Genomic DNA, 72089 nt, shown 5'->3' on the forward strand with positions numbered 1-72089 from the left:
TATAGGCCACCTTCTACTCTAGATTTAGTTCACATTATTTTATTTTGCACATGTTCAGTTGTATCTCCAAAATTACAATATTGCCAGAATTCAACCCTATGTGGTTGAGGGAATGATGGAGATATTTATAGAAACCTGAAAGTTGAAGGGAATAAGGATTGAGACAAATGTTAGAGATGACTGAAATTGTCTCACAATTTTGAGTTTGTGGAACTAGCAAAGTATTTGGAAAGCAATTTATGGTAGGTAATAGAATTTGAAAGCCTGAAGCTTAGGAGAGAAGCCAGAGCTGAAGATCTGAAATTAATCTGCATAGAGTTAATATATAAACCTGGGGTTTTGATGATATGGTTAAGTAAGATGACTGAGAGAAATGAGAACTGTGAACCATAACCTGAGTTTTTTTCCACCATATTTAAGTTATGGAAACAAGAATAGAAGCAATGGAAGAAGACAGAAAGAAGTCAAAAAATTCAAGGGAGAACTGGAAATGCAGAAAACAAGAAAGGAACATTTAAAAAAAAAACAGTGAGTTTTTTTCCCAGTATTATGATGAAGAACTATCAGAATGGTAGGGTCTGAAAAATAACTTTTGGTTGTCAGGAGGGACAACATTGACTTTCTGGCCAGAAAATATGGTTTGCAAAACAATAATTTATCTTAAGTAAATAAATATGTATTTATTTATTGAGCAATGACCATTTGAAAAAAGCCTATTGAAGCACAATAAAGAAGATTAAAAGGAAGACTTATTTTAAGTCTTATTTCCTAATTTTAAGACTTATTTCCTAATTTCTAAGGGTTTAAAATCTACTGAGAAAGGTAAGCATATTAGTGCTAAGGTTTACTGAACTATATACCATGTACTAGGTATTGTATTGAGCACTTCCTGCATTATGTATTCTTATAACAAACTTATGAGATAGGTACTATTTTATCCATACTTTACAGAAATATAAACTTCATAAATACTAAATACGTTTCCCAAAATCACAAATGTAATTAATGATAGAGGCTCTCTTTGAAAATTTATTTGATTTCAACTGGATTCTTTCCATCACACTTAATTACAGAAACTATAATACATGACAGATTGCAATAAGTGTTATAATAAGGGTGTCTTCTATATTAAAAAATTGGTCTAAGATAACTTCTATGTGTATTTGAAAAATAAAAAAGTATGTGAATACTCTGAGTATTTAAGAAGTTAAATATAACCAGCTATTCATTGTTGATCTGTTATGATACAATGTCCTACCAAAACAACTATGCATGTGTTACCAGAGATGTTGTTTTGTAGCCAATCTAATCAATATCAGTCTTTTTCTAGACCTTGGTCTATAGAGATAATATTATCTTATCTAAGTTAATGATACCATTCCTTACAAATTTAAACTTGGGTCTAACAAATCTCTTTCTAATCTTGTCTTTTTAATAGTGGCTATGTACACTTTGGTACTCTGGATAACAATTTTATTCCACATGAACAGTGAAGCAAAGAAAGCTCATTTGTAGTAAGAAAAATGAAGCAGATGTTCAGAGAAGAGAAAATACATGGAGAAAATGAGGGTCCTGAATACATGCTCCTTAAATATTCCACTCCATTTCTTAATTATGGATGCACTCCAGCTATTTTATTATATGAAACAACCTGTAACTTAGAGGAAATTTATTCTACCTATTTACATTAATGCCAGTGTGTTTTCCACGTGTAATTAAAGAGTCTTAGTTACTAAAATTTTAGATGTTAAATACATTGCAAAGAAAGAATCAACAATATTTGAAAATTTGTTCGCATTTGAGACTGTGAGAGATAATATTTTGATTTTAGAGATTTTAATCAGATCAAGGAAAGAGAAAATATGGTGAAATGAATAAAATAGGACTATGGAATAGGAGAAAGAGATAATGATTTTGGAATCAAAGTGTTATGTTTGATTTTCTGGTAGACTACAGAAGTGGAAATTTTCAGCAAAAACCTGTATATTGGGTCCAATAACTAAAGAGTGAAATCAAGGTTAAAGACAGATTTATACACTTGATTTAATGAATGAGTGATATCTATATAGGAGATAATATAAGGAGGGAAGCCAAGAAGACTGAAGAGAAAATTTTAACCAAAATTTAACAGATAATATCTGGTTCCAGCAGGGACAAAGTAGTGAATATCAGCATTATCCTCACACCTGAAATAATTATAAAGCTTGATAGACTATATTAAATAAATTTTTCATATATTAGATGCCAAAAAGTGAAGACACTACCATTCAAATAAGGGAAACATATGATGTCAGTTCCATAATTACCCTGGCTTTCCACCTATGGTCATTTTTCAAACCATAGTACAGGGAAGTCCATTTAAAACAGAACAAAATGAAAAAGGAGAGAGATGCATTATAAACTGCTAATGTATCTAGAATTTTCAGGGCAGAATACCAGCAATGAGAGAACTATAAAAAGAAAGAGGTTGAGAAGTTTAAATAGGTTCCCTTGATGCTCTTTCAGATTATTAAGGTGCACATGCTCAAGGTGAGACTCCCTGAGATTTGGCAGAGAATAAACACCAGCTTGGTGGAAAACAGCCTACCGAGAGGTTGTGAGGTACATGGAAATTCTAGAACTCTAACAGTGATCAGAGAAATTACATTTAAACTCAGTTTGAGAAGAACAAACTCACTCATTGCCCAGACAATCAGTTGAGACCCCAGAAAGATCACACCTTAATAGGAAATGCTCTACACATTAAGGTAGTGCTCTAAAAACAACATTATTAGAACTAAACAAAAGCTTTTATAGGACAAAGAGAATCCACCAGTAAAATAATTGTGTGTCTACTAGAACAAAACTCAAAATCTTTGGAAGAATAAAAGGAAATCCAGACTTTCAACAATTTAATATTCCCAATGCCAACATACAAGGACAATTTTAGATATGGAAGACAACAGGAAAATGTAACACATAGTTAAGAGAAAAAAATAGTCAATAGAAACAAATATAACAATGAAACAGAGCACTGAAAATGTTAAGTATGTTGTTGGAAATATATATTACATACAATAAATATATACATACATATGTATATATGTATACACACAAGCACACATGTTTATGTATTTTTCATTTTTTAATTTAAATGTAAAGACAGTAAGAAGATGAAAGTAAAAGGATAGAAGGACATATTTTTATGTATTAAGCATATTAAGCATAAGGAAGCTGGACTGGCTTAATAATATCAGAAAAAGTAGATGTCAAGACAAAGACATTTGTGAGCAAGAAAGATACTTTATAATGACTTAATAATCAAAATATTTAAAATAAATAAAAATGTTAACTTCTCTGTTCTTCAAAAAACAAAATGCAAAACTGGAAAGAACTAGAGAGAGAAATAAATATAATTTTAGGTAGAGATTTAATACTTCTCAGAAACTTGTATAATCAATTATAAAAATCAGTGACTGTTCAGGAAAATTCAAATGCTCTATAAACAAAATGAACATTGCATTCAAAATGAACACACTGCATTACACTCATCAAATATAGAATAAATTTTTTTCCCCAGAGGTACACAGAACATTCCAAGTAAGACTATGAGCCATAAGAAACCCCTAATAGGTTTCAAAGTATTGAAATAATACAGAGAATAGTCTCTGACAACAATGGGATTAGATTGAAAATCAATAACAAAAAATTATATGGAACATCTCCACATATTGTAGATTGAGCAAAATATTTTAAATAACGGAGTCAAAGAAAAATTACAAAGAAAATTACAAAAACTATTGCACATGCAGTAATAATGAAAACACAATATGTCAATCCAGTAAATTATTCTCCCTCTTTGCCCTCTCTTCTCTTCTGAATCTGAACAATTTACTATTAAAATTATTGGGTGCTTTACATCAAGTTAGGCATCCATGACAAAGACTATAGGAGGAGTTAGATTGGCCAAGAATGTGGTGTTGGAGCATGAGTAAAGTGAGATGGGTGACTGTAGAATGGCTGTCTCTCTTGGGTTGTCAGAAAATGATAAGGATTAGTAGGGTATATGAATGATTAAGTAGGTTTAGAAGAGTGTCAAACATAAACTCATCTTGGTGAAGGATGTCAGAGCCCATAAGGAAATATTTAATCCTCATATCAGCCCTTGAAATATTTTCTCCATTTTGTGGTGAAGAAAATAAGAAACTGGAAGTTTAAATAGCTTTTCCAAGTTCATACAAACAGTAAATGGAGGGGGCTGGAATACATGGTGCATATACTATGTGTACATAACAATACATTAATATTTATAGAAGATGTCTGAAAAATCATTGTTTGCAAAATGAGGGAGATGTTTCCTTTTGTGTTGACATCAGAAAAGAAAATGTCAATGTAAGTTCAGAGATAAGCATATTTCCATGGCTAAAATTCCTTTTAAAAATCGTTTTAAGAGAAGGAGAGAAAGGTAATTATTAAAGTACGAACTGGTGAGTCATCCAAATAAATCCATGATACTAAAACAATATGTTGAAATAAATGAGAGAAAAACATTTAATTTAAATCTTCTGCCAGTTCTTTGCATTTCTAATAGTGGAAACTAAAGGTAGATGACCTTTTTCTTTAATACAATACATTAATCACACCTTGGTTATTAAAGGAAAGGTATTTTCTGCAATGAAAAGTTTGAGATAAAAAGGAGCTGGGCTACTTTGCATTAAAAAAATAAAATGATGGATACAATATTACTAGAACCTTACGTGATTGTTGGACTTCCTGTACGTGGTTTTAGAAATATTTTTTCAAGATCCTGAGACTCAAAAGGGAAGAGAATGTAGAGGACATATATGGTAAAGGGTCTATTTTGCAACAGAAGAAAGAGATAGGAAGTAAGAAATGTTAAAAAAAATCTACTAATTTTAATAGGCTGATGTTAATAGACAAATATTGAATTTTAAATTTTATCCTAAGATCCTTTTTATTCCCTTTTATTAAACATGAGTACATCCTCCCCACTACCACTACCACCATTCTACTCCATCTTCTTTTTCCCCTCCCATATTAAATAAAGTTTTAAGTAAGCACTGTCCTTACCTGTATTTGTCTCAGTGTTACCTTGGAAAATAAAAAGAAGATCATGTCTTTCCTGGAGAAAAAGAATAGAAGTAAGCAGGAAGATGAGAATACTGGCACAGATTACTACAATTTGAACCATGGATATAACTTAGTTTTTCAAATAAGGAATATATTAATAAGGCTTATAATTTTAAAAACATAAAAAGATATAATGAAAAATGTCCTTCCCAATTCTGATTGTTCCTGCCATTCTTCCACACAAGAGAACCACTCATATTTTCTGGTGTATAATCCCAGAGTTTTTCACTCACATTTATACAAATTTATGAATTTCTAATTTCCTACAGTTAAAAACATTCCTATGCACACTGTTCTACCCTATAATTTCTAAATATAAAGATACATTTTAAAGAACACTCTCTGTAACAGTATAAAGAGCTTTCTTAGATCTTCATAATATTTGCATATACATATATTATCATTTAAATCTTAATTAATATTTAGACTATCTCCAATCATTTGCTCTAAAATAAATGATGCAATGACTGATACTATAAACATATTTCTATATGAATCTGCAAATACATCATTTGGAAAAACACTCAGAAGTAGAATTGCTTGATCAAAAGTTATGTGAATATTGCTACAATGCTTTTCATAGGGTTTGTACTACTTTATCCTATCAGCAAAGTATGAGTTGCTCCTTCCCAAAAGACTTGCCAAGTGTGATCAAAGGTACCCAGATATACCAACCAGATAGAAGAAAAGAGTATATTTCATGAAGGAGGTTAAAAATCTTTTCAAATGTTTAAGTGGTCTTTTAAAAAAATTTATCACTGTTTATGTCCTTTCCAATTTTTTGCTGGGTTTCGTTTTCTAGGATTCTTCATGATTAAAAAGTAGATCCCATTAATCTGAGATATGAGATGAAATTTCTTTCCTGGTTGGCTTTTGTATTGTGATTTTGCTTATGATATGCATGTCTGTGTGTGTCTGTGTTAATACAGAAGTTTCTTATTAAAAAAATAATTTTATTAATCGTTTATTTTATCATATTATATTTAGTTTTGTATTTGGAACCAGAGTTAGAAAGGCCTTCTTTTGCCCGTGTTTTCAAAGAAATATTCCAATCTTTTACATTTTTTTATTGTTTTCTTTTTTTAACTTAAAGCTTAAACCAATTTGCAATTTATCATGGCATATGGTATGATGATCAAAGTTTATCCTTTGTTTATGGCTAAAAAGAATATGTTATGCCCATTCCATGTCCCAACTCTTATTTCGTGTCTATGGTAGTATTTTAAGTTATTTTTGGTTTATTATTATACAAGTCTTCAACATTTCTCTTTAAATGTATTCATAAGAATATTATATTTTATTTATGATTGTGATATTTCCTACATGTTGGTCTTCATATGTATGAACATAGTTGTGACATATACAATTGACTTGTTATAGTTTCCTTGTAGTTTTTAATAGTTCTTTGCTTTTTCCTTTCAGATATACTGGTATATTATTTATGTGAATGATATTTTTATCTCCTCCCTTCATTTTTTATAACTATCACACCCTTCTCTTCTATTACTGCATTGGCGAATGCATTTGTCTTGTTTCAAACTTCAGTAAAAATTCCAGTACTGTTTTCCCATTAAACGTGATACTCATTTTAGAATTGAGGTAGAGCTATGTTATCATATAAAGAATATTTATATCCAAATAATAATTCTGATGAATGGTTTCTCAATGACTTTGTTAATGCTTTTTCATCATCTATGTAGATTACCAGGTTTTTTTTTATCTTTTGATCTCAAAATAAGGTGTTCAGTTAACAAATATTTATTAAGCACGCATTATTTATATCAATAGTTTTGTAAATGTTTACCTAAATTTGCATTCCTAGTATAAATCCTACTTTGTCAAAATATATTTTACTTTTGATGTGTCCGTATCATTAATTTACTAACTGTAGTAGTCAATGATGATGTTCAACAAAATGTCTGACTTTCTTTCTTCTGGGCATATTGTACAAATGTATTTTCCTAGCCCTTTTGAAGTTAGTTGTCTTAACAGAGCTTGAGTGATGGGTTTACATGTAGATATTTTACTTGGGGAAGTAATTTCAGGGAATAGGAATGAGGAAACTGGGAAGAATAAAACAAACAGCAATGGGAAACTCAATCCAAGATGAATTATTGTGCTATTATTCCAGTGGAAACTCAAACTCAATCTCTCCATATCCTCTGAGAAGTCATGTAGGATCAAACATGGAATTGACTTCCTGGAAAGAAGAGGGTTATTTTAATTGCCTATTGGTCAAAGATTGATCTAGGGGATATTACCCTTTTGCAGATATGTGTTTTAGTGTACCCTTGGATGACTGCATGAGCTCTCTTACAAATACATTTCAATGCCTGGGTAAGAAACCTTTATGTAGAAAGAAAGATATACATCATGCCACTAAACCATGGTACTATAAAGCCATAAGTATGTAGTTGGTTCAATACAGCAAAAGTCAAAGCCAAAAGGAGGGCTGAGCCGTTTTGAGATGAGACATAAAAGATGTCCAACACTTGAAGTGTGGTCGAGTGACTTTCTCTAGAAAATAAAATGAGTGGAGATGAAGTATGCCACTTCTAGGTGGAAACATTAAGAGCCACTGTGCAATTTTTTATATCCTTTTCCTTCTCTCAATGACTAATGGTATTCTCAATGATAACTTCTTCTATAGCTTGTGTCCATAGGTTAGACAGACTTGAAAAAACCAACTGTTCCTTGATGATTATGCAGAGTAAGTGAAAAATAAACTTTTGTTGTGTTAAACTATTGAATTTGAAGGATTTATTTATTTTTATTTTCATTTTTACTTCAAGATAGTTTATTTTAGAAACATGGTCCTACTCTATATTTCAATGTAATCACCTTCTAACTCAACACATATGTTACAGTGATGGACAAGCTTTCTTTTGATATAAAGGAAAAATACATATAAAACATTCAGTGGGTAAAAGAGAGAGAGAAGAAATAATAGAGCCTCTATGTGCTTAAAGAAAGAAGACTTCTGACTGTGTCCAAAACTGTCACGGTTTACATCTTGAAGTGTGGCCCTGGGGCATTATTATTGTCATCACCTGGAAACTCATTGGAACTGTAAATTCTTAGAACTCATTCAGACATAAGAATCACAAACTCTGGTGGTGGGGCTCAGCAATCAGGTTTAACAAGCCTCCCAGGTTGTTCTAGTATACAATCAAGTTTGAAAACAGCTGTGAATTATCCCATTACAAAAGCTCGAATCTCAGACGCCAAAACTAACGCTGCAGATCTCCCGAAATGGCTAGATCTTACTGTTCCGAGAGGTTACTTCCAGATGGTAAGTCTGTGATTCCAAGATTTTACCTGTTTTTGTACAATACTTCTTGCATTTATGTATCAACTTATCACTTACTGCCTGTAGATATCAAATGTCAGTTTACTTTTCAGAATGCAGCAATGCCACAAAAAACAAACGAACAAACAAACTTCCAGCAGTAATACCAACCTAGAGATCTAGTTTTAAATCCAGAAAAGCAGTGTTTGTAGTATGAGTGTTCAGTAAGTTAGTATCATCACTGAAAAATGAATGTTCATGTGACTATTGTTGAAAAATAAAGACAATTTAGGTGATACAAACAAACTTTACTTAACACTTCATGAAATGGACAGTCTCCATTTGGAGAACTGCAAAGTGAGGCAGAAGGCAGGAAGTTTTTATAAGATAAGAAAAAAGACAGAGAAAAATATAAAATATCTGATTGCCTGGGGCCACATAGTCAACCTTGTTTGGGGCGAGAGGAATGGAGGAAAGAAATGTAGAGTCCAGAGCTGGTTTGGCACTTGGGGATTGTCGGGCTGTATGTGCTGCCTTTCTGGTCAGGCAGAGTGTTAACAAGGACACAAATGTTGATTCTAAGTTTTGGCTTGCTGACTTAGAACTGTGGACAGGAGCAGCTCCATCTTGAGCCTAGAAATTTATTTCAACATTATCAACTCCTTTGTGTGGTCTTGGGCTTCTCTGGTCTCACCACCATGGAGGCAGCAGTATTGCTGAATGGTGAATTTTTAAAAACTACCACATAACTCATCCTTTCCTATACACCGACATTTTACTTAAGATTTTTCTGAACATACTCATCAGTGAATTTGTTCTGTGTGTGTGTGTGCGTGTGCACACACACAAGAGATATGAAGAAAGAATCAGGATTGGGATTGAGGGAGAGGGGTGGAGGGAACAAGATGGAATTTATTAAGAATGTTCTTCTTTTTATGATACCTTAAATAAATTAGATTTATCTTTAAACATTTGGTATTGTTCATCTGCAAAACCATCTAAATCTACTATCTTAATTGAACTTAATCTTTAAAAAATTGTATTTATTTATTAGTTGAAGAATTCTGCATTCGATCTACAGAAAGTCACTTTTTAGTCAGTTTCTCTTTTTCTAAATATGCTTAGATAAACTGTATTTTCCTAGAAAATAATTTAATGTTTTAGGATTTCAAATATTTTTCAGAGTATTAAAAATTTTAAATGATAATACTCATAATTCCCTGTTTTGTGCCAATTTTAAACTTATCATTTTTATATGCATTTTCATCTTAAATTTTTCTTGAAATAGTTTATAATTTAAAAAGATTTTTTAAAAGCCAAAATGTTCAGATTTTTTTCCCCTTTGAATTTTTTGTTTAGATTTCTAGTATTTTCTAGATAACATGATTTCTAATTTTAACCTTATTACGTGTTTGACCTTTCTATTATTTGTTTTGATATTTTTCTCATCTTTTAGTAGGGTGTTTAATTTAGTTGTCATTCATTCTTTTATAAATCTAAGTATTAATTCTATCACTTTGTTTCTATTTACCTCTGAGCAGTACTTTATCACACAGGTTTTGGTATGTTTTGTTTGTATTTTTAACTTGTAACTTCAAATCCCATTGTCTTTGATACAAGGAATTTTTAGCAATACTTTTTAATTAGCAGGAATTAAAGTCTTTTTTTCATTTTATAAATTCAGGTTTCACTGCAGTGAAAGCATATAGTAATGTCTATATTTCATCTATGTTAGTGGAATTACTGAATATGGTGAGATTAGCTTTATGGTTAATTATCGTGAATATTCTATTAACACTTTAAAAGATGATGCATTCACTACTTTAAAGAGAGACTACAACTCAACTAAATCTGAATTAATAATTTTTAACTTTTCTGTATATTTAAATATTTTTTCATTAATTTGTTCAGTTAGGTATAGAGAAAGGTAAATTAATATCTCGTATTTGTCCCCAAATGGAAAGAACCTGAATATTTACCAAAAGATGAATGGGCAAATAAAATATATATTTCATATAATGGAATATTATTCAGCAATTTAAAAATGTGATTTACTGATCATGCTACCACGTGGATAAATCTTGAAAATATTTAAGTAAAAGAAGTAAATTGCAAAAAAAAACACATTTTATGATTCTATTTATGAAAAATGTCAAGAATAAGCAACTCCATAGAGACAGAAATTAGATTAGGGAAATGACTAGGAAAACTACTAGAGTAGGAAGGGGGGAATGACTACTAATGGGTGCAGAATTTCATTTGGGAGTCATCAAAATGTTAAAAAAAATTGATTATGATGATGACGACAAAACATTGTGAATCTAGAAAAAGCCATTGAACTTTATAATTTACACAGGTCAATTGTATGGTATGTCAATTATATCTCAGTAAAGGTGTTAAGAAAAATATCTTGTACCATCCTATTTTGTTTCCTTTTAAATTGATGTATAACAACATATATCATTGTACAAATTTAAGGTATACAATATTTTGATTTGATATATTTATATATTGTAATGCGATTGCAATTATAGCAATAATTAATACCTCTATCATATCACATAATTATCATTTGTTTCTAGTGGTTGGAATAATTAAGATCTAATTTTCTAGCAAGTTTGATGCTTATAATAATGTTGTCTATATTCACTACACTGTGCATTATATCTCTAGGGTTGATTTATTACTTGTTGTAAGTGCCATCTTTTTTATCCCCTCACCCTCTATCCCCTGGTAACAATCATTGTACTCTCTGATTTCATAAGTTTGCCTTTTTTATATTCCACATATAAGTGATATCATACAGTATTTGTTTTTGTCTGACTTAAATATTTCACTAAGCATAATGTCCTCAACATACATATATGTTGTTGTAAATGGCAGGATATCTTTCTTTCTCATGGCTAAATAATATTCCACTTTATATATATACACACATGTATATATATCACATTTTCTTTATCTATTCATATGTTGATGGGCACTTAAGTTGTTTCCATATCTTGGCTCTTGTGAATAATAATGCAATAAACATAGGAGTGCATATATCTCTTTGATATCCTGTTTTCATTTCCTTTGGTATATACCCAGAAGAGGAATTGCTGGATCATATAGAAGATCAATTTTCAACTTTTTGAAGAAACTCCATATTGTTTTCCATACTGGCTGGACCAATCTGCATTACTTTCAACAGTGTACAAGGGTTTCTTTTTCTCCACATCCTTGCCAATACTTGTTATCTCCTGTCTTCTTGATGATAGTCATTCTAACAGGTTTGAGGTAACATCTCATTGTGGTTTTGATTTGTATTTCCCTAATGATTAATGATGTTCCACAGTGTTTTATGTACCTGTTGGACATCTATATATCTTCTTTGGAAAAATGTCCATTTAGTTCCTCTGCCAATTTTTTCATTGTTTTTATGTTATTGAATTTTATAAGTTCTTTTTGATCTTATATATGGTTTGCAAATATTTTCTCCCATCCTGTTGGTCACCTTTATATTTTATTGTTTCTTTTGCTGTGCAGAAGATTTTAAGTTTTTTTTTAAATTTTAAGTAGTCCTATTTGTTTATTTGTGCCTTTTGTTACTTGTGTTTTAGGTGTAACATCCAAAAAGTCATTACCAAGACCAATATTGAGGCCTTTCTTTCCTACATTTTCTTCTAGGAGTTTAACGGTATCAGGACTTATGTTTAAGTTTTTAATAAGTTGAGGTAAATTTTGTTAATGGTGTAAGATGGAGGACCAATTTGTTTTGCATGTGCTTATTCAGTTTTCACAGCACCATTTGTTGAAAAGATTATTCTTTCTCCATTGGATGTTCTTGGCTCCCTTGTCCAATATTAGTTTACTGTATATGCATGGGCTTATTTCTGGGCTGTCTATTCTGTTTCATTGATCTCTGTGTCTGTATTCATGCCCATACCATACTATCTTAGTTACTATAACTTTGTAATAGAGTTTGAAATCAGAACATGTAATACCTCTAGCTTTGTTCTCTCTCAAGAATATTTTGGCTATTCAGGGTCCTTGGGATTCCATGTGAATTTTAGAATTGTTTTTTCTCTTTCTGTATAGAATGCCATTGAAGTTTTGATAAGGAATGCATTGAATCTATAGATGGCTTTAGGTAGTATGGACATTTTAACAATATTATTTCTTCCAATCCATGTGCACAAGATGTCTTTCCATTTATCTGTATCTTCTTCAATTTCTTTGATCGAAGTCTTGGAGTTCTCACTGCCATATCTTTCTGTACAAATCTTTCACTGTACAGATATTTCACTGCATTGGTTAAATTTATTCCTAGATATTTTAGTGCTTTTTATGCTATTATGAATAGGATAGTTTTCTTTTTATTTCTTGTTCAGATGTTTCATTATTAGTATGTAGAAATGCAACTGATTTCTGTATGTTGATTTTATATCTTGCAAATTTACTGAATTCATTAATTAGTTCCAACAATTTTTTGGTTGAGTCTTTGGGATTTTCTATATACAAAATCATATCATCTGCAAATAATGAAATTAACTTCTTTCTTTCCAATTCAGATGCTTTTTATTTGTCTTGCCTAATTTTTCTAACTAGAACTTCCAGTACTATATTGAATAACAGTGGTGAGAGTGGGCATCCTTGTTTTTTCCCCCAATTTTAGAGGAAATACTTTCAATTATTCACCATAAAGTATAATGTTAGCTGTGGACGTCTCCTATAAAACCTTTACTATATTGAGGTATGTTTCTTCTATACCTGGTCTGTTGAGGTTTTTTATCATGAAAGGATGTTCTTTGTCAAATGCTTTTTCTGCATCTATTGAGATAATATTGTGTTTTTATTCTATTAATGTGAAGTATTATATTTATTGATTTGTGTATGTTGAACCATCCTTGCATCCCAAGAATAAATCCCACTTAGTCATGATGTACAATCCTCTTAATGTGTCCTTGAAATCAGGTTGCTAATATATTATGATTTTTGTATCTATATGCATCAGGGATATTGGTCTAGAGTTTTCTTGCAGTGTCCTTATCTTGCTTTAGTATCAGGGTAATGTTGGCTTTGTAGAACTGAATTTGGAACTCTTCCTTCCTCTCCAGTTTTTATTGGAAAAGTTTAACAATGGCATTAATGCTTCTTTAAATGTTTGATAGAATTATTCTATGAAGCCATTTGGTCCTGGGGTTTTCTTCTTTGGGAGGTTTTTGATTACTGACTCAGTCTCTTGTCATTGGTCTGCTTAGATTTTCTGATTTTTCCTAATTTGGTCTTGGTGTGTTGTTTGTTTCTAGGAATTTACCCATTTCTTCTGGGTTATCCAGTTTCTTGGCACATATAGTTGTTCAGAGTAGTCTTTTATGATCTTATATATTTCTGTAGAATCCATTGTAAAGTTTCCTCTTTAATTTGTAATGCTAATTTGATTCTTTATTTTTTTTAATTAGTTTAAATGTTTGTCAATTTTTATCTTTTAAAAATCAGTTTTTAGTTTGTTGATTATTTGCACTGCTTTTCTATCCTCTATTTTATTTATTTCCATTCTAATCATTATTATTTGCTTCCTTCTACAGTTGGGCTTAATTTGTTCTTTTTCTAGCTCCTTGAGGTATAAAGTTAGGTTTTTTATTTGAAATATTTTTCATTCTTAGTTTACAGCAAAAAATGCATATATTTTCATGACAGCTTTTTCAGCATCCTATAGGATTTGTTATGCTCTGTTTCCATTTTCATTTGTCTTGAGATACTTAAAATTTCCCTTTTGATTTCTTCTTTGATGCATTGATTGTTAAGAAGTGTGTTGTTCAGTTTCCACATATTTGTAGAATTTCCAACTTTCTTCTTGTTGATTTCTAGTGCCATACCCTTGTGATCAGAAAAGATAGTTGATATGATTTCAGCCTTCTTAAATTTGCTAAGACTTGTTTTGTGTCCTAACATAATCTATTCTGGAGAATGTGCTATGTGCGCTAGAGAAGAAAATGTGTTCTGTAATTGTTGGTTGGGATGTTACATATATATCTGTTAAGTCAATTTGGTCTGCAGTGTGGTTCAAATCCAATGTTTCTTTGCTGTTTTTTTGTCTGGATGATCTATTCATTGCTGAAAGTGGAGTATTGAAATCCCCTACTATTTTTGTATTGTTGCTGTTTTTTTTCCTTCAGATCTGTTAGTATTTTCTTATTATATATAGGTGCTCCAGTGTCACATGTATATATATTGACAATTGTTATATCTTCTTAAGTATTGACCCCTTTGTTATTATTTAATAATCTTCTCTGTCTCTTGTTATTATTTTTGGCTTAAGTCTATTTATCTGATATAAGTAGGGCTTCCCTACTTTATTTTGGTTCCCACTTGCATTGAATATCTTCTTCCATTCCTTTCACTTTAGACCTATAATTGTCTTTAGAGCTAAAATGAGTCTCCTGTAAACAGCATATAATTGGGTTGTGTGTGTGTGTGTATGTGCTTTGTTTAATACATTCAGCCACTCTGTGCATTTTGATTAGTGAATTAGATCTATTTACATTTAGAGTTATAATTGATTTGTATGTACTTACTGCCATCTTATCATTTGCCTTCTAGTTATTTTGTAACTTAATTATTTCCATTTAGCTCTGTTTCTGCCTACCTTGGCAAATGGGTGGCCTTCCACAATAGTATGCTCTATTTCCCCTTTATGTTTTGTGAATCTGGATTTTTGCTTTGTGGTTATGATGAAGCTTACATATAATATCTTATAAAAATACAATCCATTTTATGCTGATAACAGCTTATTCACCTACAAAAGCTCTATCCTTTTATTCCTCCCCTTTTATATTTTTGATGTTATGATTTACCTCTTTTTATGCCAGTTTTTCCTTAAAAAATTATAATGGCTATAGTTATTTTTAATATTCTTTTCCTTAAGCCATTATGCGTGGTTATGTGGTTAACACACCATCCTAATATAGAATTACAGTTTTCTAATTCTGACTGTCTATTATTCATCTTTATCAGTGTGTTATGTACATTCATTTATTTTCATGTAACTTATTAGCATATTTTCATCTCGGCTTGGAGAATTCCTTCCAACATTTCTTGCAAGGCTAGTCTAGTGGTGGTGAACTCCCTCAGCTTTTGTTTGTCTGAGAATGCTTTTATTCCCCCTTGATATCTGAAGGTTCACTTTGTCAGATGAAGTATTCTTGGCTGGAAATTTTTATCTTTCAACACTTTGATAGTGCCATCCACTCACTACTGGCCTGCATTATTTCTGCTGAGAAATCTGCTGATGGCCTAATGGATGTTCCTTTTGTAAGTTACTTTCTTTTTTTCTCTGGCTGCCTTTAAGATTCTTTCTTTGTAATTGATTTTTTAATAGTTTCACTGTAACATGTCTTGGAGAAAGTATTTGATGTTAAGATAATAGAATGCTCAATTAGCTTCATGAAATTTTGTGTACAAGTCCTTCCTCAGGTTTGGGAAGTTCTGGGCTATTATTTCTTTAAATAAACTCTCTGCCCTCTTTCCCTTCTCTTTTCATTTTCCTTTCCTTTCCCAATTATTCTAATATTTGCCTTTCTGATTACATCCAATAGCTCTCATAGGATTTCCTAAATTTCTTAAAAAGTTAGTTTTCAATCCTCTTCTAACTGCATTATTTCCATATTCCTATTATCCAAGTTACTTATTTTTTCTTCTGTCTGCCTTGCCCTGTTACTGATGTTCTCTACTGCATTCTTAATCATGCATTGAATTCTTCAGTTCCAGAATTTTTTTTAATTAAATTTTCAATCTCTTTGGTAAAGAACTTCTGTTTGTTAATTTTATTCATGATTTCATTGAATTGGCTGAGTTTTCTTGAAGCTTGTTGGATTTCTTTATAACAGCTATTCTGAATTCTTTGTAAGTTAGACCACACTATTCCATGTCTCTGAGTTAATTGCTAGAGAATGATCATTTTTCTTTTTGTAATAAATATTATATATCTTGTGGGTTTTTTTAATTGTTTATAATTATGTGCTGCTTCTTTCACATTTGATGTAGTAGATTCCTCTTTAACTAAGCTTTTATGGTGTACTTGATTCTTACAATTCAACAGGTTGGCTATTAGAAACCTTTCATATTGCAGAAGCTGTTATTATAGCTCAAGTTTATGGGTTTTCCCTTGACCACTGACCTTGGCTATTTTCTGATCATGCTCCCTGTCTACCTGAACTTGTTCTTGTGGATGCACTTGGGAGGACACACAAGGAACCAGCAGTAAAGCAGGTGATCTGTAGATTTACCACTTGGGTATTTGAAGGTGCCTGGGGGCCCAGTGGAGTGATCCTCTAGTGGGGTACTACCAGGATCTTGTGGGTGGACATCCTGCTGATGTCCTGAAGCAGAGAGCAGAAATAAATTTCTTTAATCATCTTGGGTAATCTTATCTGACTCTTCCTTTCTCATCCCTTCACCCAGTCATGGATATCCCTCCTTAGAAATGTAGCTACTACTGAAAAGAAACAGATTTCTCCAGCTGCAATTCACACAATTGTGATAGCTGGACAGTCACCACGTTCTCTTTCTACCTCCTCTGTGGGAGGTCACAACTGCTGCTGTCAGATAGTTTAACCCCAGTGCATTGTCTCCTGGGGACAGGGGTGGCTCTGGTGATTTCTTCCCTCTCCTATATGTCCAAACTTATCTCTATCTTGCCCCAGTGGTGTGCTGGAATCTCAGGAAGGCTTGTCTTCTACAAATTCTCTCTAACTCTTGGGTGTCTGCCTGGTTTTGTACTCTCTGTTTTTTCCCTCAATCAAAGCCAGTGTGGGTGGTGAAGTTTCACTAGCTCCCTTGGATCTGACATCTTTACTGAGATCTTGTTTGTTTATTTCCGGATACATAGGTGGACTAGAATCCTTCCAGGTTTGTTGGTGTAAGGGTCAGAGACACTTTTGTTTGCTTATGACTGTCTAATTAGTAGTTTAGAAAAAAAGGGGGAGAAAAGAGAAACTAATTATATTGCCATGATGCTGATGTTACTCTCTCCTATTGTATTTATATATCATCCTGTTTCTTCTGTAAATTTTGTTGCTTATATGATACATACATATTATAAATGTACTATATTGATATAGCATATGTTTGCATTTTGTTCTTCAGGTTATTTAACATATTTTCTCTAATATTTTATTAACTATGTGTTACATTTTAATTTTGTGTAGTTCTTTCAACATTTAGGAAAGTTTCAATTATTTTACTCTTCCTTTTATGAAAATTACAACTTTATATAATGCTTTAGTAATCCATTATTTGGATAATATTTATTTCCTTCATAAAAAGCAAAGAAAACATAAGGTAATAAACAAATCAATTTGTGTGTTTTTTCTTCTACCCACACCCAAATTCTCTCCTCCAATAACAATAGCCAAAACTATTACATTTTCAGTGTTTGTGTAATCAAAAATTTCACTAAACATTTTAGCTGTAAAATATTCCATGACCTTCAGCTATTACACATGAGGAAATAATCAATAAATTTACTTTATCCCCAAACTTCTTTAATTTATAAGTTACTACTAATTTTTCTTAAAGGTGTTATTTTACATTGTGAAGCCTAAAATATTTAGTGTCTCTCCTCTCACTCCAGGCTTCACATTTGTTTCTGTTTTAGTTCTTTGGTTAAACATATTCAATATTTCCTAACAATCTTTTATTTGTTCCTCAGAGCCTCTTGTTAGTTTATTATTTAGTGGTTTATATTAAAAACAGCTCCTATAACATTATTTTTTGAGATTTGTATGTTAAAAACACATTTTTGTAATGTTTATAATTGAAGTTTAGTTTGCTGTGTATATAAGTATATTTTATTTCTTGACAGTTTTACAAAAGTGTTTCTAGTGTTCTGAAGTTCAGTGTTTTTGCATGATCTTTTTCCATTATTATCCTTATTTTCTTTATATTCAAATCTCATTAATATTTAAGACTATATCACAGTTTAGCTAAATTTTAGATCAATTTTATTTAGCGTATAGTGGATTTTTGTCACTATCTCTTTAATTTTGCTCAATCATAAATCAGACACTTATTGAACATCATCAGAAATCCAGGTTTATTGTAGGTGCTACAAAGTTGTCTTGAATCACACCTTAAATACTTTAATTTGGTTTTCTTTACCATCTCAAATCTTATTAATTCCTTTCTGTCTGCATTTCATTTTGCTTGCTATTTTATTGCAATCCTTGTTCCAAATTACTTTGTTTCTACAGTAGGTACTTTTCCTTGGGACTTTCCAATTTTGTCTTAATTTCCATGTTTTTTTTTTTTCCTTCTACCATTTTTCTGAATCCTCCAGTTAATGAATCATCTCCATTCATTGTCTTTCCATTTCTTTTTGTGTTTCCATTTCTAGCATTTGTTCTTTCTACACAGAAGTAAGACTTCATTCAGTGACTATGTGGGGCACAATTTCTAGCTAAACTGGTGCAAATATTTTTCTGATGAATGCCTTCACCAACTTTATAATTTGTTTTTATTTTCAATATATTTTAAAAATTTATTTCTTGGCCAGTTCTGTTTTATGTTCATGGTCTTTGAATGGAGTTAAATTTCTTGGTCAACTATTTGTAAGATTCTTTGGTGTGAGGAGACACATTTGAACCCAAGATATTCTCCTCCTGTATTTTTACAGAAGGACTCTTTCTGCAAACATGGTTTTTCTATGGATTTCTTTGTGTGACTCTATCTATTCTGCTTCTCTGATCCAGAAATACTTCATTCAACAAGCTTTCTTAATGTTTGTTCTAACAAGTCTTATTGCAACTACAGGATAGTTTTGCATTTCATAATAGGCTGCACTCTGTTAGTGGTTTAGCTGTTGTTTTCTGGGGACTTCAGTGGTTGATCTTTCTTGGCACTGGTGAATTTTTTTTGTATTTCTTGAAAAGCTTCTATCCAATTTCAATTCAAACATCAATTCTGCTGAACTTGCTTTTGCAAATACTGCCTAAAATATGAAATCTAGATAATATCTGTCAGATTTTGTCCTGATCATGTAACTTTTGGGATTTTTTTCCCCATTCATTTTGAATTTCTATGATTTCCAAGAGAAAGGGAAAGATGATTCCATGCAGTTATGCTTGTATGTTTGGATAAAGACTTGGATCAAGATGTTTAATTCTCCTCACTCTGTAATCCAAATAAAATATTAAAGAGATTGTTATAGTCACTACTATTGAATGAGATATTATCTGCTTTAATTATTTGTTATATAAAAATAGAGACAAGTAAAAGTGACAAAATTTAGGAGTGTTTAGGTTAGAGGACAGTGGCTGAGGCACAACAGATGATATATGGTATACTAAAGGGTGAAAATATAGATTCCAAAACTTCTAGATTTATTAAATGTTTACTGCTGAAAAAATTTTAGGTCAGCTAATATAAAAGATGATGTGGTAGCACTTTGGAAGGAAAATAATGACATCTAGAAGGCAAAGAGCAAATTTAAACTCACATAATGCCAAGATTTTATTTCATTTGTATGTTTATTAGATTGTGTGATTCAGAAAATATTTCATATTTTATCACTCTAGGGGGATAGATGATAGTTCATTTATGTGTAATAGTTACTGGTTGAATAATTATACCTAGAGGGCTGATAAATGGATTGTTTTAAACCCGGAGAGAGAACCCTGAGGTTATAATACCAAATTTAATTATTGATTTTATACTACTTAACATGTTTTTTAATGATTTGGCAGAATATAAAGAAAGTGTGCTTAATTTATAGAGAACAAATGATTCTGTACAGAAGATACTACATTATTTGTTAAAAATGGAATTCCAAATTGTTATAAAAAGCCAAGTCATGCAACATATGTTTTAAAGTGATATATAATAAATTAAAACATTTAAGCTTAACATTCTTTCCAATTGTTATAAAGCTGAAAAACAGGTTTGAAAAAGATTTATTGTGTCAAAAATACCTGGAAACACTACCTGAAACTAAGCTCCCTACTGAATGACATGATTTAATAATTGTTAGTATAAAATTAGATTTAATTTTAGTGTATCCAAATCTTGGTGCCCTGTACCAAGTATACAAAGTAGCAACCTGTAAGTGGGGTATCAGCTGAATGAGAATAATCCCACAGTACCTGTGATTTATCAGACCATACTTACAGCAGTATTCAAACATCTATGGGGGAAACATGTATACTTATTAAGAGAGAATACTGGCTTTAGATCCAGTTTCCCAGGGGCTGAAACCCGGTTCTGTTACTACCTAACTGAGTGACTCTAGACCACTTTTTGAGCTTTGTCATTCAAATCCTCAAATGTAAAATTAAATGAATAATGATGCTATCTCAAAGAGTTTTTGTGAGAGTTAAACTAAATAATAGTACAAAAGAAATTAGACTAATCCCTTATACTTAGTAAATGCTTAATAAATGTTAGCTGCATTAATGTCTTGTACCATATTTATGAGATTTTAAATCAGGAAGAATAAATAAAAATCTAACTGGTTTGGTGAGAAATCTACAAACGCCCTCATGTAGAAATCAAATATTACTAATCTTGGAAGACTGACTTTATGTTTGGTGTTTAATTTATCTGGTAATTTTAATAGTGCTAGCGAGAATAATAATGTAAGTTCATATATTCTAAAAAGTGTGAATTATAAATTTCAAGTGAAAAGACAGTTATATACTACCTATATATTATTGAAGAAGTTATCATCTTTGGAATACGCATGGAATTACATATAGGTCATGCTTCATTGAAAACAAATATGTAGATACTTTGTAAGAACATTTATAATTCAGCATATTTGCTTTCTGTGTCCTACATAAAAAAAGCGATGGGCAAAATTTTTAAGTTCCTTAAGTTACATATCTATAGAAATCTAACTTTACCCATCTCCACTTTCCCTATTTATTCACTTGTGGATTTTGGTTTCCTTCTATACTTTCTTTCTTTAACAGCTAAGTAAAAGGTTGGGGGGTATAATTATTGTGGTTAGGGAAAGGAGTTTGGGCTGAAGTTTTTCGTTGTTGTTGTTCACTTAAACTGCTGTTTTGCATTGGAAGAATATATTTTATGTCATAAGGAGTTCAAATTTCTGGCAACTTTTATTGTTATGTTTCATGCACACTGTCAGCCCTCTGTATTTACAGATTCTACACTCACAAAACTCCATTTTTTATAAGGAACTTGAGCATCCATGGAGTTTCATTCTAGGACCCCCTGTGAATACCAGTCTCCTGTGGAAACCAAAGGAAGACTATATTTTTCCATATGTAGGTCATTTAGTTGTTGTTGTTGTTGTTTTTTGCAGTACGTGGGCCTCTCACTGTTGTGGCCTCTCCCGTTGCGGAGCACAGGCTCCGGACACGCAGGCTCAGCGGCCATGGCTCACAGGCCTAGCCGCTCTGCGGCATGTGGAATCTTCCTGGACCGGGGCACGAAACCGTGTCCCGTGCATCGGCAGGCGAACTCTCAACCACTGCGCCACCAGGGAAGCCCGGTCATTTAGTTTTTGTGTCTACAGTCATTTTTTTTCCCCTTCTACTTCCATGAACAAGAACTTATGACTCCCTCACCAAGTAGAATTAAGTTATTTAGACATTTAGTTACAGAATATATTGTAAAGCAACGTCATATTTGATAATTTTACCCCTTTAAATACATTTAAATAAAATTTGTTGTAATATTTTTCACCCAATTCACCAGTAGAAAATATTTATTTACAAAGCAAGATTTTGCCAAGGTTTAGACAAATTTTCTTGCTTTCAATAAACAGATGGTGGCTATTGTTCTGTTAAGTCATGTTAATATAGCATCTTTTATTATTCAGGTGCCAGATATGTCTCTGACAGATGGAACATCAGTGTAGCTAATGTCGGGTGATATGAGCATTGCAAGCATGTTACTAACGTGTTAGCTGTGGCTTTGCCATTTGGAACCATAGAAGTCATCTTGGCTGCACCAGAGAGGCTGTAATAATAGGCTGGATGTCTATGGCCAACCAAGCACATAGTTGTCAGTCATATTATTTTAAAGGAAGGTATATTCAAAACTTTAAAACTGGCCACTGTATGTTTCTATTTAAACCCAACTCTGAATTTTGTCAAGTCCATATGCTTTATTCAGTTTGCCTTGTTGTTCATGTAACATTGAAGATAAGAGGACATCTGCTAACTTTGGCTCAGAATGCTACATGGACTTATCCTCATTCTGCTCTTGAAACAATTTTCTAACAAAACAAAGTTTTTCAGGAAGCTACAGGCAGAGTCAGTCATTTCATATAATTCAATGTGTCTAAAAGATCTTTTTTTTTTTTTTTAATGATTTTTAGCGGGTTTTTCAGAATTAAAATTGCAGGTTGTTTCCTCTCTGAAAGCTCTGAACAAAATGGCCTTAAGCATGCTCCAAGAACAAGCTGCTCTTTGGCATAAGCCATTTGACATTCATCCTACTTCCTGAAACTTGATTCATCTGGACTGTGACATCTCACTGAATTTAGCCAGAAGCTAGAGAATTTGCCTTCTAGCATTTTTTATGCACCTCCTGGACCTGGACATAGGTTTCTTTACATTCTGACCTTCAGCTTCTGCTAAGGTCTTGTAGACTTTCTTCTGTTCCTGAGGCATATAAGAGCCATCTAACATTGTGCTGTCGAATACGCTTTGTGCTTAAGTAATATTGATTCCAACTGACATTCATAGAAAAATACTAAGTCGTGCATGCTTTATCCTGTTTAGTATGTTCATTCTATTTTTGTAAGATTAAAAGTTCAGATTACAAAAGAGGAGCTGGCATTTAAAGTTGGGAAACAAAACAAGTCCTACTTCAGCTACCATATTGAACTGTGCTGAATTCTATGCCCTATAGTGAATAGATAAATATGTTGTATTTTCATTGTCATATAGGGAAAGTTTCTTTTCAGATGTATGCTGGCTAGTCCTTTAACAGTTTCTGGTTTAGTCTTCAATCAGTGTGCTGAAAAACCCAAAGGAAAATTTAAAAAATACATTCAGTGTTTAAGATATCAGACCTGGTTTTCTGGTGAAGTTATCTTTTTATTAGGAAGATGAAAATCTAGCAAAATGTAATGGTAATTAAATTTTCACTAATAAACCACTATTTTAAGTACTCTAGAAATTTCCCATACTATAAAAGGTTAAAAATGTTCCAAATTGGATTGGTATATATTTCATAAACCTGTTGCCTTTTATACATATAACTAATTTTTAGATTGTTATTGAAATATATGGTTATATATTATTTTATAGCATCTTTAGAAATTTGCTTAATTTCTTTACATTACTAAAAATATCAGTAATTTTTATTAGCAAATGTAATTTATATCAACCCTTACTTTATTTTTTATTATATATATTTGCGGTACGCGGGCCTCTCACTGTTTTGGCCTCTCCCGTTGCGGAGCACAGGCTCCGGACGCGCAGGCTCAGCGGCCATGGCTCACGGGCCCAGCTGCTCCACGACATGTGGGATCTTCCCAGACCGGGGCACGAACCTGTGTCCCCTGCATCAGCAGGTGGACTCTCAGCCACTGTGCCACCAGGGAAGCCTCAAACCCTCACTTTAGAGACATGATAAGCTGTTCTGTTCAATCTAAATTTTCTGGAAAAGCATGCCTGACAATTGTTATTTTTGGTAAGCATTTGCTTGAAATAGCACAGTATCTGATTTGCGTTAGGTGAAGCAGCTGTTTTAGCTTCACAGAAAATGTTGCCAGAAAGAAATTGTATCCCTAAAGCATGGACTGGGTTACAGCTTTAAAAAATTAAATTAGGGCTTCCCTGGTGGCGCAGTGGTTAAGAGTCCACCTGCCGATGCAGGGAACACGGGTTCGTGTCCTGGTCCGGGAAGATCCCACATGCCGCGGATGGCTAGGCCCGTGAGCCATGGCCGCTGAGCCTGCGCGTCCGGAGCCTGTGCTCTGCAACGGGAGAGGCCACAACAGTGAGAGGCCCACGTACTGCAAAAAAAAAAAAAAAAAAAAAATAGCCCCAGCACAAGTTTGGCTTCCCAGTTACTTGGCTTCCTTGTACCATGGCCCTCCACCATGGCTTCCTATTTGTTAGACCCAAACTCTTCTGTAGTTTATTGACAGTAGCATGATAAATCATAGTTTCTACTGGGCACCACACCTGCTCACATGGTCTTAGTCTTAGTCTCTGTAAGGGGGTCAATAGTCATGCCTTCTCATGTAGGATTGTGTAATTGGTCTTTTAAAAGCTTAGAAGTTGATGTTCTATGAAACAAACTGTTCTTAATCCAGGCAGTAATTCCTAGGGAGTTGTGACTCTTCTCTCAAAAATGACTACAGTTCTGAACATGAGGTTGCATCTGTTCCTCTTCTTGTTAGACTCACATAGTCATAAATAATACATGCATGGAGGAGATGATAAGTATAACTATGGAAAGGTGGGATAGACTTTCTGATTTTTATTTATTAAAAATATTTTAGGAGAATGTTTTTTAATTTCTTAGACTTACATATCAATTCTTAAATGGCAACAGAAAATAACCTTTTAATCTGAAACAATTTAATTAAATCTCATTTGATTTTCATTTATGTCATGAATTTACCTCAGTTATGAGAGGAAAAAAATTTGTTACTTGAATTATATGTCCCAATTCTTTCACATACCTTAGGCTACTGTCCAATTAAATTTTAATTATAGCGTGTCTTGAATTTATGGATAAACAAAAAAACTCTATTATTTGAGATATAACACAGTCATAGGATAAAATTAAAATCACTGTGGCTATTTGGAGAGGAATGTCATTATATCATAATGGAATATTAATCAAAATTTGATATAAAGCAAAAGGAGAAAATGAATAATGAGATGTCTGCTAAATTGGCTTAAGTGAAAAGCCTGTGCTGTGATAAAAAAATCATTATTCTATATTAACTAAGTAGAAAATATCTTGTATGTTTTTATATCTTACCTAGTACTTAATAGAAAAAGAGAATTCACCTTTTACTTCTCAAAGCATTGCTTAAGAATTGGATGCTCAAATTACATAAGCTGTGTTGTTTCAAAACAGTAAGTTTTCTACTAGTTTGTGTCATATTTATTGATTCAACCTTGTTTTTAATAAGTAAAAATAGAATTGCATTTCATAGTGACAAAGGTATGATAAATATATTAAACTAAAATTTTTAGAGTTTTGTAAGGTAAGAGGTCAAATGAATTGAGTGAGGTTCATGGCTACTTTCAATGTATTTCTGTGCTTCATGATTTTACCCAGGGCTAATAATGTTATCCAAAGGACACTTCTAGAGTGCATTTTTTGCTATTTCTTGGGTAGCTTGAGTTGTTTTTTCAGTGCTGTCACTAACATAGTAAATCAATGTTACATGACACTTTTCCAGTGGTATATAACATAACTCTTCTTACTTTGTCTGGATTCAGAAGAAAGCTTATAGTAGATGAATCCCTTGCAGCCTGATTCATTTCTAGTATTGATTTCCAAAAGTCTAGAATAGAATGGCAGCATTTCAAGTTATTGAGCACTTAAAGAGTAATCTGCTTGAATTATTTTTTTATTCAGCCTAAAGCTTGTTACTGAGGAGATCTTACTGATTTTTAGGTTATAAAGGATTTATAAAAGCAAGAGTTAATTTTTTTTTCCCAACTTTTGGTCCTTCAGTTTGCTTAAGAACTAATGATAATTTTCTGCCTTGTGTGTGGATATGGGCAATAAAAATATAATTGTGTATCTGCTGTCACAAAGTGTATCCTCAAAAAAACCTACATTAAATGAAACAAAACTTCTTAAGCCTGTTTTATTTTCATTTTGTAATGAGAGAAGGAATTCTAAGACATTTTGCTTTGTACTGTGTAGTTTCTTTTTCTTTAAAAAAATTTAATGGCATCCTTCTCTTAATATTTATTTAACAAATATTAAAGTATAGTAGATGTTCTTAGAATTTTAGTTTTTATAAAGGTTTTCTATATATAATCTAAGACTCAAAGAACAAAATTTTAAGAATGACAACTGGGATTAAATTTTTTTTTTTCAGGTTTCTATTTGTACCATGTTTACCTTACTGATCATATTGCTTAGCTTGACATTGTATTTTGAAAATATAGGTAAAATGATAATATAGCAGGTTACTTAAATAGTTCATGCAGATCTTAAGATAACCAATTTTTCTGATCTTTTAGAGTAAATAATAAATTAAAAGTTTCATGTCCTCCCCCCTCACCCAGGAAAGATTTTTGTTTAAAGATCAGATTGGAGTATGTCATTGACATTTATTGAATGCTCACAATGGGCCAGTCTCTGTTCAGTTATTCCAAATTCTAATTTTATTCAGTTCCCGATAATTCTGTAAGGGAAGTATTATTAACCTTATTGTGGAAATGAAGAAATAGAAGTCCAGAACGTTAACTTCACTTGCCCAAGCAGTAGTATACAGCTAGTTAGTGGTAGAGCTGTAATCTGAACTGTGATGTTTAGGACATTAAATTCCAAACTTTCCATTTTACCACACAATGGAAAAAATAGATTTTCAAATTAGTTTGTTGCTGTTTTTACTTTCAAATTTTGTTGCTTATGCTCAAAAATTAAATTACTGATATTCATCTCCATAAGTATTGTCTGAAAGAAAACTGCCAGTGACATAAAGCCTATAAGTTGCATTCTGTTTTATTTTTTCCCCAATAATCTATGCATTGGAAAAGAAGATATTTCAGTAATGCAACTAATCATAAAATCATTAACATTAAATAAAAGCAAGACTTTTGATGACAGATGAAGAATTCATTTTTTGGAATCAGTTTAAAATATACAATTTGGGGTATTGGGTGGCCTGTAATACAAATTATTGTAGTAGTTAGCAACATGGCATCTGAAGCCATGTTTGTGAGGTTTGAATCTCAGCTCTTTCACTTAATTCTTGACATTAGGCATGTGGCTTACATTTTCTATGCTTCAGTTCCCTCATTTGTAAAGTGGGGATCAAAATGTAATCTCTCTCATAGGTTTGTTTGTTTGAGTACTATCAATAAATATCTTTATAGAATTTGTATATGAAAAACCCCTTTTCATTCTCTTGAGGACACTAAGGAGATCAGGGTGAGCAAAGTCATAGTATTTCCACTCTACATATCAACACCTTCTCTCTGGTTCTATTCTCACTTATTTTTTCCTATGAACACTTAGACTTTAGTCTTTTGAAAATCAAATTATTTCCTATCATTTTTCCTACTTTTTATAATCAACTGCAGATGTCATTGTTACTCAACCTATTAATTAAAATATTCCTGTCATAATATTTGATCATTTCAATATTTATGTTGAGGTACCTGTGTCTCAAATTTTCTCAGTCCTTGAGTTTTTCAGGGAGCTTTTCCTCTACACTGTCTCACCAGTGATTTTTGTCATTACCAAGAATTGTACCAATATGCTAACCTCAGTTTTATGCATCCCACTTTCCAAGTAACAACCTTTCCATTTCTCTCTCACAAGCACCCTGACTCCAAATTTTTTAGAACTTACTAGATCTGAAAATCTATTGATACTGACCACATTCGTTTTGTTTTTTGTTACCCAATTCACATGTTCAATTCCCTTTCTCTCTCCTTCTGAAGTACATATCTGAAAAAATATCACCTTATTAAATCCATTTTTATACCTCTTCAGTGGCTGAATATGTGCCACTAAATATGGCCAGAGAAGAAGGAAACACTACATTAACTCATTTTTAAATCCATTACTACCAGTAACTGCTGGGTCCTTAATGCTGCCTGATAATCTTACTATATTTTCTCATTTTCCTAAAGACATTGATAAACTTACATATTCTACAAATTATTTTTTAAGAAACCAAGTCTTTTGAGTTTCTTATGCAGATAATCTTTCCATATCAAAATAAAGGCAGTTTTATTTTTATTTATTTCTTTATTATTCCTTTTGGTTAACTTGATGTTCTGTCTGTCTAGGATCTCTAGTCCCCTGTTGCACAGAAGTGGTGAGAGAAAACATCCTTGCTTTGTACTCAGTCTTAGGATTCCATCCTTTAACTCACTATAATTATCTTTCCCCCATACCATTCCACTCAAACTGTTACTCAACATAAACCATGACCCCTATTGTCCTAATTCTAATGGTCAATACTCAACCTTTTATTTGACCTATTTGTAGTACTTGAACAATTTAGGTACCCATTCCTCCTTTGACTTCACAGTATCACACACTCCTGATTTTATTCCTTCCTTACAATCTGCTGCTTTTTAATTCCTTTAGTTTTTCCTTCTTATCCCTTCAAATTTTTAATTTGACTTGCTTCAACACTCAGGCCTCATGATTCTTCTGTTCTCTATCTGGACCAGTTCTGTACATTTTCTCTTCTAGTTTCATGGTTTATATATCACATAAATACCATAAAATTATTTTTTCCTAATTTATATATCTATGGAAGATCAATCTTGTAATGTGTAAATTAGTATATTTAACTGTGCATTTTCTTTGATTTCTGTTAGGTATATCAAGCTTAACAAGTCAAATTTAATCTCATAATCTTCCCTCCAAAACTGGCTATTTTGCATTCTTCTCTTCATAATAAATAGCAACTCCACTCTTCCAGTTGCTCAGACCAACAAACTTGGAGTCATTTTTTATTTTGTCCATCATATCTCATAGCAAGCTCCTCAACAAATCCTGTTTACTTTATCTTCAAAACATACCAGAATCCAATACTTTTAAACACATCTGTCTTAATAAGCTGGTCCAAGCTACAATTAGCTCTTGGCCAAATTGTCCTATAGCCTGAAAATGTTATCCATATTTCTGCCTTTGATTTTCCTCCCCAATCCATTCCAAACATAGCAGCTAAGGAGATCCTTTTCAGAGAGTCATTCTTCTAATCATATTTCTCAAATGGCATCTTAGTTTCTTCAAATTGGAATTAAAAATCTCATATAAGGTTTTCAAACACTCTTGCCTCCCTCTCAAGTCTCTGCTTTCATTTCCTATTACTTCTCCATTTGCTCATTCAATCCAGAAACACGAGTGTCCTCTCTATTCCTCTAGTGTGGCAAATATATTACAACTTCAGTACTTTGTACTTGCTATTTCTGAGCTTAGAACATTCTTCCCTCTGATATCCATGTAGTTTGGTGTCTCATGCTTTAGGCATTTTTGTCAAATATTAGCTTATATTTGAGACCCTTCCTGATTATCCTCTTTAAAATAGTATGCCTTTAAAATATATGCCAAGCATATATTATCATCTAGAGTGCTAATTTTTAAAATTGTTGTCAAAGAACATAATTTAACTGAGTCAATTTTAAAGATCTTATTGGCTTTGTTCAGTGATTCATGAATCAGGCAGCATACAATCTAGCAGATAAAAAGAATCTCCAAAGGGAGATTTTTGCAGAAGGGAGCAAGAACAAGGAAGTTATACTAGGCAAAAAGTGGATTTGTTATTGCAAAATTTCTTTATAGGTGATAAAATGTTGTGAGGGGTGTGGTTGGTTACTGGGTAGATTATCTAACTATTTTTGATGAGGTGATTCCTGATTGTCTGGCTAAGATTCCATTTTTTGGGAGAGTCAAAACTGTAACTAAGTTAAGTTTCAGTTTGGTGACCTGGGGCTTTACATAAGCAACTCTATTCTGGGTCTGTTTTCTTAACAATATTCTTCCTTCACAAGAAATGCAGCTAAGTAGGATAGCTTTTTGTTGGCTCAATACTGTGGTCCAAGTGTATAGAGGTTTTAATGGTACAAATAAAGCACCTAGCATGTGTCTTTGAATATGTGGATGACTGAAAGAGAACATTTTCCATTTTATTTTAAAAGCATTTTCTCTGTTATCTGAAATGTCTTGTTTATAACAGATCAATGATTATTGTTATAGAAAAAGGTAACCAAGACCAAAACATAAAAAATTCCAATTGTATCAGAGTAAGAAAATCTTAAAGTTTGAGAGAACTTTTATTGTGAGATGCATCATCAGGTTTTTCCTTCTATTTCTAAATGGAAAATTTTCAAATGTGTAAAAATGATGATAGTAAAAGTGAGTCAGTCAAGAAATGCATGCAAATATAAATACATAATCATTTAATATCCTTCAAGTTTTAAAAAATACATTTGAAATTGTATTGTCTTACTAAAAAAGAAAACAATTATAAATCATTTTGCTCCTATATTAATAATAGCTCCTATATTATTTAACTATAAATCATTGTGCTCCTATATTAATAATAGCTTGGTCAAACTTTTATGTGGATGAGTGCATACATGGCAAAACAGTTTTATTTGGACTTTGATAGCAACCATATCTTTTAAATTTTACTATAAATCTTTAATGCTAGAAACCATTACCTCAAGGTGCATAAGCCAAAAGCATTCATAATTTCTGTTAACGTTATATGCATCCTCCTTATAACTGAATTCACAGCCACTTTTTCTGATCTAATCCATAATGTCCTTGAGTTGTTTGTTATAAAATATTAATGGTCTTGAAGAGACCTCCAAGATGTCAGTGGAGTAAGACATGGAGATCTCCTTCTTCTCCACAAATACATCAAAAATTCATCTACAAAAATACATCTACATCTACATATAGAACAACTCCCACAGAACACCTACTGTATGCTGGCAGAAGACTTCAGACTTCCCAAAAGATGCCCTCAGGCGACCTACAAGAAGAGGCGGGGCCAAAACCAAACCTGAACAACAGGAGCTGTGCAAGCAAAGAAGAGAAAGAGAAATTTCTCTGTGCAGCTCCAGGAGCAGTGGATTTAATCCCCACAATCAATGTGATGTACCTGTTTCTGTGGAATAACAGTAGACAACAAATCGTCCCAAAATTGAGGTAGTGGACTTTGGGAGCAACAGTAGACTTGGAGTGTGCTATCTGCAACTGATTTGTTTCTGATTTTTATGTTTATCTTAGTTTAGTTTTTAGAACTTGTTATCGTTGGTGGATTTGTTTATCGGTTTGGTAGCCCTCTTCTTTTATTTTTTTATTATTATTTTATTTTAATAATTTTTTTCTAACTTTATTTGCTCCCTTTTCTTCTGAGCCATGTGGCTGAAAGGGTCTTGGTGCTCCAGCCTGGTGTCAGGCCTGAGCCTCTGAGGTGGGAGATCTGAGTTCAGGACATTGGACCACCAGAGACTTCCTGGTCCCATGTAATATCAGTTGGAGAGATAGCTCCCAGACATCTCTGTCTCAATGCTAGGACCCAGCTCCAACTAACGGTCAGCCTGCAGCAGTGCTGGATCCCAATGCCACACAACTAGCAAGACAGGAACACAACCCCACCCATTAGCAGAGAGGCTGCCTAAAATCATAAGTTCACAGACACACCAAAACACACCACCAGACATGGTCCTACCCAGCACAAAGACAAGATCCAGCCCTACCCACCAGAACACAGGCAAAAGTCCCCTCAACCAGGAAACCTACACAACTCACTGAACCAAACTTACCAACTGGGGTCAGACACCAAAAACAATGGGAACAATGGCCTGCAGCCTGTGAAAGGAGATCCCAAATACAGTAAGTTAAACAAAATGAGAAGAAAGAGAGAGAAATACGTGGCAGAAGAAGGAGCAAGGTAAAAACCCACCAGACCAAACAAATGAAAAGGAAATAGGCAGACTATGAGAAAAATAACTCAGAGAAATGATAGTAAACATGATCCAAAATCTTAGAAATAGAATGGAGAAAATAAAAGGAATGTATAACAAGGACCTAGGAGAACTAAAGAGCAAGCAAACAATCATGAACATCACAATAAATGTAATTAAAAATTCTCTAGAAGTAACCAATAGCAGAATAACTGAGGCAGAAGAATGGATAAGTGACCTGGAAGATAAAAGAGTGAAAATAACTACCTCAGAGTAGAATAAAGAAAAAAGAATGAAAAGGATGGTAGACAGGCTCCAAGGCATTGGGGACAACATTAAACCCACCAGCATTTGAATTATAGGGGTCCAAGAAGAAGAAGAGAAAAAGAAAGTGTCTGAGAAAATATTTGAAGACATTATGGTTGAAAACTTCCCTAACATGGGAAAGGAAATAGGCAATCAAGTCCAGGAAGAACAGAGAGTCCCATACAGGATAAATCCAAGGAGAAACATGCCAAGACTCATATTAATCAAACTATCAAAAATTAAATACAAGGAAAAAACATTAAAAGCAACAAGGGAAAAACAACTAATAACATACAATGGAATCTCCATACGGTTAACAGCTAATCTTTCAGCAGAAGCTCTGAAATCCAGAAGGGAATGGCAGGACATATTTAAAGTGATGAAAGGGAAAAACCTACAACCAAGATTACTCTGCCCAGCAAGGATCTCATTCAGATTAGATGGAGAAATTACAACCTTTACAAACAAGCAAAAGCTAAGAGAGTTCAACACCACCAAACCAGCTTTACAACAAATGCTAAAGGAACTTCTCTAGGCAGGAAACACAAGAGAAAGAAAAGACCTACAAAAACAAATGCAAAACAAGTAAGAAAATTGTAATAGGAATATACATATCAATAATTACCTTAAATGTAAATGGATTAAATGCTTCAACCAAAAGACCTAGACTGGCTGAATGGATAAAAAAAAAAAAAAAAAAAAAAATCCATACATATGCTGTCTACAAGAGACCCACTTCAAGCCTAGAGACATATATAGACTGAAAGTGAGGGAATGGAAAAAGACATTCCATGCAAAAGGAAACCAAAAGAAAGGTGGGGTAGCAATTCTCATATCAGACAAAATAGACTTTAAAATAAAGACTATTACAAGAGACAAAGGAGGACACTACATAATGATCAAGGAATCAATCCAAGAGAAGATATAATTGTAAATATTTCTGCACCGAACATAGGAGCACCTCAATACATAAGACAAATGCTAACAGCCATAAAGGGGAAATCAACAGTAACACAATCATAGGAGAGGACTTTAACACCCCACATTCACCAATGGACAGATCATCCAAAATGAAAACAAATAAGGAAACACAAGCTTTAAATGACACATTAAACAAGATGGACTTAATTGATATTTATAGGATATTCTATCCAAAAACAACAGAATACACTTTCTTCTCAAGTGCTCATGTAACATTCTCCAGGATAGATCATACTTTGGGTCACAAATCAAGCCTTGGTAAATTTAAGAAAATTGAAATCTTATCAAGTATCTTTTCTGAAAACAATGCTATGAGACTAGATATCAATTACAGGAAAAAAGTTGTATAAAATACAAAGACATGGAGGCTAAACAATACACTACTTAATAACCAAGAGATCACTGAAGAAATCAAAGAGGAAGTCAAAAATACCTAGAAACAAATGACAATGAAAACACGATGACCCAAAACTTATGGGATGCAGCAAAAGCATTTCTAAGAGAGAAATTTATAACAATACAATCCTACAACAAGAAACAAGAAAAATCTCAAATAAACAACCTAACTTTACACCTAAGGCAATTAGAGAAAGAAGAACCAAAAAATCCCCAAAGTTAACAAAAGGAAATAAATCATAAAGATCAGATCAGAAATAAATGAAAAAGAAATGAAGGAAACAATATCAAAGGTCAATAAAATTAAAAGCTGATTCTTTGAGAAGAAAAACAAAATTGATAAAACTTTAGTCACACTCATCAAGAAAAAAAAAAAGGGAGAACACTCAAATCAACAGAATTACAAATGAAAAATGAGAAGTAACAACTGACACTGTAAAAATACAAAAGATCATGACAGATTACTACAAGCAACTATATGCCAATAAAATGGTCAACCTGGAAGAAATGGACAAATTCTTAGAAAAGCACAACCTGCTGAGACTGAACCATGAAGAAATAGAAAATATAAATAGATGAATCACAAGAACTGAAATTGAAACTGAGATTAAAAATTTTGCAAAAAACAAAAACCCATGACCAGATGGCTTCACAGGTGAATTCTATCAAACATTTAGAGAAGAGATAACACCTGTCCTTCTCAAACTCTTCCAAAATATAGCAGAAGGAGGAACACTCCCAAACTCATTCTATGAGGCCACCATCATCCTGATACCAAAAACAGATTAAGGTGTCACAAAAAAAGAAAACTATAGGTCAATATCACTGATGAACGTAGACACTAAAATACTCAACAAAATACTAGGAAAGAGAGAGAATCTAACAGCACATTAAAAGGATCATACACCATGATCAAGTGGGGTTTATCTTAGGAATGCAAAGATTCTTCAATATATGCAAGTAAATTAGTGTGATACACCATATTAACAAATTTTAGGATAAAAAACATATGATCATCTCAATAGATGCAGGAAAAGATTTGACAAAATTCAACACTGATTTATGACAAAAACTCTTCATAAAGTGGGCATAGAAGGAACCTACCTAAACATAATAAAGGCCATATATGACAACCCACAGCCAAAATCACACTCAATGGTGAAAAACTGAAACCATTTCCTCTAAGATCATCAACAAGACAGTGTTGCCCACTCTCACCACTATTATTCAACATAGTTTTGGAATTTTTAGCCACAGCAATCAGAGAGGAAAAAGAAATAAGAGGAATCCAAAGCAGAAAAGAAGTAAAACTGTCACTGTTTGCAGATGACATGATACTATACATAGAGTATCCTAAAGATGCTACTAGAAAACTACTAGAGCTAATAAATGCACTTGGTAAAGTAGCAGGATACAAAATTAATGCACAGAAATCTCTTGCATTCCTATACACTGATGAAAAATCTGAAAGAGTAATCAAGGAACCACACCCATTTACCATTGCAACAAAAAGAATACCTAGGAATAAACCTACCTAAGGAGACAAAAGACCTGTATAAAGAAAACTATCAGACACTGATGAAAGAAATTAAAGATGATACAAACAGATGGAGAGATATACCAAGTTCTTGGATTGGAAGAATCAATATTGTGAAAATGACTATACTAACCAAAGCAATCTACAGATTCAATGCAATCCCTATCAATCTACCAATTGCATTTTTCACAGAACTAGAATAAAAAAATTCACAATTTGTATGGAAACACAAAAGACCAAGAATAGCCAAAGCAATCTTGAGAAAGAAAAAAGGAGCTGGAGGAATCAGGCTCCCTGACTTCAGACTATACTACAAAACTACAGTAATCAAGACAATATGGTACTGGCACAAAAACAGCAACATAGTTCAAAGGAACAGGACAAAAAGCCCAGAGATAAACCCACGTGCATATGGTCACCTTACCTTTGATAAAGGAGGCAAGAATATCCAATGGATAATAGAGAGCCTCTTCAATAAGTGGTGCTAGGAAAACAGCACAGCTATATGTAAAATAATGGAATTAGAATACTCCCTAAGACCATACACAAAAATAAACTCAAAATGGATTAAAGACATAAATTTAAGGCAGACACTATAAAACTCTTAGAGGAAAACATAGAGAACTGTATCATATAAATCACAGCAAGATCCTTTTTGACCCACCTCCCAGAGAAATGGAAATAAAAACAAAAATAAACAAATGAAACCTAATGAAACTTAAAAGCTTTTGCACAGCAAATGAAGCACTAAGTGAGATGAAAAGACAACACTCAGAATGGGAGAAAATATTTGCAAATGAAGCAACTGACAAAGGATTAATCTCAAAATATACAAGCAGCTGGTTCAGCTCAATATCAAGGAAACTAAAAAACCTAATCCAAAAACGGGCAGAAGACCTAAATATACATTTTTCCATAGAAGTTATACAGATGGCCAACAAACACATGAAAGGATGCTCAACATCATTAATCATTAGAGAAATGCTAATCAAAGTATAATGAGGTTTCACCTCACACCGGTCAGAATGGCCATCATCAAAAATCTACAAACAATAAATGTTAGAGAGTGTGTGGAGAAAAGGGAACCCTCTTGCACTGTTGGTAGGAATGTAAATTGATACAGACACTATGGAGAACAGTATGGAGGTTCCTTAAAATATTACTCATCCATAAAAAGAAACAAAATTGAGTTATTTGCAGTGAGGTGGATGGACCTAGAGTCTGTCATACAGAGTGAAGTAAGTCAGAAAGAGGAAAACAAATATTGTATGCTAACACATATATATGGAATCTTAAAAAAAAATGGTTCTTATGAACCTAGCGACAGGACAGGAATAAAGACACAGATGTAGACAATGGACTTGAGGACATGGAGAGGGAGAAGTGTAAGCTGGGATGAAGTGAGAAAGTAACATTGACATATAGACACTACCAAAAGTAAAATAGACAGCTAGTGGGAAGCAGCTGCATAGCACAGGGAGATCAGCTCGGTGCTTTGTGACCGAGAGGTCATAAAGAGAGGTGAGATAGGCTGGGTGGGAGTGAGACACAAGAGGGAGGGGTTATGGAGATTTATGTATACATATACCTGATTAATTTTGTTATACAGCAGAAACTAACATAACATTGTAAAGCACTTATACTCCAATAAAGACGTTAAAAAATATAAATTGTCAAATTAGAAAAGCCAGTGAAAATATAAATGCTTCCATATTCCAGGTATACAATGTTTGAACATAATCTGTAGAAATTGAACAATTCATTTAACAATAAGTTATTTAAAATATAGAAAATATGGGCTTCCCTGGTGGCACAGTGGTTGAGAGTCCGCCTGCCGATGCAGGGGACATGGGTTCGTTACCCGGTCCGGGAAGATCCCACATGCCGTGGAGCGGCTAGGCCCGTGAGACAAGGCCTCTGAGCCTGCGCGTCCGGAGCCTGTGCTCTGCAATGGGAGAGGCCACAACAGTGAGAGGCCCACGTACCGCAAAAAAAAAAAAAAAAATATATATATATATATATATATATATGGAAAATATTATTGAATTTTAATTTTTTCTTCAAATGTAAAGCACTGGACTATATATTTTCTGCTTTGTTTGCTAATCAAATGTGTTTACCTCATAAAACTTTTACGTGTTACCTTCTAGCATCTAAATTACTGTACTTACCAAAATCAGCTTATAAATAGTAGAGAGAAGAATTGCTAGTATTTTTTAGGTCCTGTCCCTTAAGTAGCTTTACATTTCTGGAATGGTGATAAAACAGTGTATCTGGCAAACTATTTTGCTGTATAGGCTACTGTCATGTGGCTAATCCTGTATAAAATATTATAGAAAGAATAGTAATGTGATTTTAGAATTTTAAAATATAAACATTAGAAGACATTTGTAAGCATGATCTATAGATGGTCTTTGGTAGCAACTTGTAAAAGATTTATTTTAAGAATTTCTTTGTAGCAAAATATAAAATCTTTTATAAGTTACTTGATTTACTTGTATTTGGATTCTTGCGTTGAGTGTCATTACATGACTTATTAAAATGCTTTTTTTATCCATCATTAGTGTTAGACTCACAGCACTTATTTGCTGCTCAATGCAGAAAAAGCACCCCAGGATATGGCACCTGTTATCTTGAATGGCATTTCTTACTTTCTCAGTAATTATGTGTGCACATCATATTTGCATAAGTGTCTTGATGACTTCTTCACTAATCATCAGGTTTAGATTGTTGGACTGCTTGAGTTGTATTTCATCTTTTATCCAGAAAACTGAACACTTTATTCACAAAATGAACTTTAAAAGAAAAGCAATGTGATAGTTCTTTCTGTGCTAATCAACCAACTATTGTATAATTTCCTCAAATATTTATAGAAACCATTTGAGGAAAATCTTTAACTCAAATAAATGAAGGCATAATAAGTGTAGTTCTATTTATTCCTCCTTTTTGTTGTTGTTTAGAACATCAGTAAATGGCATTTTGCTCTTATGAAGTACAGTCTATGGTATTGGTATTGTTAGTCTGAACACATTCACTCAAATATAATATGTCCCTTTGTCTCAAGAAAAAATAAGAAATTCTTATATGGAATATAATTTTAGCATAGCATCTCTCATGCAGTCTCTCAATATGCTTTTACTTTCCTATCATATTATGGAAAGGAAAAGCACATTAAGAGATACCATCAAATATAATGGTAGCTCAACAGATATTAATAACTAGAGTAGTGTCTGAATAAGTCTTTAGGGTGTGTCCATTTTCAGTGTGCTTTATTTTATATTATTAATTCTTCTTGGAAAATCAGAAATTGGAGTCTTCAAGTGGAGTTTAAATGAAAATATGAAGGTCTTCTGATCTTCAATTCTAATAAGAGAATCATCCTTTTAAATCAGATCACTCAAAAACAATTATTATATTTATAACTGTCTTACACTAGGTAATTAGCAAATGGTATCTCATTTAAATTTTAGGGCACAACTTTTTATAGTCGTATTTATGATAAAGACACAAGATTCAGAGAGTCTTAGAAATTTTTACAAGGTCATAGAAATCAATTCAGTAATGTGAACTCTGATATCACTATAGTTCTTACTATGAGAAATTCAGTGTGATTTTGGATTCTTTTTATTTTTTTAATTTTTATTTTATATTGGAGTATAGCTGATTAATAATGCTGTGTTAGTGTCCGGTGTACAGCAAAGTTATTCGATTATACATATATATGAATCTGTTCTTTCTCAAATTCTTTTCCAATTTAAGTTATTACAGAATATTGAGCAGAGTTCCCTGTGCTGTATAGTACGTCCTTGTTATCTGTTTTAAACATAGCAGTGTGTATATGTCAATCCAAAGAATGGCAAAATAACATGTGTTAAGTACTTTTATATGTGTAATATATTGTGTTTAGTCATGATAAACCTGAATGTAAGGAATTATTTTTTAAATTGCATAAAGTGATATTTCAAAATATTGTTCAAATTGCCCAGGATCACACTTTGATAAATGGTTGACCCAGAAATAGGACTTAGTTATTTCTGGTCCCACAACAAAATATTTTTCCTGTTCTTTACTGTCTAATTTGTAGTGTGTTGGTGCTAATTTGTAGTGTGTTTGTGCTCAAAATGTTTTACACACTAAAAGATTTTCAAGGAACAGAAAATGCCTATACTCTTCTATCTTAGATTAAATAGTGAAAATTTAGCAATTTACCTTAACCATTTTTTACAGATGTTACTAAATGTAATGTAATTTTACAGAGGCTTTGTGCTCTCTTCACAAAGTATATTTGAAGTCCAAAATAGCTTAAGAAGAACAAAAGAAACTTCTGAGCTGTCTACCATGTCATTGTCATTGCCAAATTAGTGGGGTACATTTAATTCTAAATTTTGACTGTTCACAACACTTATTCAGTGTGAGTAAATTAATAAAAATAATAGGGTGAGTTTTATTAGTATAAATTATCAGCATTTATATTAATACACAATGCTGAAAAATAGAGATTGGTGTTGGTGTAGGTGTTATTATATTAATATCCAGTGTACCATTTGGTAATAAAATGAATGATTTTCTAAATTTCCTCCATATTTTAATGGTGAATAATATATCAAATAGGTTTCTTAAGGTCAAATCAAAGATAAGTAGCTACTTTGGATACCTAAATAGGAAAGATCTGGTCTTAACAGCAATAGGTTATAAACAGAAATGGCACCTTTTTTCACAATTACATGAATCATACTTATAATTATACATATATAACTTTCTTGTTAACTATATCTCAGTGTTTCTTATAAAATTTAAAATTATCTTGAATTTTAAATCATTTTTCAACTCCTATATTAAAGAATTAAAATTAAATACTCTTTTAGTTAATTATAGTTAATTAAGGGTGACAGATCGAAAACAAAGCATCTGTTCCTAAATACTGTGTTTTCTTTAATATTTTTGTATGTCATTATCAAAAGGTTACATGGAAAATGACTTAATTAGTTTAAACATTATATAAGCAAATTCATAACTGTAAACTAGAAGAAAATACTCTCATTTATATTAACATTGTATTTTCAAGTTGATTTTATAATATCTCACCACAAATCTGTTTTCAATAGGGTATTAATTTTTGTGATAGTGTAAAATTGTAGCTGGGCAGCTTGGCCTCTTATGGAGCCAATCTGTGACACTTTGGGGTTTGGATGGCCTAGAACATCAAAACACACCTTGCATGAAAAGCAGATTTTCATATGTCAGAGAAGATACTATTTTTTATTGTAGAATTTTGAATGTAAATTACTTTTGTATTCTAGCAAAACACAATATTTGGGACCATTTTGTTGCCCCAGTTAAAGTGGTTAGTTTGTTTTTCAGTGTTATGTTGGCAAGGGGATGGAGGTTTTTGCTTGCTTGTACAATCTTTCAGATAGTAAGATAAAGGGAAGTAAAGGAGGTTTATATAGAAAAGTGAGTATCTTTTTTTTTGTAACAAACTGGAACTTTATCAATAGCAACCTTATAATCATTATGTGATAGCCCCAATTTGACAGCGTGTTTTGATGCACTTGATTTTTAATGGTCTCATTGATTTATGAAGACAAAGTACAGAGTGCATTGCTTACCTAATCTTTCTCTGAACCCATTCCAGACTGCTGTTCCTTAAGGAAATGGTATTTTTAACTTTACAATGAGAAGGTCTCAATTATCTGCTACGATTAAGGAATCATTAAGTGGAATATGATTTTTTTTGATGTAAATCTTTATAACTTCTATGATGTAACATTTTTATTAATTGTATATTTCACCAGCACATTCTTCAGAACACTGTGAAATTATAGTTAAGTACTGGAGTGTGCTTAACAAGATCCTTCAAATGTTCTTCTATATGCTTGAAGACAAGTATGAAAAAAAACATTTCAATTAATATGTAAGAGATGAAGGTGACCTCAATAAGTTGTAAAAATTCCACTTCAAACTTTTAAATAGAGTTATTTTTGAGCAATTAAAATGAGGCCTTCCCACCTGCACCCCATATTTTAGATAGTCCAGCCCATGATATCTGGGTATTCAGATGAAGTTTTCTCCAGGGACAGAGGTATTATTGGTTTCCTAAGAGACAGATGTCCTTCATATATTTCATGTTAATGAGTAGGGTGAGTTGAGTGGAATCATTTTAGAAAGGGGATCAATTTTGATAAAAATTGAAGCATTATCATAAAAGCTACGTTTCCCTGACTGCAATGTGAAATATCCTTACTTGAAATACATATTTGATTTAGCTAGCAGTTGCTCCTTGCCTTCCAATATGAAATACTCCAACTTAAAGGTTAAAACGAATTTTAAACACATTAAAATACCACATATTACATCATGATGAGAATATTAGTCAAATTCCTTTATAATTTTATAACAAAATTAATTAGTCATTTACATCAGAAAAAAAGTAATATAGCTTTATTGAATTCTTACCTGTATGATACATGATGTATTCACACCAGTTTTTCATTTTCAGTCAAATATATTATAATTTATAAGGAAAATAAATAGTCAACATAAAATGGCCATAATTCTAAAGGATAGTAATTATGTATATTTGAAAGCACAACTGAGAAGTTCAGCATTTTGATGTATGGATTAGAGTAAAAAGAGTAAAATAACATAGGGTACAATAATACAAAATAGTCATTGTAAGAAATGCAAGGCCAATATTGGGAAGTGTGTGGAATGTTCAACAAAATGATTTGTTAAGAGAAAACAAATTTGTTATGAGAACTTTAAAAGCTTGACATTTAAATGGTTACATCTGACTACTATTCTTCCTTCTGGGAAATTTTGTATTTTCTCTTGAATGTATCTGAGATATAAGTAAATTAGTGAAAACTTAGTCAATGGATACAGTTATCAAATTATAGAACATTAACTCCTTAGCATTCTCATGGGTAAAATAATTAGCAGACAAGAAAAATAATTTTCTTTTCAAGCTGTACTCTATATAAAATAGAGCTAGGAAATGGCATTCATATATTTTATATAAATTTTCCATTCACACACATTCCCATACATGCATGTTTACAGGGATAATTTTGATGATACTACTAGAGGAAATGCGAAATTTGCCTCTTTAATAGAGGAAGATTGATTAGATTACACAGCCTCATTTTAATAGAATGATGGCTTCATAAAGTCAAATTACTGAATAGTGGAATCAGTCCTAAGAATAATTAAAATATTAAAATAGATATAATTATTAATTAGTCAGGTTATGATCATTTACACCTGATCAAAATTGTACAATATGTAACTAAGTCCAAGCTACATAATTCAATTCCAATGACAATAATTATAAAGCTAATCTTTTTTTCTATTTTTATACACTAATACTTAACTTTTTGAAATCTTTAATTTGTGCCAATTAGTGTTAAAAATATTTCAATAAATTCCCTCAACCTGTCTCAATATTCCTATAGATAACTTGACTAGTATCTCACAATCAGGAAATAACAGAGCTGGAATTTAATTTCAGTCTGTATTTTCAACCACTCTCATTGAATAGTATGCAACTATAATTTAGATCATATTTCCTAGTCAGGTTAACAGTGACAGAAGTGTTTATAAACCTCAAGATCTAATTTAAGTGTGCACCGGGAAAGAAGCTAGATGTTTAGAAGGCCTATTCTCATTATAAGTATGAATAGAGTGCCTGTCACTAAGTTTCCCAGAGAAAATAGCCTGAAACACCTCAAAGATTTTTCTACATAGTTGGGACACTATTTAGGGTCATAGTATAAATACTTAAATACTACATATAGAATAGCTCCCAAGTATAGTGTGTAAAGAAGAACTCTACATGTAGTGAACCATATTTTTGAAATTAGCATACTAAATTAAACTGCTAAAGAAGAGTTGTATTTAAAGAATATATATCATCATCAAATATTAATCAAATTATCAAGAAATCAGCATATTTTTGTGGAGGAGTATTAATATTTTTCACTAATTCATTTGCTATATAAACAATTATTTAGTGCCTAATATGCTTCAGTCATTTACTAAATATTGCAGATATATACAGTGCCCCTAAAATACCCACATTTCTGCATATTCCTCCAGCCTCTTTGAAATTGGGCAGGGCCATGTATCACTTCTGAGTGAAATTACTTACAGTCACAAAGTGACAACTCTTTCATTATATTCCCTTCTGGGAGATCTAAAAGCAACCATTGATCTTACAGGACTGCAAAATGAAAGCAGTCTAGATTCATGAGTAATTGATTGGAATAATGTAGTTCTAAAGATCCTTCTAATTCTCAGAAGACCTTCATGAGTATAAAATATTTGTTATATTTAACCACTCAGTTTCACAGTCAATTTGATACTGTAGCATACTAACTAATGTTAAGTGATAAAGTGACATACGTTTGGTAAGGGAAAAGAGAGATATGGTTTCTCCCATATCTGTCATGGATCTCATAATTGGCTGTAGAAGAAAGACAATAATCAGAAAAATAAAGGATTCAAGTTCATCTTGCCCTGTGATTATATCAATCAATTTTTGGCATAGTAGGATAAGCTATGTATGCCTGTAAAAATACTACATACACATACACATATGGTATCTATGCACAAACATATATTTAACTATAAATATATAATCCATATATATTTTAAAAATTATAAGTGTTGACTTATACAATTGTGGGGGCTGGCTAAGCAGGTCTGAAATCTATAGGTCAAGCAGTCAGAAGGAGGTTACAGGGAGGCTCAAATGCCACAGTCATGAGCTGAATTTGTTGTGCACAGGATTTCTTGTCTGTCTCAGGGTAGCCTTCCAACTGATTAAGGCAGGCCCACTCAGATTGTTCTGGATAATCTCTTACTTAAATTCAACTCAGGACCTTTAATTACATCTGAAAAATCCCTTCACGGCAACACCTAGATTTGTGTTTGATTGAATAAAGGGAATGAAGCCTATCCAAGGTGACAAATCAAAAGTCATTACATTGATTGTGAAATTGACAGTGACTGAAATATTTAGAGGGTTTCCTTTACTAGGGTATTCAGAAAAGGTCTTTTTCACTCATAGTGATCTTTCATTCTAGTCCCAAAAGACATAGTTAGATCCTAAGGCCCAGGAAATTACCTGCCAATGTTCAAAAGCTCATTATATATGTTTCTATGTTCTCACCTTGTAGTGAGTACCAAACTTCATGAAATTAAAAAAAGCCCAGTCAAGATAGAGTATAGTGAGTGATGTCAGAATGGGAGGGGTTGTATTTGGGGAGGTAGTTGGATAGGAGAAGCAGATCATTTAGTTTTTTTAAAAGTAATTGAAAGAAATTTACCCTTTTTTCTGTAGTGTAAAATGCTGTTGGTCAATTCTATAGGGTTTTATGAGCTGACTTGTTTTAAAATGATGGCTCTGGAAAATGTGGAGAATAGTCTGTTTGAAACAAAGATGTAGGTAGGGAGATCATTTAAGAGTGTATTCCAGTATTCTAGGTAAGACACGATCATCATGACTTAGTCTAGGATGATAATGTGGAATAGTAAAAATTAGTTGCATTTTAAATATATTTTGAAGGTAGAACATATAGAATTCACTCATAGTTTGGATATTGTACATGAGAGAAAGAAGAACCAACTATAACTCCAAGATTTCAATTTTAATGACTGTAGGCAAATTATTTGCAAAGATGATATTAGAGGTCAGGTCTCAGAGTGACACTATTTTTTGCTGTTTATCTGGACAAATGACTTCTTTCTAGCCTTAAACTCTGGATCATATGAGTGAGGTATGCAGTCTCTATCTAGCTTTGTTCAGCAAACTTGGTTCCAGCTTTCTGCCATGCGGTTGTGGCTCCTCTTTCTGGCCAAGCATTAACATCACATTTCAGCAACCCACATCCATGCCAGGATTCTACTCTAATTTCTTAATGTTATTGTGTACATGTGTTTTAAGGGAGAACTTTGCATTTCTGGCCTACAGTTTTTCTTTCCCTTTCTTGTTTTCAAATGAGGTTGTAACTTTTGTAATTGTTTCTATATTTTACTTACATATTACTAGAAATCAAACAGAAGGGCTTAATCAACTGCCAGGTCTTAGGATGACAAAGTTTTTCCCCCCTTTAAAATTCTTTATAACTCTGAAGAGCACTTATTCTTTCCATGTTGCACTAAGGAAACTTAGGCTTTAGGAAAACAACCAGTACTATAACAATTAACTGCAAGTTTTATGTTCTACTAAGCAAAGATGAGGTACACTCTTAACTTTCATCCATTCTGGTAACTGGCTGTGCTTTAGCTTTTAATGTAGATACTAAGACCATTTCATGATAGTAAAGAGAAATGAACAATTTATTCCTGGTTGCATATAGCACAATGTAGGATCATCATCTCTAAAGATCTAATAGTAAAACATGCAGAAAGATATAGTCTGCTTTATTTATTAATGATATGTTCCAACCAATATAAAAACTGTGTTTTATACACTTAGAAAAAAATTAAAACTTGGATTTAAAATCCTCAAAAATGTTCCATATTATTAATTTTTCACTCTTCAGTTTTTTACTTAAAATATATTTTGATATGTACAAAATTTAGACTTACATTTATCATTATTTTATAAAATAATCATATAATATGCATAGTTTTAACAAACATACCTAATTGCCATGCTTATAACAATATACATTATTTTGTAACCAATATCCTATTATTGAATCAGTCTCTTCAATATTTTATATTCTAACAATACTGTGATGCAGATACCTTAATATGCTACAGTTGACTCTTGAAAAACATGGGGGTTAATCTGAGTATATTTTATAGTCATCCTTCTGCATCAACAGTTCCTCCACATCTTCAGATTCAACCAACAATGAACGGTGTAGTACTGTAGTATTTACTGTTGAAAAATTTCCCCATTTAAGTGATCTATTTAAGTGGATTTAGGTATTTCAAACTCACATTTTTAAGGGTCAAATATATATTCTATGAGGGAAATGGTGAGAGAATATAGAATTGAATAAATTAGATTGCTTTAAGAAAAAGAAACAAAAACCCCAAAATCAGAAATAAACAAAATCAATGTGGCTTGCCATCTATAGATGTAGTCAAAGTATTACAAGACAGTACTGAACTGCCAAAAAAAATCTTCAGGAAAAAGAAATTAGAGATACCATACTCCCAGACTTCAGGCTATACTTAAATCTACAGTAATCAAAACAGTGTGTTACTGGCACAAAAACAGACCCATAGATCAATGGAACAGAATAGAAAGACCAGAAATAAACCCATGTACCTGTGGCCAATTAATCTATGACAAAGGAAGCAAGAATATACAATTGGGAAAAGATAGTCTCTTCAATAAGCAGTACTGGGAAAATTGAACAGCTACATGTAAAAGAATGAGATTAGGACATTTCTTCACACCATATACAAAAATAAGCTCAAAATGAATTAAAGACCTAAATGTAAGACCTGAAACCATAAAACTCCTAGAAGAGAAACATATGCAGAACACTCTTTGATATAAATCATAACAATTTTTTTTTTGGATCTGTCTTCTAAGTCAAAAGAAATAAAAACAAAAATAAACAAATGAGACCTAATTAAACTTAAAAGATTTTGCATAGGAAGGGAAACTATCAACTAGATGAAAAGACAACCTACAGAGTAGAGAAAATATTTGCAAATTATGTGACCAACAAGGAATGATTGCATACTATTGGTGGAAATGTAAATTGCTATAGACACTATAGAAAACAGTATGGAAGTTCTTGAAAACATAAATATAGAAACTACCACATGATCCAGCAATTCCATTCCTGGGTATATATTTGGAAAAAAACAAAAACACTAATTTGACAGTATATATGTGCCCTAGCGTTCATACCAGCACTATTTACAACAGCCAAGATAGGGAAGCAACTCAAGATTCTATCAAGAGGCAAATGGATAAACATGTGAGATTATCTATCTATCTATCTTTCTATCTATCTAAAATGAATATTATACCACCATAAAAAAGCATGGAATTCTACCATTTACAGCAACATAAATGGACCTAGAGATTATTATGCTTAGTGAAATAAGTCAGTAAGAAAGATAAATACTGAACTGTATCACTTATATGTGGAATCTAAAAAAATAATACAAACAAGTATATATAAGAAAAGAAACAGAATCACAGGTATAGAAAACAAACTAGTGACTATCAAAGGGGAGAGGGAAGTGGGGATGGGCAAATTAAGGGTATGGGATTAAGAGAATCAAACTACTATGTATAAAATATGTAAGCAACAAGGATATATTGCATAGCACAGGAAATTATAGCCATTATCTTGTAATAACTTTCAATATGTCTGAATAAAATATGGATAGCTTATACAAGTTATTTTGTGAATGTAGTTTTAATTATTTAATTTATGTTTATTTTGTAAATTAGAGTTTAATTTCTTATGTAATTCTCAGTGAATATGGCTTAATTTACATTACTTTGGATTTTATTTCATGTGGTCTGAATTTCACCTTGTTGAATGTTACACAAAATAGTTCATTTTACCATTATAGTCTTCCAAACTATTGACAGAATTCTCAATTTTCAACTTAAAATTGTTGCATGTTACACAAAATAGTTCATTTTACCATTATAGTCTTCCAAACTATAGCCAGAATTCTCAATTTTCAACTTAAAATGCCATTTGGCCAATAAGGAACAGTTGCCCTCTTCCAAAGTTGACAGGCTTAGTTTTTCCAGGACCAATATATAGAAGATGGGAGAAATTGAAAATCCAAAGGAGATTCTTTACTCTGACAACTGCTTCTCAAATGGAAGTAGATTGTTGGGGGAAACTTATATTCACCCTCTGATAAGATAGTCCATCTGTCATCACAATTGGTTTATAACTATTCAGAAAGTAGTACAGAATACAGAGCTAGATGTAAATTCATCTACTATGTGATATATTTTTTATTATTTTTTGAATAGGTAGAGCCTAGCATACAAGGCATTTCCTAATTAAGAAATGTAATAGCATTAAGGTAAGCCAAGTAGAGATCTTCTCTATTTCAAACATATTTAAATGAAAACAGCATTGTAATATCAAACTAATAATATGACATAATTTTTTTGTTAGCAGACTGAAGTAGGTGATTGAAAAAATAAGGCAGGAATTTTATTGTCTTTTCTTTCTTCAGTCTTCAGTAGTACTCAGTCTATTTGATTCTCCATCTATTGATTTTTCCTCTACTGTCTCTGACTCTATGTATCTTCTGATGTCTCTATCTCTGGAGAATCACAGGGTTTGCATTTTTGGCCTTAGCAACTAATTCATACTAAAACTACAGTGATAATGATAAGTAGAATTTTTTGTGTTGTTCTGATTCTGATCCTAATGGTGATATCAGGATAACACATACTTTTATGGTACCATAAAATGCCAGATAACTGGGGATAAGAATATATTAATACATATTTATCTAACTTCTTTAGTTTTTAGGAAGAAAACTATTATGTTCTTCATCGAATTTTTCTTTCTCAAGTTACCTGTAAATTGAGAACCATAATTTCCAATTTGGATGATTGTGTTATTCTGAAAAAAAAGGAAAGAAAGATAGAAAAGAAAAAATAGAACTAGACAATTTCAATAAAATATTGTGTTTAAATAAACTCTTCTTCCCTAGCACAGTAGGAATAGATCTAAAGAATTGAGTAAATTGGGCTATGAAAAGCATCAGCTATTTTCTCTGTGTGTGTGAAAATTATTATAGAAAATAGTTTAGATCTACAGTCAGAGAAGTCACTAATTCTGTAATTTCTGAAGTAAATTTAATATCATCTCTTCCCCCCAAACCTCTCTCCACCTCGCCCCTATTACAATTCTTATTTGCAGACAGGGAGAACTAAAAGATAGAACTCTGAATAAGCTTATCCAGTCAAGTACAGTTTCTTCAAAACAAAGGCACCAGCTAAACAAATCAGTTCTTTTGTCCTGGGAGACTGACCAAGACACTGTTCTTGTGGCGTTTATATCATAATGGAATTAAACTTTGACAATAATGGTTAATTCTCTCTCGTTCCTCATTCTGTGATTGCTTACACATGCTGGAACATTGCAATAACAATTATAGAAGGAGATGAAATAAAAGGGTTTTAAGTAAATTTTTTTTTTTTTCATCAATGAACAATATTCGTTTCTAAGTTTGGGGAATGTATTTGTTGAGTAACGTGTGAAACACACCACAGGATTTTGTATTCTTTACTCAACATGTATCACACAATGCATTATTTTAAATAATCAATCTCCTTTTATAAACCATATGTTTTCTGCACAGGATTTATAATCTCTCCAACAAAACTAAACAAAATTCTTGTTTTCCCCAATTTACTAATGAGATAAGGTAGGTTCCAGCAGATAAGTTATTTATTAAGAATCACCAGGCTCCATGGATCACATGGTAGTTCTGTTTTTATTTTTTCTGGAACCTCCAAACTCTTTCCACAGTGGCTGAACTAATTTACATTCTCACCAGCAGTGTATGAGGGTTTGCTTTTCTCCACATCTTTGCCAACATTTGTTATTTGTGGGTTTTTTTGATGATAGCCTTTTGACAGGTGTGAGGTGATATCTCGTTGCTGTTTTGGTTTGCATTTCCCTGATGATTAGTGATGTTGAGCATCTTTTCATATGCCGGTTGGCCATCTGTATGTCCTCTTTGGAAAAATGTCTGTTCAGGTCTTCTGCTTATTATTTAATCAGGATGTTTGTTTTTCATTGTTGAGCTGTTTATATATCTTGAATATTAATCCCTTATCAGTCATATCATTTGCAAATACTTTCTCCCATTCAGTAGGTTGTCTTTTTGTATTGTTAATAGCTTCCTTTGCTGTGCAAAAACTATTAAGTTTAATTAGGTTTCATTTGTTTATTTTTGCTTTTATTTCCTTTGCTTTAGGAAACAGATCCAATAAAAGATTTCTATGCTTTATGTCAAAAGTGTCCTGCCTATGTTTCCTTCCAGGAATTTTATGGTTTCAGGTCTTACATTTAGAGCTTTAATCCATTTTGAGTTTATTTTTGTGTATGGTGTTAGAGAATGTTCTAATTACATTCTTTGACATGAAACTGTCCAGTTTTCTGAGCACCACTTATTGAAGAGACTATCTTTTCCCTATTGTATATTCTTGCCTCCTTTGTCATAGATTAATTGACCATAAGTGCATGGGTTCATTTCTATGCTCTCTGTCCTGTCTTTTTTTGTGCCAGTACCATACTGGTTTGCTTACTGTAGCTTTGTACTATAGTCTGAAATCAGGGAGCATGATTCCTCCAGCTCTGTTCTGCTTTCTCAAGATTGTTTTGACTATTTGCAGTCATTTGTGTTTCCATAAAATTTTAAATTATTTGTTCTAGTTCTGTGAAAAATGCAATTGGTATTTTGTTAGGGATTGCATTGAAGCTGTCAATTGGGTAGTGTGGTCATTTTAATAATACTGATCCTTCCAGCCCAAGAACACAGTGTATCTTTCCATCTGTTTGTGTTGTCTTCAATTTCTTTCATCAATGTCCTATATTTTTTGGAGTACAGATCTTTTGTCTCATTAGGTAGGTTTATTCCTATCCAAAATAATTTTATTTTTTTTGATGTGATGGTAAATGGGATTATTTATTTAATTTTCTTAATGATCAAAGACCAATGGTTGACAAAAGTTTAAGAAAATTATTGTTTTGTTTTTAATATCAATGATTTCCAATGTGACTGTACAGGTTAGGAGAAAAAAATTTTAAGAAAATAACAAAAATACATGAAAAACAGTAATAACAAAACCAAACCAAAATATAAATAAAAGTCAGGTTTTTCTAGCACTTTTGTCTTTGTACTGATAAGGCTATTATTATTCTCCTGCATACTTGATTTTGATTGGCTATTAAAAAAATTGACCTATAACAGAAATTATCTATAATAAACCACAATCATAAGGACTAGGCTCACATAGATTAAACTTTGTTATTTTTGGAAGCCTTATCTGGAAGTCTGGGCTATCATAAGTCTTCCTCATTAGGTGGTTTTGAGAATCAAATAAGATGATTGTGCTGGTGCCATGTAAACTATGGAGCACTTACATCTCTGGGCTATCATGACAAGGGGTCGGGGGGAAATGGTGGTACTACAGTAATCATGGCCTGGAGTCTAACATTCTGATTTATCTTTTGTCTGATATCAAATAAATCCTATAATATAGGTGACCTCATAATAATAAATCATAGAATTTCTTCCAGTGATTTTTTTTACCATGAAGTCATATTATTTATGAGCAAGTTTTAATTCAAAGGATTAATCAGATGTGAATTGCATCTGGCAGATTTTGGCAGATATCTGGACTTGAAACTACATGCTGCGGGTGATGTACATCTACATCTAGAGAAATCATTTTTTACATCTTATATCTAATCAGTGAAAAAGAGCAGAATCATTAGTAAAATATCCTCCCATTATAGGATAATTATTTAATTTGGGGGGAGGCAACATGAGTTCATTAAAGTTGGTAAGAATGAAATTACATTATTTATTAAAACTTTAAATGAATAGATATATTAATCTAATTTATTTAATATCTTTAATTTAGAATTAAAATAAATTGCCACCAAAAGAGTGCCTTGCTATTGTCTTCCCTCTTGCCTCACTCTAGGCTGTTAACCAGCTATGCATGTATTTCAAAATAATCAGAGTTTTCTTCTAGTAACAAATAGTTAAAAATTTATTAGCCTAATTAAATGAAGAACACATAAATATATATACAGTGATTTTTTTCTGAATTCCAAACTCAAGTAACACTGAAGTCCTGAATTATTTACTTACAAATAAAAATGCATTTTATTTTCCCAACATAAAGACAACTAAATTGTTGTCATTTTTTTGCTTTATTCAATAAGATATTCTCTTTACTCTGAATAACATATTTAAGGTCCTATAAATAGGAGATCAATTACGTTTACCAAGAATCATCCACTAAAAATTGATAGACTTTCAAATAAATAGAAAAAAGGCAAATTCTTTACTATAGGAAAAAAACATGATTAAAGTGAGATAAATGACAAAAGTAGTTGCATTAGAGTAAGGGCAAGACCCATATTCTACTTAATCACACCTGGAAGAGAAACATCCAAAACCAAAAGATAATTCTCATAAGTTCCTGAACTAATATTTGCTTGTTTTGAGGACCTAACATTATGAATATTTTTATATATGTGGTTAGCATAAAATACCCAAGTTTTATTATTAAAATCTGGAAATTAGTTACATCTAAATTTTACTGAATTTAGGCATCCACAAATACAGTAGAAAAATGTTCTTTAATAGAGTGAATAAATGATTAATTGTGTATTACAAATTAGAAAAATAAACTTTACTTCAATAGGCAGTTTAAATTATTTGTCATCTAAATATAGTGAACAATTACAGTAAATATAAGGACTGATGAAAAAACTTGTATTTGCAAAGTGCTCATTTGTTTAATGTGATTTTTAAATGTATGCTGTTTAAATGTGCACACAGATTATACAGTGAAGACTAATTGACAAAAGAAGATAGTAACTAAACCGTTCCTTAAAATCCACACACACAAAGATACACTCCTTAAATGGCTCTTCATCATAAGACATATCTTGAAAGTTCAATGCAGGCATAGTATCAACTAAGGCATACTTTAAAAGCTGTAGTTGGACTTTATCTGAGAAACGGTTAAATAAATTGAAATATGTTCTGTATCATTATGTATATTCTTCTGTGATAAAATAGCCTTATACTTCTTAGCAGCATGAAAAATTGTCCAACAAGGTAATAATCAAAAAAGAAGGAAAAGAGCAATCAAAAGAGAAAGGGGAAGAATTTTAGCATCCTTTAGCAAAGAAAGAAATAAATGACTTGTGTGAATAATTTCAAAGCCTTGAATAAGCTGCTTGTACCTCCCAGAAGACTTGTGGAAAAAATTAAAGAAATGTTTTAAACCCTGGAAGACAACATATAAGACAATTTTCATGTTTTTTTAATCTAGAATATAAAAATGTGAGAAGTACAATATTTACCGTACAAAGCCTTATCTGAGAAACCATTAAAAGAATATGGAAATAGCTTAATATCACAAGTCTAGAGCCCATGAAATTTCTCCAGTAAACAAAAGATCCTCCCTAATGCGTAAATTCATTTTGGTGGTGTTCAATGAAGAAATTACCTTATTATTTATCTAAAAATTTTGTAAAGGGCTATATTTACACATTACAAAGGAGGTGGGATATACAATTTAGCATTGTTTTCATGTTTGTTGAAGGTGAAATATGGGGTTCTACCACAATTATGGGCTTTCAATTCCTAAATTATGAGTGCTTAACCATACGGAGACAAAACAATGTGAATATACCATTACTGGGATCTACATGATTTTTACATCTTGTAGTATTTCTGTGTATAGGCTTAAAATAATAAATTGTAATCATATTGATCCCAAACTTCCAACACAACATATAGGCAGGAATATTTACTTAATTACATATGGACAGTTTATATATTTGAAAATAATTTTAACATTTTGAAAACTTTAAATCTCACTATTATTAAGATTTCCTTACTATAATGAATCATATTCCAATTTTTGTCTTCCAATTTTCTAAACCCATTTCTTAACATTCTAACTCCAAAAGGGTGAAAATTATCTTTCTTGAGTGGATTTACAGCTTCTATTAATCAAGCGAAAGGAATAGTTGAAAGTAATTCTCTTAATCTTAGAAAAGGCTGAGTCAAGGGATTATAGAATAACTTTGAAAAATAGATATTCCTTTTGTTTACAGAGATCTCTTCAGATCTACTTCAGCCTCATAAGTCTGTAACCTTCAAATCACTTGTGTTTTACCCTTTTCACAATTTCCACTAACTCCTTGATTTCTTTGGTCACTAAGTCGTGCCCATATTTTTTTCTTTTTATTTCTTCCTTTTTTATTTCTTTGATTTTTCTTTTTATAGTCATTGAATGTGTTTATCATTATACCTAATGTTGAATTATTAAAGTATTTATTTTTTAGTTGTTTCTTTTACATGTGTGGTAGTGGCCCTTGCCTCTAAGCTCTTGTTACAATAGTTTCTTCACACAAAAGCAAAACTTATTTTATGCAGACCCTCAATAGACATTATTCTCCATATCAAGAGCATGTAATATATCTTGCTGCCAGTAATTTCATAGCAAAGCTTTTCCACCTACTAAGCATGCATATTTGGTTATAACATATGAATATACCACTTAAGAATACAAGGCAACATCTAAAATAAGTAATTTAAAATAATTGTCTTTAAAAACAAAACAGATTTCATACCAATGGATTTTGGGGAAATTTAATTCAGTTTCTCAAAGTTTAGTTTTAAAAGAACATAGATTTCATTAAATTGAAATGGTTGCCTTACAAAATAAATCAGAAAATTTGAAAAGTTTTTTTTAAAGCTTTTTTAAACAAAATTTAGAGAGGAATTTATCGTATAAAAATGTCCCTTCACAGTCACTTTATAAGAGAGTCATTGTAATTCTCAGAAGGCTAAAAAGTCAAAGTGCATCTGAATTAATTGTGTTGCTTGTTTTCAAAACAGGTTTCTTGACAGACCCCAGATACTTTCATTTTTAATAATTGTCTATGTTTTTGATGAAGTCATTTTATATATTGCACTTTCAGAAATGTTATTATAAATGCTTAAAATCTTATGATTTTATAAGTGAGTTGGTCCAATTATTCCCCTTCTCATTGATGATAGTAGTTAGAGATCCTTTTGGACCAATAGTTTAGGGGAATGATTGTCCTTCACGAGATTTCCTATGTGTTAAACCTTAGCAGAATTACTGGCTGATCCTGATTCAAGTGACCCTAATTCATTATAACATATATAATGTTGATAAGATGATTATATGAATTATAGACCCTTGGATTTTTATATTTAAATTATTAGGAGTTATGAGAGGTTGCATATTATTCAGAGACTAAAATGATTGAAAGTGTATTTTATCTGAAAATTCCATTCTCTGGCTTCTACTAACTGAGGGTTATAGAAAAAAAAAAAGTAAGTAAACCAAATACAGTCTCTTGAATATAATTATTTCTATATAAATATTTTTCTTGAGTTCTTCTTGAACTTAGCATTTTGCCTCATATAATTGTTACAATTCATAGTATAATAATTAATGTAATGATAAAAATTCTGCCCTTTTTTTAGACCCTGACTCAATGAGTCTTTAGCTTAGCTCTCCATAGGATTTTATATGCTCCTTCTAATTCCATTATGAAGTAAAAGTTTTCCTAATCTGTTTTGCCATTCCTTTTGGTAGTGAGGACTTGCTTATATTTTATCAACTTTTTTTTTCAGGCAACTGAAAGGCATGCCAGATAATATACATTAATGGATGATCATTGAAGATAGTATATGCTATGCTTTCCTTACTCAAAATAACTTTAAAATGCCATAACCTGAACAAAAAATATAGTTTGAGAGAGAAAAAACAAAATGAAATTATCATTAACTACTTTCTGCAAGTTTTCCCTTATTTGTAGATAACAAATAATTTTTGTTTGGACTGCAATATAGAGAACATTCAAAAGTATTGCCTGGATATGCTTATAGCATTGCAGCTGGGCTTAAAAGAAGCAGTAGCTTCCAATCCTCATAAGACCTACACACAAAAGTCCAAGAAGACTGATTTTGCTGAAGTTTGTTATCCAAAGCAAGTTGTGGTGGGCCCAGGTGTAAGAAGAGTAGAAATAGTCCCCAATTCCTGATATGAGAAGCAGCATGCAGGAATAAGAATAAGAGGGATGGCTGTTGTACTATTTGAAGATTATGCACTACTTAAATCCTATAAAAATGAACCACATGTATATGGGAATTTTATGATCAAAATTTGGAAAATGTTTTATATTAAATTTCTATAATAAGTATACCTATATATGTAATATATGTAGGTAGATATTGATAAACCTTGTTTTTAAAACTTAAGGTAATATTTTCCAGTCTTATTTGATTAAGGTGAATTGTGGTTGAAAAAACAACTAACAACTTGCAAAACTGTATCAATCACATGGTAGATATATGGTTTTTCTGTCCTAAAAATCGTAATGAATATATTAGGTATTTCCACTTCCATTATTTTAATTAACCATTGTATATTCATGAAATTTTAGCCTAGATTCAGGTGAAGGTAGACTCTTGACTGCTTATAATGTAAGGAAAAGTAAAAAATTAAAAGGACTCAGGATATAATCATAAATTATTTGATTTAGATGATAGAGAATAGCTATATTGGAAGCTATGGGAAGATGGCATTTATTAATATATTTATTCTTCAATGAGTATTGAGATCCAAGTGGGTGTCAGACTCTGTATAAGACAACTAAAACTATATAAGTAGACAAAATATTCTTCTTACCTATTTCCACAAAGTTGACAATCTAATTAAATATAAACAAAAGTTTAGTATAATAAAAGTAAAAAAGGATATTATAGAGATTTAAATTGAAGGAGTACCCATGGGGTTGAGAGGAGGTGAAGAGAGGTATAGAAGGCACATAAGATAAAGTATAATAAAAACTAAAACTTGGAAGATGAATGTGAATAATTAACCAAAGAATCACTAAAGAATGACCTAAAAGGAACAATTCAAGCAAAGGTCTTGGTGTCAAGAGAAAGCATTAGAAGTACTGAAATAAATTCATGCTATTATAAAGTCTGAGGAAAGAGAGAATCAAAGATGCTATTGCAGAACTAATTACATCATGCTTTTAATACCTGTAAATAAATGTTTCTTTTAGTGTTAGATTCATAAGAAAACATTATATATGTTTTCTTGTCTGCTAGCTTCCTTATTTATGTTAATCTGGAAGTCACAACGTTGAAAACATATTTTTAGAAAAATCCTTTGTGATGTTGTAGTGAATGGTCTGGAGGGATTCAGGTCAATCTTGGGCACAGATTATACATTTACTTTTTTGCAATATATGAAAGGACTGACAGTTAATTTTGTCACAGTACCATGAAAAAATATCCTTATGGCTAACAACAAAGATGTGTATAAACCTCACCTTTACATTGAACTGTGATCGGATTGTTGATCTTCTTTAAATTGTGACTTAACATCAGGCTGCACATCAACTACAGGTATGTCCATGTGTTTTCTTCAATACGAGGTCTAGGCTGAAGGTGCAGCCCACATATAGAATAGCCAATTTGTAAAAGAAGGAAAAGTGCAATAGTGCTGGTGGAATTTTGTGATATTCTTGAAGCTTCCAGTTAGTCACTTCCACTTATGTTTCATTGTCCAGAGAAAATCCATGACCAAGTATAAGTTCAATCAGCGAGAAATTACTCTTCCTCAGAAAAAGGCTTCAAATTACATGGTAGTGAGTAAGGATGTATAATCCTTTTTATGGTGTAAAATGAAAAAAATTAATTGATAAAAATGCACATGGTTACTGAAAATAAGGCTTAGATGAGATTGCCCAGGGATAGATGGTAAGTAGAATAGAGAGGAACATGACCTAGAAGAAATCCTGGAATGACACTAAGAAATAAGAAAGTGGGAAAAGGGAGAGGAACCCTTGAAAGAAACAGAGTAAGTAGCCAAAGGTTTGGCTATCTCAAGAAATCATGACATCTCAGGAACCAAGGTAACACACAAACACACAGAAATTTTCATTAGTGTCAAATTCTACTGAGTGTAGGATCAGAAAAGTATTGAGTGTCTATTAAAGTAGGCACATCTAGGCTCTGTGGGAATAATTGGTTGTGACTATAACAGGGAGGGAGGGTGTTATGCAGTTTTACTGCCTTGAGTCAATTGTCACTGCTGGAATGGCAAATACTTTGTTCTTGTCATCTCTTGAAGAGAAAGAATTCAATCGAGAGACATAGAGCAGTTTCAAGCAGCAGGAGTTTTATTAAGCAAAGCAAGAGTATAGTTCTGAGAAAGGATGAGAGTGGGCTGTCTGGAAACAAAGAGCAGCCCCACAATGCGGGTAGGGCTGGGTTTTTTAGAGTGTACATCCCTCCCCATTTCCTACGTCATTTAACTGACAAGTTGATTGACAGCTTTAGGTTATATAACTTTTTCTTTAGTGTGCAGGCACTTACCCATAAGCACCCAAGATAAACCCATGGGGTGGGGGGAGAAAAACTGCAATGCTAATTTATTATAATTATGGCATAATGACTCAGGTCACTCTGAGTCACCTTTTAGGTCTGCTGCACCTGAGCCAGCCTGTGCTGGTAGTTTTTATCTTGCTTGGACCTGATAAGGCTAGAAGCTTAGCAGTCCTTGACCACAAAAGGGAGGATCCCTGGGTGTGTTCTGATCACAAGTGTCCAGGTGGGGGAGGGAAAGAGACCTGGTCATGTCTACCTAACACAATGAGAAAAGATTCTGAGAGAGTAACTGCAAAATACTCGGGGAGCTTGCCTAAAAAGAAAGTAGCCCCTAAACCTCAGTTAATTAAACCCAGTTAATGTTTGCATTGTCAGTAGGCTAACTGATCTCTTCCTGTACCTATTGAGCAAGTGAAAAGCAAATTTGGAAAGACGGTAGGAGAATGAAAATATAATAATGGAGCAGACTGCACACTCACCATCTAAAGTGGTGAAGACCTGTGAGCCTTCCAAGAATCACAGTATTATTTCAGAAAATAATAGGATTTAAATTATCTTCCTTATACTCCAACCAAGGTGGAAAAGGGATCCCTTATAATAGAGAAACACAAATGGAAAAAAAATATTGGAGCTATGTTGAAGTTGAGGCATATCTGCACATTAGAACATATGTATTCTGATCCACATGAGAAGTCAGCCCCTTTGGACCACTGTTACACACAACACTAATTACTGACTACTGCCTATGAAAATAGTGAATAGTTACAGAGGGTGAACTACCACACTTAAGATACTTAAGAGTTATGCGTCCTTTTTTCTCTTCATTTCGCTAATTCTAGCACTGGAAGAACAAGATCTAGAAAAGAATAAGAAGAGGTATCTCAGAGAATGATTAAATTCTCCCTAACTTTATACCATGGAGGAAGGAAACTAAAAATTCAGTGCAAGAATTTCAAACTGCAGTGTGTTGTATTTTAATATTCAAAGTAAATATAAACATATGGAATCTTCCACAAGTGTCATTAAGAATTAAAAACATTTAGAGAGTGCAGTTGAAAGCAGTACAAAAAATGACTTCTTGTTTATGACCCACCACTTAGGAGCAACACGTTTGTAACTCCATGGGTCTTCAGTAATGGAGACTATGGTTGTTAGGGGATTGGAGGACCTGTGAGAATACTAAGAGGACCCCAACAACTCACTATTTGAAAAACAAAACTCAAATAGGTTCACTACGACATCCATTCTAGAGACAGGGGAATCAGGGCCCTGTAGATTCATGAAGAAGTATTGTCCACTTAAAGTAAAAATGAAGCAGACAAATGTCAGTATTTTTGGTTTTTGACAGAAGCACATGATGATCTCAAATACAAAATTATCACAGAAGTCTGATTGACTAAATCAGTCTAAATGACAGTAGGTAAAACTCAGGTCTTGATCACCTGTTTTTCTGCTTGGTTGATGATAAAGTGGTTATGTAAAGTGGTTATCTGACTAATTTGGAGAACTTCAAGACTTTGAGTCAAGAAAGACTATGAGGGGGGCTTCCCTGATGGCGCAGTGGTTGAGAGTCCGCCTGCCGATGCTAGGGGACACGGGTTCGTGCCCCAGTCCGGGAAGATCCCACATGACGCGGAGCGGCTGGGCCCGTGAGCCGTGGCTGCTGAGCCTGCGCGTTCGGAGCCTGTGCTCTGCAACGGGAGAGGCCAGTACCAAATTATTCAAACTTCCTTCCAAGCTGGGGTAACATATTTACACTACTCTCATACTGCTCTGTTTGGACAAAGATTATGGCACTTTCAAATACATTTTTTTGGACAATAGATGTATAGGTTTATTTCTAAACTCTCAATTTTATTCCATTGAATATATTCTATATGTCTATCCTTATGCCAATACAACACTGTATTGATTAACTTAGTTTTGTGGTAAGTTTTGAAATTGGGAAACATGAGTCTTCCAACAATGTTCTTTATTTTTTTTTTAACTTTATACAGTAGGTTCTTATTAGTTATATGCTTTATATATATTAGTGTGTATAGGTCAATCCCAATCTCCCGTTAATATCACCACCCCACCCCCATTTACACCCCCTGGTGTCCATACGTTTGTTCTCTACATCTATATCTCTATTTCTGCCTTGCAGACTGGTTCATCTGTACCATTTTTCTAAATTCCACATACACACATTAATATATGATATTTGTCTTTCTCTTTCTGATTTAACTCTCTGTGACAGTCTCTAGGTACATCTACGTCTCTACAAATGACCCAATTTTGTTCCTTTTTATGGCTCAGTAATATTCCGTTGTATAAATGTACCATCTCTTCTTTATCCATTCATCTGTTAATGGACAATTAGGTTGCTTCCATGACCTGGCTATTGTAAATAGTTCTGCAATGAAAATAAGTGTGCATGTATATTTTTGAATTATGGATCTCTGGCTACACGCTCAGTAGTGGGATTGCTAGGTCATATGGTAATTCTATTTTTAACTTTTTAAGGAAACTCCACAGTATTTCCACAGTGGCTGTTTCAATTTACATTCCCACCAACAGTCCAAGGGGGTTCACTTTTCTCCACACCCTCTTCAGCATTTGTAGTTTGTAGAGTTTCTGATGATGCCCATTCTAACTGGTGTGAGGTGATACCATATTGTAGTTCTGATTTGCATTTCTCTAATAATTAGTGATGTTGAGCAGATTTTCATGTGCTTCTTGGCCAACTGTATGTCTTCTTTGGAGAAATGTTTATTTAGGTTTTCAGTCCATTTTTTAATTGGGTGGGTGGTTTCTTTTTTTTAATATTGAGCTGCATGAGCTGTTTTTATATTTTAAAGATTAATCCTTTGTCCATTGATTCATTTGTAAATATTTTCTCCCATTCTGAGGGTTGTTTTTTCATCTTGTTTATAGTTTCCTTTGTTGAACAAAAAACTTTTAAGTTTCATTAGGTCCCATTTATTTTTGTTTTTATTTCCACTACTATAAGAGATGGGTCAGAAAAGATGTGCTGTAATTTATGTCAAAGAGTGTTCTTCCTATGTTTTCCTCTAAGAGTTTTTATAATGTCCGGTATTACATTTCGGTCGTTAATTCATTTTGAGTTTATTTTGGTGTATGGTGTTAAGGAATGTTCTAATTTCATTCCTTTACATGTAGCTGTCTGGTTTTCCCAGCACCACTTATTAAAGACACTGTTTTTTCACCATTGTATATCCTTGACTCCTTTGTCATAGATTAGTTGAACATAGGTGTGTGGGTTTATCTCTAGTTTTCCATCCTGTTCCATTGATCTATATTTCTGTATTTGTGTGAGTACCACATTGTCTTGATTACTGTAGCTTTGTAGAATAGTCTGAAGTTAAGGAGTCTGATTCATCCAACCCCATTTTCTTCCCCTCAAGATTGCTTTAGATATTTGGGGTCCTTTGTGTCTCCATACAAATTTTAAGATTTTTTTTTGTTCTAGTACTGTAAAAAATGCCATTGGTAATTTGGTAGGGATTGCATTGACTCTGTAGATTGCTTTGGGTAAAATAGTCATTTTCACAATATTGATTCTTCCAATCCAAGAACATGGTATATCTCTCCACCTGTTTGTGTCATCTTTTATTTCTTACATCAGTGTCTTATAGTTTTCTGAGTACAGGTGGTTTTTTACCTCCTTAGGTAGGTTTATTCCTAAGTATTTTATTCTTTTTGTTGCAATGGTGAATGGGATTGTTTCCTTAATTTCTCTTTCTGATCTTTCATTGCTAGTGTATAGGAATGTAAGAGATTTCTGTGCATTAATTTAGTATCCTGCAACTTTACCAAATTCATTAATTGGGTCTAGTAGTTTTCTGGTGGCATCTTTAGGATTCTCTATGTATAGTATCATGTCATCTGCAAACAGTGACAATTTTAGTCTTCTTTTCCAATTTGGATTCCTTTTATTTCATTTTCTTCTATGATCACTGTGGCTAGCACTTCCAAAACTATATTGAATAAGAGTGGTGAGAGTGGACATCCTTATCTTGTTCCTGATCTTAGAGGAAATGCTTTCAGTTTTTCACCATTAAGAATGATGTTTGCTGTGGGTTTGTCATATATGGCCTTTATTGTGTTGAGGTAGGTTCCCTCTATACCCACTTTCTGGAGAGTTTTTGTCATAAATGCATGTTGAATTTTGTCAAAAGATTTTTCTGCATCTATTGAGATGATCATATGGTTTTTATTCTTCATCTTGTTATTATGGTGTATCACAATGATTGATTTGAATATATTGAAGAATCCTTGCATCCCTGGGATAAATCCCACTTGATTGTGCTGTATGATCTGTTAAATGTGTTGTTGGATTCTGTTTGCTAGTATTGTGCTGAGGATTTTTGCATCTATATTCATCAGAGGTAATGGTCTGTAATTTTCTTTTTTTGTAGTATCTTTGTCTGGTTTTGGTATCAGGATGATTGTGGCCTTGCAGAAGAGTTTGGGAGTGTTCCTTCCTCTGCAATTTATTGGAAGAATTTGCAAAAATGGGTGTTAACTTGTCTCTAAATGTTTGATAGCATCCACCTGTGAAGCCATCTGGTCCTGGACTTTTGTTTGTTGGAAGATTTTTAATCACATTTTCAATTTCATTACTTGTGAATAGTCTGATTATATTTTCTATTTCTTCCTGGTTCAGTCTTGGAAGTTTATAACTTTCTAAGAATTTGTCCATTTCTTCCAGGTTGTCCATTTTATTGGCATAGAGTTGCTTGTAGCAGTCTCTTAGGATGCTTTGTATTTTATGCTGTCCATTGTAACCTCTCCTTTTTCATTTCTAATTTTATTGAGTCCTCTCCCTCTTTTTCTTGATGAGTCTCGCTAAAGGTTTATCAATTTTGTTTACCTTCTCAAATAACCAGCTTTTAGTTTTATTGATCTTTGTTATTGTTGTCTTTGTTTCTATTTTATTTATTTCTGCTCTGATCTTTATGATTTATTTTCTTCTACTAACTTTGGGTTTTGTTTGTTCTTCGTTCTCTAGATCCTTTAGGTGTAAGGTTAGATTATATTTGAGATGTTTCTTGCTTCTTGAGGTAGGATTGTATTGCTATAAAATTCCCTCTTAGAACTGCTTTTGCTCCATCCCATAGGTTTTGGAAAATGGTGTTTTCATTGTCATTTGTCTCTAGGTATTTGTTTTTTATTTCTTCAGTGATCTCTTGGTTATATAGTAATACATTGTTTAGCCTCCATGTGTTTCTGTTTTGTTTTGTTTTGTTTTCCTGTAATTTATTTTCAGTCTCATAGCATTGTGATTGGAAAAGATGCTTGATATGGTTTCAGTTTTCTTAAATTTACCAAGACATGATTTATGACCCAAGATATGATCTATCATGGAGAATATACTGTGTGCACTTGAGAAGAAAGTATAATCTGCTGTTTTTGGATGGAATGTCTTATAAACATCAATTAAACCTATCCCGTGTAATGTGTCACTTAGGTTTGTGTTTCCTTATTAGTTTTCTTTTTGAATGATCTGTCCATTGGTGTAAGGAGGTGATAAAGTCCCACACTAATATTGTGTTACTGTCCATTTTGTCCTTTTATATCTGTTAGTATTTGCCTTATGTATTGAGGTTCTCCTATGTTGGGTATATATTTATTTATTATTTATTAATTTATTTATTTTTCCCACAGATCATTTAATAAATAACCTTTTCAATCATTTTAAATAAAAAGTCAATAAAATATTCCAGGAAATAGAAATTATTGTTTTTTCTCTGTTAACTTTATAAATCTTTCTTACCACTGATAAACAAATCTATCAGAGACCAAAATCTATCTATCTCTATAGAGATATCTAGTACCAAATAAAATATCCAGCAGTATAGTAAAAAAAAAAAATGCTTTGACAAAGTAGGGTTATTTACCATACATTTAAAGGCTCCTTATGTTTTATGAAATATATTCATATAACATCCTATCAATGATTCAGAGAAAAAATGACTTAGTAATCTCATTTATTTAATCCAACAATGAACAATATCAACTCTAATATCAGATTATAATTCCTGACATTCTCCCATGTGTCTTGTCTAGTCACTTTTATTTTTCTTTATTTTTTAAACATCTTTATTGGAGTATAATTGCTTTACAATGGTGTGTTAGTTTCTGCTTTCTAACAAAGTGAATCAGCTATACATGTACATATATTCCCATATTTCCTCCCTCTTGTGTCTCTCTCCCACAATGCCTATCACACCTCTCTACGTGGTCACAAAGTACTGAGCTGATCTCCCTGTGCTATGCAGCTGCTTCCCACTAGCTATCTATTTTACATTTGGTAGCATATATAAGTCCATGTCACTCTCTCACTTCATCCCATCTTACCCTTCCCCCTCCCTATGTCCTCAAGTCCATTCTGTATTCATCTTTATTCCTGTCCTACCTTATGTTCTTCATAACCTTTTTTTTTTTAAGATACTATATATACGTGTTAGCATATGGTATTTGTTTTTCTCTTTCTGACTTACTTCACTCTGTATGACAGTCTCTAGGTCCAACCACCTCACTACAAATAATTCGATTTCAATTATGTTTATGGCTGAGTAATATTCCATTATATATACATGCCACATCTTCTTTATCAATTCATCTGTCAATGGACACAATGGTTGCTTCCATGTTCTGGTTATTGTAAATAGAGCTGCAGTGAACATTGTGGTACATGACTCTTTTGAATTATGGTTTTCTCAGGGTATATGCAGTGATGGGATTGACGGTCATATGGTAGTTCTATTTTTAGTTTTTCAAGGAACTTCCATACTGTTCTCCCTAGCAGCTGTATCAATTTACATTCCCTCCAATGATGCAAGAGAGTTCCCTTTGCTCCACACCTCTTTAGCATTTATTGTTTGTAGAATTTTTGATGATGACCATTCTGACTGTTGTGAGGTGATACCTCACTGTAGTTTTGATTTTCATTTCTCTAATGATTAGTGATGTTGAGCATCCTTTCATGTGTTTGTTGGCAATCTGTGTATCTTCTTTGGAGAAATGTCTATTTAGATCTCCTGTCCATTTTTGGATTGGGCTGTTTTTTTAAATATTGAGCTGCATATGCTGCTTATAAATTTTGGAGATTAAAACTTTGTCAATTTCTTCTTTTGCAAATACTTTCTCCCATTCCAAGGGTTGTCTTTTCATCTTGTCTATGGTTTACTTTGCTATGCAAAAGCTTTTAAGTTTCATTAGTTCCCATTTGTTTATTTTATTTTTTAATTTCTATTCCTCTAGGTGGTGGGTCAAAAAGGATCTTGTTTTGATTTATTTCATAGAATAGTTTGCCTATGTTTTCTTCTAAGAGTTTTATAGTGTCTAGCCTTACATTTAGATCGTTAATCCATTTTGAGTTTATTTTTGTGTATGATGCTAGGGAGATTTCTAATTTCATTCTTTTACATGTAGCTGTCCAGTTTTCCCAGCACCTCTTATTGAACAGATGGTTTTTTCTCCATTGCATATTCAAAGATAAGGTGACTGCATGTGTGTGGGTTTATCTTTGGGCTTTCTATCCTGTTCCATTGATCTATATTTCTATTTTTGTGCCAGTACCATACTGTCTTGATTACTGTAGCTTTGTAGTATAGTCTGAAGTCAGGGAGCCTGATTCCTCCAGCTGCGTTTTTCTTTCTCAAGATTGCTTTGGCTATTAAGGGTCTTTTGTGTCTCCATATAAATTGTGAATTTTTTTATTCCACTTCTGTGAAAAATGCCATTGGTAGTTTGATAGGGATTGCATTGAATCTGTAGATTGCTTTGGGTAGTATAGTCATTTTCAAAATGTTGATTCTTCCCATCCAAGAATATGGTATGTCTCTTCATCTGTTTGTATCATCTTTAATTTCTTTCATCAGTGTCTTATAATTTTCTGCATACAGGTCTTTTGTCTCCTTAGGTAGGTTTATTCCTAGTTATTTCATTCTTATTGTTGCAGTGGTAAATGGGGAGTGTTTCCTTAATTTCTCTTTCAGATTTTTCATCATTAGTGTATAGAAATGTAAGAGATTTCTGTGCATTAATTTTGTATCCTGCTACTTTACCAAATTCTTTGCTTAGCTCTAGTAGTTTTCTGGTAGAGTATTTAGGATTCTCTGTGTATAGTACCATGCCATCTGCAAACAGTGATAGCTTTACATCTTCTTTTCCATATGGATTCCTTTCCGTCCCTGATTTCTGTGGCTAAAATTTCCAAAACCCTGTTGTATAATAGTGGTGAGAGTGGGCAACCTTGTCTTGTTCCTGGTCTTAGTGTAAATGTTTTCATTTTTTCACCATTGAGAACAATGTTGGCTGTGGGTTTGTCATATATGACTTTTATTATGTTGAGATAAGTTCCCACTGTGCCTACTTTCTGGAGGTTTTTTTAATCATAAATTGGTGTTGAATTTTGTCAAAAGTGTTTTCTGCATCTATTGAGATGATCATATGGTTTTTATCCTTCAATTTGTTAATATGGTTTATCATATTGATTGATTTCCATATATTGAGGAATCCTTGGATTCCTGGGATTGACCCCACTTGATCATGATGTATGATCCTTTTAATGTGTTGCTGGATTTTGTTGAGGATTTTTGCATCTATGTTCATCAGTGATATTGGCCTGTAGTTTTCTTTCTTTGTGACACCTTTGTCTTGTTTTAGTATCAGGGTGATGTTGGCCTCATAGATTGTGATTGGGAGTGTTCCTCCCTCCACTATATTTTGGAAGAGTTTGAGAAGGATAAGTGTTAGCTCTTCTCTAAATGTTTGATAGAATTTGCCTGTGAAGCTGTCTGGTCCTGTGCTTCTGTATGCTAGAAGATTTTTAATCACAGTCTCAATTTCAGTGCTTGTGATTTGTCTGTTTATATTTTCTATTTCTTCCTGTTTCACTCTTGGAAGGTTGGACTTTTCAAAGAATTTGTCCAATTCTTCCAGGTTGTCCATTTTATTGGCATAATGTTGCCTGTAATAGTCTCTTATGATGCTTTGTATTTCTGTGGTGTCCATTGTAACTTCTCCTTTCTCATTTCTAATTTTATTGATTTGAGTCCTCTCCCTCTTTTTCTTTGAGTCTGGCTAAAGTTTTATCAATCTTATTTATCTTCTCAAAGAATCAGCTTTTAGTTGTATTAATCTTTGCTATTGTTTTCTTCATTTCTGTTTCATTTATTTCTGATCTGATCTTTATGATTTCTTTCTTCTGCTAACTTAGTGGGTTTTTTTGTTCTTTTTCTAATTGCTTTAGATGTAAGGTTAGGTTGTTTATTTGAGATGTTTCTTGTTTCTTAAGGTAGGATTGTATTGCTATAATCTTCCCTCTTAGAACTGATTTTGCTCATTCCATAGGTTTTTGGTCATCGTGTTTTCATTGTCATTTGTTTCTAGGTATATTTTGATTTCCTCTTTGATTTCTTCCGTGATATCTTGGTTATTAAGTAGTGTATTGTTTAGCCTGCATGTGTTTGTAATTTTTACATTTTTTGCTGTAATTGATATCTAGTCTCATAGAGTTGCAGTCAGAGAAGATACTTGATACAATTTCAGTTTTCTTAAATTTACCAAGGCTTGATTTGTGATGCAAGATATCATCTATCCTGGAGAATGCTCCATGAGCACTTGAGAAGAAATTGTATTCTGTTGTTTCTGGATGGAATATCCTATGAATATCAATTAAATCCATCTTGTTTAATATATCATTTAAAGCTTGTGTTTTTTTTATTTATTTTAATTTTGGATGATCTCTCCCTTGGTGAATTTAGAATGTTAAAGGTCCTACTATGATTGTGTTACTGTCAATTTCCCCTTTTATGGCTGTTAGCATTTGCCTTATATTTTGAGGTGCTTCTATGGTGGGTTCATATATATTTACATCTGTTATATCTTCTTTGTGGATTGATCCCTTGATCATTATCTACTGTCTGTCTTTGTCTCTTGTAATAGTCTTTATTTTAAAGTCTGTATTTTCTGATATGAGAATTGTTACTCCAGATTTTTTTTGGTATCCATTTACATGGAATATCTTCTTCTATTCCCTCACTTTCAGTCTATATGTGTCCCTGCGTCTGAAGTGGGTCTCTTTAGACAGTATATTTATGGGTCTTGTTTTTGTATCCTTTCAGCATGTATGTCTTTTGGTTGGAGCATTTAATCCATTTTCATTTAGGGTAGTTATTGATATGTTTGTTTCTATTAGCATTTTCTTAATTGTTTTGGGTTTGTTATTGTAGGCCTTTTCCTTCTCTTGTGTTTCCTGTCTGGAGAAGTTCCTTTGGTGTTTGTTGTGAAGCTGGTTAGGTGGTGCTGAATTCCCTTAGCTTTTGCTTGTCTGTAAAGTTTTTAATTTCTCCATCTAATGTGAATGAGATCCTTGCTGTGTAGAGTAATCTTGGTTGTAGGTTTTTCTCTTTCATCTCTTTAAATATGTCCTGTCACTCCCTTCTGGCTTGCAGAATTTCTGCTGAAATATCAGCTGTTAACCTTATGGGGACTTGGTTTTATGTTATTTGTTGTTTTTCCCTTGCTGCTTTTAATATTTTTTCTTTGTATTTAATTTTTAGGAGTTTGATTAATATGTGTCTTGGTGTGTTCCTCCTTGGATTTATTCTGTATGGGACTCTCTGCGCTTCCTGGACTTGACTGACTAATTCCTTTCTCATATTAGGGAAGTTATCAACTATAATCTCTTCAAATATTTTCTCAGTCCCTTTCTTTTTCTCTTCTTCTGGGACCCCTATAATTCGAATGTTGTTGTGTTTAATGTTGTCCCTGAGGTCTCTGAGACTGTCCTCCATTATTTTCATTCTTTTTTCTTTATTCTGCTCTATAGTAGTTATTTCCACTCTTTTAATTTCCAGGTTACTTATCTATTCTTCCACCTCAGTTATTCTGCTATTTATTCCTTCTAGAGAATTTTTAGTTTTATTTATTGTGTTGTTCATCATTGTTTGTTTACTTTTTATTTCTTCTAGGTCCTTGTTAAGTTTCTTGTATTTTCTTCATTCTATTTTGAAGATTTTGGATCAGATTTACTGTTATTACTGTCAATTCTTTTTCAGGTAGACTAAGTATTTCCTCTTCATTTGTTTGTTCTGGTGGGTTTTTATCTTGCTCCTTCAACTGCTCTGTGTTCCTCTGTCTTCTCATTTTGCTTAACTTACTATGTTTGGTGTCTCCTTTTTGCAGGCTGAAGGTTTGTAGTTCCCATTGTTTTTGGTATCTGTCCCGGTGGCTAAGGATGGTTCAGTGGGTTGTGTAGGCTTCCTGGTGGAGGGGACTAGTGCCTGTGTTCTAGTGGATGAGGCTGGATCTTGTCTTTCTGATGGACAGGACCACATTTGATGGAGTGTTTTGGGGTGTCTGTGACCTTTTTATGATTTTTGCCAGCCTCTCTGCTAATGGATAGGCTTGTGTTCATGTCTTGCTAGTTGTTTGTCATAGGGCGTGAAGCAAGCACTGTCGCTTGCTGGTCATTGAATTGAGCTGGGTCTTAGTGTTGAGATGGAGATCTCTGGGAGAGTTTTTGCCATTTGATATTATGTGGAACCAGGAAGTCTCTGGTGAACCAGTGTCCAGAAATTGGCTCTCCCACTTCAGAGGCACAGGCCTGATACCCAGCCAGAGCAGCAAGACCTTGTCAGCCACACAGCTCTGAAGAATAGGGAGAAAGAAGGAAAGAAGGAAAGAAGGAAAGGAAGGAAGGAAGGAAGGAAGGAAGGAAGGGGAGAGAGAGAGAGAGAGAGAGAGAGAGAGAGAATAAATATACAAATAAAATAATTAAAATAAAAAAATAAATTATTTTAAACAAAAAAAAATTAAAAAAAAAAAGAAAAAAAGAAGAGCACAACCAAACCAAAAAACAAATCCACCAATGATAACAGGTGCTAAAACTATACTTAAAAAAAAGATAGAACACTAGGAAAATGGTAAAAGCAAAGCTATACAGACAGAATCACACAGAGAAACATACACACTTCCAAAAAGAGAAAAAAGGAAAAAAAAATATATATATATATCATTGTTCCCAAAGCCCATTGCCTCAATTTTGGGATGATTCATTGTCTATTCAGGTATTCCACAGATGCAGAGTACATCAAGTTGATTGTTGAGATTTAATCCACTTCTCCTGAGGCTTCTGGGAGAGATTTTCCTTTCTCTTCATTGTTCACAGAGCTCCAGGAATTCAGCTTTGGATTTGGCCCTGCCTCCACATGTAGGTTGCCTGAGGGTGTCTGTTCTTCACTCAGACAGGGCAGGGTTAAAGTCATAGCTGATTAGTGGGCTCTGACTCAATCAGGCCTGGGGTGGGGAGGGGGAGGAATGTTGGGCAAGCCTGCAGCAGCAGAGGTCAGCATGATATTGCAACAGCCTGAGGTGTGTTTCTCCTGGGGAAGTTGTCCCTGGATCAGGGGACCCTGGCAGTGGCAGGCTGCACAGGCTCCCAGGAAGGGAGGTGTGGATAGTGACCTATGCTTGCACACAGGCTTCTTGGTGGCTGCAGCAGCAGGCTTAGCATTTCATGCCCGTCTCTGATGTCTGTGCTGATAGTAGCGGCTCTCGTCCTTCTCTGGGGCTTGTTTAGGCAGTTCTCTGAATCCTCTCGTGCACCCCGAGATAATTGTCTCTTGCCTCTTATGCAGGTCCAGGCTATTCCCCAGACTCCCTCCCAGCTCGCTGTGGCACACTAGTCCCCTTCAGGCTGTCTTCACACAGCCAACCCTAGTCCTCTCTCTGGGATATGATTTGTGAAGCCCGAGCCTCCACTCCCAGCCCCCACACATACTGGCAGGTGCACACACAAGCCTCTCAGATTGGTGAGTGCTGGTCAGCACTGATCCTTTGTTCAGGAATCTCTCCGCTTTGCCCTCTGCACCACTGTTGTTGCGCTCTCCTCTGCGGCTTTGAAGCTTACCCCCTACCACCTCCCATCTCTGCCAATGAAGGGGCTTCCTAGGGTGTGCAAACTTTTCCTCCTTCACAGCTCCCTCCCTGAGGTGCAGGTCCCGTCCCTATTCTTTTGCCTCTCTTTTTTCTTTTGCCCTACCCAAGGACGTGTGGAGTTTCTTGCCTTTTGGGAAGTCTGAGGTCTTCTGCCAGCATTTAGAAGGTGTTCTGTAGGAGTTGTTGCACATGTAGACGTATTCCTGATGTACTTGTGGGGAGGAAGGTGATCTCCACACCTTACTCTTCTGCCATCTTGAAGGTCTCTCTGCATATATATTTAAAATTGTTGTATCTTCTTCGTGGATTGATCCCTTGATCATTGTGTAGTGTCCTTCCTTGTCTCTCGCAATATTCTTTATTTTAAAGTCTATTTTATCTGATATGAGTATTGCTACTCCAGCTTTCTTTTGATTTCCATTTGCATAGAAAATATTTTTCCATCGTGTCACTTTCAGTCTGTATGTGTCCCTAGGTCTGAAGTGGGTCTCTTGTAGACAGCATATAGACGGGTCTTGTTTTTGTATCCATTCAGCAAGCCTTTGTCTTTTGGTTGGAGCATTTGATCCATTCACATTTAAGGTAATTATTGATATGTATGTTCCTAGTACCATTTTCTTAATTGTTTTGGGTTTGTTTTTGTAGGTCCTTTTTTTCTCTTGTGTTTCCCACTTAGAGAAGTTCCTTTAGCTATTGTTGGAGAGCTAGTTTGGTGGTGTGAATTCTCTTAGCTTTTGCTTGTCTG

The sequence above is a fragment of the Pseudorca crassidens genome, chromosome 5 (genome assembly GCF_039906515.1).
Source record: "Pseudorca crassidens isolate mPseCra1 chromosome 5, mPseCra1.hap1, whole genome shotgun sequence".
Classification (NCBI taxonomy): Eukaryota; Metazoa; Chordata; class Mammalia; order Artiodactyla; family Delphinidae; genus Pseudorca; species Pseudorca crassidens.